Consider the following 60,948-nt stretch of genomic DNA (forward strand, 5'->3'; position numbering starts at 1 on the left):
AAGTCCGCAGGTGATCAGAGGGTGCAGCCAGCATCATTCACGTGACCTTCACACTTGGGGTGTTCATACCAGGATGCCCCCTTCAGGTTCAACTCTCACAAGACCCTCTCTCTTCAAACACACACACACACACACACACACACACACACACACACACACACACACACACAGCCTGGGCTACAGGGGGAAGGAAGCAAGCTGACTCTCTAGGCCTGGGTAGACCTGCGATTCCACAAGTTCAACAACCTCACGGAATGTGGATCCATGAGCAGCAAGACATTTGAAAAAGGGAGAAAGGGTGCAAACTACCCTAAAACCAAACTTCTTGCCACTTTTTAGCTGTGTCATTCGTATAACAGGAAAAATCAATATGCTAAAGAGACTTCTAATCCAAAACTTTGACTCCACCAGTTCTAAGACTAGCACCATCTGTACCCTCCCGCTTCAGGCAGCAACTTCTCTGGATCCGTTTCCTACCCGTGGGAAGCTCAACAGAAAATAACATGGGTTTGTATTTCAGCAGACAGGGTTTTTTTTTCAGATGAGAACAGTCAGAAAGAAAACTAAAGGCTGAGATTTCCTGCCTCAGGGTCATAAAACCCCATAAAGATTTGCCAGGCTTGGCTATGGAAGAAGTTACTCAAAATTATTTAGAAACAGGAAGGGTGTCTTAATGGAGGTACTACAAAGGGTGCCCCATGAAGACAGGGAAAGGACTCAATAGCCTTCCTGGAGCCCTGCACCCAGGAGGCCCATGACTAAGCACTGCTGCCCAGAATAGCGTGGGCTGCCTTTCTAAGCAACACTTCCATATGTCATGGACAGGAGTTCCCTGGGTTCAGCTTTCAAGCTCTCCTCTCCTATCATGCAGCAGCTCTGTGACCTCGGACAACTTGTGTCATTTTTTCCAGTCCTTCAATCCCTCTGTCCCATCTGTAGAGAACATCATAGATGTTGAAAGGAGACTCCGTATCAAGTATTTAGTACCTGACATTTCGGTCCCACCAACCCTTAGCTGCTCTATTTAGCAACTCCCCGACATCACTAAACAAAGTAGGAGTAGCAATCTTTGTTATCACTTACCAAGAAAAGCTGAAAACCAAAAGCCCTGCTCAGGCGGGGAATATGGCCTAGTGGCAAGAGTGCTCGCCTCCCATACATGAAGCCCTGGGTTCAATTCCCCAGCACCACATATACAGAAAACGGCCAGAAGTGGCGCTGTGGCTCAAGTGGCAGAGTGCTAGCCTTGAGCAAGAAGAAGCCAGGGACAGTGCTCAGGCCCTGAGTCCAGTCCCCAGGACTGTTAAAATAATTAATTAATTAACTAATTAATTAAAAAAAATTCCTGCTCCCAGCCTGGCACCAGAGGCTCATACCTATAATCCTAGCTACTCAGGAGGATAAGATTTCAGGATCCAGGTTTAAAGCAAGCCTGGCAGGAAAGTCTGTGAGACTGACCTCCAATTAAGGCAAAAGTGGAGATACGTCTCAAATAGTACAGGGCTATCTTTGAGCAAAAAAGCTCAGGGACAGTGCCCAGGTCCCGAGTTCAAGTCCTAGTACTGGTGCAGTGCACACACAAAGCCCTGCTCTCTCCAGGCTGCCTTTTAGTTCTAGTCTTGTGAAAACAGCTATAGGGACCCACTAAGAAATGCAATAATAATCATGCCAGATGAGCACAGGGGAAGGAAAATGATCAAGCATGAAGTCCAGCAAAGAAGGGCAGGTTTTCTCCAAGTCCTTGGAGAGGGAAGTTTGTCTTGTGACCACAGCTCCTTCCTTCTCAGGAAAGAGAGAACTAAGGACAAGCTGCATTTTCCGTGAACCCTCTGGTTCTAGAACGGTTGGTGAGGTTCATGAAGAGTAGTAGAGCAGAGCTGGTGAAGGAAAAAGTCTTACTCATTTTCAAGATGGAGAAGCAACTGCTTACTTTCTCACAGGTAGATGTGGAATGAAAGCAAGGAATTCAAACCTGTTTTTTAGGTGATCTGCAACTCAAAGGGTAGGCAACTGCGGTGACTCATAGGGTTCTGCACCATGCTTTCCTGCCTAACCTACCAGGATAGTCTGGGGGGCTGGGAGACCATGTGCGGCTTTCATAACAAGAGGTGATAAAGATTTAAAGTTAGCAGATAACCCCTAGAATTACCAGTGTCAGCCCCGAAGAACAGCTTCCAAAGATAGAGTGGGTGGACTTCCAGAGACACAGATTCAGACTGCTAACTTTAGCCTGAACTTTCTGAATCTTCTCAGCAATACCAGGAAAGCAATTGGGTGTGAAGGATTCTAAGAATAGCAGCCCCGATCACACTGTAGAATCAGATGGGTTTCAATCAGCCATGGGCTTCCCCTCTTTCTTGGCCCCATCAGAGCCAGAGCAGCCTTGGAGCTAGAGATGAGATGGGTTTAGACCCACAGGACTGTCAAACAGCTGACATGTGTGGAGTAATCAGGACTCACAGGCCTGATACTGAGCTCTTTTCCCAGTTGGAGTCACTCAATATTTACCCCAACAATAGGAGTGACTCCATTTTACAAGCAGAGATACACATCCTATTTGGAGACAAACTCAAGATCAACCAGCTAGTTAAGTAGGAGAGCAATGAAATTCTTGGAAACAGGAAGATAGAAAGAACTAGAATATTAAGGATCCTGATAAGTAGGGGAGACCTTCAAGCACAGAAAGGCCTGGGGGAAGGGTGGCATGAATGGCACTCTGTCCCCCTTAGAAATGAGTCGAAATTTCTTGTCCCTTGGTGAGGAGAAAAGAATGATGTAGGAATAACAAAGAAAAACTGCTGGATTACAAAACTTCATGCTAGCAATAGTCATATGAAGAGATGACAAGGGGCAGAGCGTGGTGCTTCAAGAACGTGAGTTCTTCATAATACTAAGTATAACCAAATACGTTTGGCAAACACTGTGCTAAATAGATCTACACAGGTTTATTTGAGGAGCTCTAAGAACTCTGTGTGTGTGTGTGTGTGTGTACAGTGCTGGTAATGGAACCCATTTACACATCGGGGATATAGTTCAGTGCTCTATTTGCCAAGTCCTGCCTCCAATTTTGCTTTTCTGTATCATTTCTGTATCTGAGAAAGTTTGAATAGGCATAAGTTTGTACAGCACTAACTCTTCCCAAAGGAAACATACCAAGTACCTAAGAGGTTCACATTTGTGTAAAGGTATCAAAAAACTCTCACAATAGTTTTGATCATGATACTGTCATCAACTAAGAGCATGAAAAATTACTTTTGTTCATTATAAACTACTACTGTCTATTGTGTTGTGTAGAACACAGAAAACAATAAACTACAAACTACAGTTAAACTATAGGTAAACTATAGGACAAGGAGAGAGGCCGGGAGGACAGAAGAGCCAGCAACAGAATTCACTTCCCTTCATTCATTTTCACAAGCCCCACCCCCTTTAGAGTCTGTATCTCAGAGGAAGTTTGAGGCTTCAGCCCTAAGTCATTATGCCCTGGCATGAAAAATGAACTTGGGGCTGCAAATGTGGCTTAGTGGTCGAGTGCTTGCCTAGCATGCATGAAGCTCTGGGTTTAATTCCTCAGCACCACATAAACAGAAGCCGGAATTGATGCTATGGCTCAAGTGATAGAGTGCTAACCTTGAGCAAAATGAAGCTCAGGGACAGTAGTACCCAGGACTAGCCAAAAAAAAAAAAAGAAGAAAGAAAAGGAAAAGAAAAATGAACTCAGCTAGTTTTTTTCGTCAAAGGTTCATCAACAAAAGAAAAGTATATCTTTTCCTTATTCCGCTGAGATCTTTGTGTAGCAGTCATATTTGGGGGCGATATGTTCCAGAAGCTCTTACCTGTGAGATAAGCTGACAGGGTCCATGGGAAGCTGGCCTAATAGAGCAGAAAGAGAAAAAGGAGATGAGAGAGAAGCATAGGGGGTTAGAAAGGAGAGAGGAGGGAAGGTTAGGGAGAGAAAATGATCAAATAAAGGCTAAGAAGCATCAAAGAATTCTAGAAAGAAAGCCTGGACAGTCAGATCAAAGAATCCCACTGTAGGAGTAGGAAGTGTCTCTTCAAACAAGATGAGACAGAGGCAATGTGGCAAAGGTGAGACCACACCTGGCTCTTTGATTCCTAGAGCTAGTCCCTTACATCTACTTCCTTATATTGTCATGTCAGTGCTAACTGTGGCACACAGCACTCCCTCCCCCCTCCAGGAACACTGATAGATATCCAGTAGCTCTAGCTGAACTGGGGATGGAATGTCACATCAGTACAAAGATTCCCTCGGGCCCCTGGTAAGTTCTTAACAAGCCAAAGTCAAGGACAAGGGCAGCAGCTCACACTTGTAATCCTGGCTACTCAAGAGACTGAGATCCTTGTAATCCTGGCTATTCAGGAGACTTGAGACCCGAGGATCATGGGTTCAAAGCCAACCTCGGCAGGAGTCTGTGAGAGTCTCATTTCCAGTTGACCACCAGAGGGACAAAAATGGAGACGTGGATCAAGTGGTAAAGCACAAGCCTTGAGCAAAAGTGCTAAGGGTGGGCACCCTGGTTCTGAGTTCAAGCTCCAGTGTTCACACAGACAGACACAAACGTGGGTGGTGGAGACTGAGGGGTGAGTTGTCTGTAATATGCATCCCACCCGTGATACAGTAGCACAAGGTTAAGGTAACAAACAGAAGGCAAGTCCAAAGGCAAAACAGAAACAAGAGGCCTGGGCGTCTCCAGAGAGAAACGGATTTGGGCCCACAGGCGGTCCGACATGAAGATTTCTAAGGCCTGGCCTGGGCAGGGAAGAGGAGGAAGGAGATGACAGAGAGGAGAGTTAATTCCGGGTGGCCATGGGAACCAGGAAAGCCTCTCACCTGAGGGCTCTGGGCCCTGGGCTGGGAGAGGCTGGAAGCCGGTGGCTTGCGGGATGGGAGGCTGGGGGCGCAGGCCTAGCCAGGCTGCGGGTGAGGCCCAGGGCCCCCGATGAGGCCTAGCCGCCATGTGAGGCCCAGGCAGCGGGTGAGGCCTAGCCGCCGTGTGAGGCCCAGGACCCCCGATGAGGCCTAGCCGCCATGTGAGGCCCGGGTAGCGGGTGAGGCCCAGGGCCCCCGATGAGGACCAGGGCCCCCGATGAGGCCTAGCCGCCATGTGAGGCCCAGGCAGCGGGTGAGGCCTAGCCGCCATGTGAGGCCCAGGCAGCAGATGAGGCCTAGCCGCCATGTGAGGCCCAGGCAGCGGGTGAGGCCTAGCCGCCATGTGAGGCCCGGGCAGCGGGTGAGGCCTAGCCGCCGTGTGAGGCCCGGGCAGCGGGTGAGGCCTAGCCGCCATGTGAGGCCCAGGCAGCGGGCGAGGCCTAGCCGCCGTGTGAGGCCCGGGCAGCGGGTGAGGCCCAGGGCCCCCGATGAGGCCTAGCCGCCGTGTGCGGCCCAGGGCCCCCGATGAGGCCTAGCCGCCGTGTGAGGCCCAGGGCCCCCGATGAGGCCTAGCCGCCATGTGAGGCCCAGGTCACCACCGTGTGAGGCCCAGGCCTCTGCATGAGGCCTACTTGGTTTCAGTGAGAAGAAACCCAAACAGGGCGACGGGAAAGCCGTTCACCCAAGAGGTCCGGAACTGGCTGCAGGCAGCCCGCCGCGGCGGCCCCCTCCACTCACTGCTTCTGGAAGGCGGGAGCTTCCTTGGGACGGAGCACGTCAGAGGCGCTCGGGCCACGGCCGCTGTGTGATGCATCTGCGCACACGCCACGGGATGCGCCTGCGCACTTGCTAGACTAGTCCGCGTGGTTCATCTGCGCACGCGCCACTTTAGCCTTCCCCCGAAGCACCTGCTCGTGCACCGCTGTATCAGCATACGCGCATGCGCCATCCGTGCCCGCACCTGAGCGCCAGCGCGCTGCATCTGCGCATGCGCCACGGTAGCTCGCCTGCTGCAGCTGCGCACACTGCAGCTGCGCATGCGCCACAGTAGTTTGCGCGCGTCATCTGCGCATGCGCCAGAGTAGCCCGCGCGCTGCATCTAGTCTAAAGCTGGCTGTGGTTCCCCAGTGCCCAGGCCTTCATCCGGTGCGTGGACCTGCCTGGTACCACCACTGCCCAATGCCACCACAAGGAGAAGCAAGAGGGGGAGTGTGGCCTAGTGTCAGGGTGCTTGCCTCACATGCACGATTCCCCAGCACCACATTCACAGGAAAAGCCAGAAGCGGCGCTGTGGCTCAAGTGGCAGAGTGCTAGCCTTGAGCAAAAAGAAGCCAGGGACAGTGCTCAGGCCCTGAGTCCAAGACTGAGGCCCTGACTCTGAGACTGGCAGAAAAGAAAAGAAAAAAAAGGAGGAAGGAAGCAGGGAGGGAGGGAGGGAGGGAGGAAGGGAGGGGGGAGGCAGGGAGGTGACGGTGGCTAGAGGCCCTGTGAGCCCCTTGGGTCCGCACACAGCCAGGGACCCAGGGCCGTGACACGTTTGATGTGCCTGTGCAGAGGGGCAAATGCATCAACCACTTTCCCTCCTCTAAGGGGGTGTGGCTGTCTGGCCGAGGCCCTGGGGTGAGGAGACTGTGGTTTGATTGCACTTCTGGGTGAGGGGAGGAAAAGAGAAAAAATGAGGCCAGTCCCACCCAAATACCCAGGAACTGAGTTGACCTTGTCAGTGCTGCACTGAGAGAGAGAGCCCTTCTCCTCAGAGTGTGGTCCTAGAAAGTCCCTTCCACCCAGAGGGCATTTCCTCTCTTCCTCAGTCCCCCACAAAGCAAGACAGCCTCTATTGGGACCCCTGCTGAGGTAAGAGGGGTATTTAGCACTCCAGTAGGACACTCCAGTACGGCGTGGACTGTCAGCCCTGGGCCCTGAACATTTCAGGGAGCAACCGAAGCCCAGAAAAACTATAGAGTTTGCTCTATGTGGCTTTTGCTCTCTTGGCTATCGGATCTACTCTGTGCAAATGTAATTTGTCAAAGGTGTGTGGTTGACCTCAAAGCCTGCGCCGTGGGGGAGGTCTGACAAAGGGAAAGCGGACGGCCAGGCCTAGGTTGGGGGCTGTCGCTGAGAAACACAGACCTCAAAGGGGAGAAGCCGGGACAGGAAGCCAGCCCTGGAGGTCGGTGCAGCGGCTCCAACTCCAAGGAAATCAATACAGAGGCTGCTGGGAGGGAGGAAGCCAGCTGCCGTCCTATGTTTAGCATGGAGGAGGCGTAGCTAAGACCCATTGCAAGTTTTTCTGTTCAAATGTTCAGAGTTTCCGGGAAGCCTTCCTAAGCTAAGACTCCTTCCTCTGTCCTCAGCAAACCTTTCTTGTAAGGAAGGGTGTCAGTACCACAAACTGAGCTCTGAACCAGCTGAACTGACTTCCTGGAGGGTGCCCCGACTGAGGATGGGCTGAGGGTGGTCTAGCTGATTTTCCCAGACCTTCCCTGAAACACTGAGGCAGTGGTCCCTGCCCCCCTCCCCTCCCCTCTCCGCCTCTTTCCTGTCTTCCCTCTACTCTCTTGTAACCCGATTTTCCCTTCAGGCCCCCTGCCCCTGGAGAAACTGGGATTTTGTTTTCTGTCTAGAGGTTCTCTAGTTTACAAGCAGGGACCACAGAAACAGCATCCTGCTGGCCTCCAAAACGAGAGTCCAGGACGGCGGCAAATCCAGGTCATGTTCAATGAAGTGAGTCAGGCTCCAAAGAAGTGTCTCTGTGTTTTCTGTCAGGTGTGGAATTGAGGGGTGGCAGGGAAGGCTAGGAAAGTGATAGGGGAGCTGTTAGAGAGGCGGAAGGGGGAAGGTGGGGGCCATAAAAGGTGGTTACGAAGGGAGGGAAGATGATCTAGGAGTTCCTGTGTGTGGTTAAGGAGGTGAAGATCCCAGATTCTTGGCTCCTCCAACCCAGAATGAAATTGAACAAAGACACACACACAAAAGTAAAGTGGCCATGCAAAGAGCTTAATGGAGTGAAAACAAAGCATACTTTCAGGAAACATGTGGTGGGGGGTTTCCGTTCTCTAGGATGTGAGGATCATGACTAGCCTGCTGTCGGAAGGGAACGGCGCACGTTACGCGGTTGCCGTCTGTGTGAGACGCAATGCACGCGTGAAGCCGTACGTAGGAGTTGGTTACACAGAGGTCAGGCCCGGAGCACGCGTGGGGCTTTAGAGTAGCAGGTACTTTATCCAGTGTCAGAAATGACAGACGCCATATTCCAACCTGGGCCTGTCACACCACAGACATCGTCTGTGTCCTGGGACCCCAGGGCTTTCTTGCCCACCCCCCCCATGTGTCCTCGTCCGCTTGCCACAGTCCACGTGGCAGCCCCCTTCCTGCCCTCTTTCTAGACACCAGAACCGTGGCCGCTCCTGCTGCAAACACACGAGGACCCGCTTAGCCAGCGAGCTGGCTGCATGGGGCCAGGTGTCCAGCCAGGATCCACTCAGCCACAGGCAGGCGGGTCGCTGGGGGCCAGGTGCCCGAGGCGCCCCCATTCCAGGCCCCCACTTCCCCGCTGCGAGCCCCACACTGTGGAGTAGGCAGCGTCGCCTCGCTCCTCTCCTCACACGTGGGTCCCGGCTAATCACCGCACACCCCCGCAGTGCTATTTTGGAGCTGCACGGGAGTTAATGTGTGTCAAGTGCACACAGCAGTGTCTGGCGGGCAGGAGGGGCTGTGCATTGCGTGACTGTTTCACGGCACAGGGCTTCAAACCCCCGGTGCCCCGCTTCTCAGGTCTGCTATGCCCTTGGTTCCCAATGTGGTCCGTGGGCCTCGGCCCACCCCTTTCAAGACATCCTCAACCATGGCCCGTGGGAAACACAGTCACTTCCAAGTGCAGCTTCACACCAACCCGCAGACGGGCAGCGAGGCGGGACCCCAGGGCGACAGTGTGCAGCCATTCCAAAACCACCCCAGCCCAGCCTCTCCCTTTCCTTTGGGGAAGTCGTTACATAACCCGAATGTTGGAGAAGCAAGTTAGGTCTGCAGGAGTGATGGGAGAAAATCGGCCCCAGCAAAGCTCCTCCACTGCCACGCGGTTCAGTGAACGAGACGCAATCATGACCATGAAGAAAAGGCACGGTGCTCCCTCGGGCCGTGCTCAGCCCCGCAAGCCAAGGCACCCCGCGCATCGGCGGGGTATCCCCACGGGAAACCGCCACTCGCGACCTCTGAAGGATGCTCATCTCCCGAGAGATTGCTATGAGTCTTGGCGGAATTATCCCAGAATCAACTAGTATCTTGCCCCCAAAGAGGCATTCCACTGTGTTGATTTGGTGAAGAGTAGATAAAGGCAAAGAGAGATGGCGTCTCGCTGAATCAGGGGCCAAGCAAATGAGAGACGGGGTCTCTTGAGCTGTTCGGAGATGCGTTGCTATCCTAACAGGAACCGCAGACTTACACTTGCGTGAGTTCAGAGCTCTCAGCAGATGTTCCCAGCTGTTGCCCTGCAAACCAAGTATGGCCCTGATTAGCCAGCTATAAAGATGATGACAGTGAGGCTAGGCAACTTGCGATTGCTCGCTGCTGCTGTTGCTAATAGGAGCTAAGGATTCGAACCCAGGTCTTATGACACCCGTGTTCTTTGGCTACCCATGATGTCTCCCTGTGGAATATGTCAGATGCCAACCGTGTAAGGACACCTCCAATAACTGATGTCACTCCGAGTGTGTTGGTTAACTCACTATTGTGTCATGGGACTCTGAGAAAAATTTCAGAAACTCCTGAGATTCATTAAAGGAGTTGGTGAAAGGTTTCAAACAACCCTGCCACAGAGAAACCTATGCAGCTTGGACTAACCCTGCACGCTTATTTGACCACCATCCTTTTGTACATGTACTAATGTTGCACATAGGAATATCCTCTGGAAGATATTTTTAAACTACATCAAAAATACACAGCGACATAAACCAATGAAGTACAAAAGATCTGTCTTGTGTAATCTCCAGTTTCTTAGGCCCAAAGCAATTTCTAGAAAGCCACACTAGTGGGAGTAAGATTCCTGGAGATGCAGTATGCCGGTGGCAAAGTTACAAGGAGAGATGAACTTTGAACAACTGGAGGCAGGCTTTCCCCTCGGCCTCCAGGAGGTGCAGGGCCTCCAGCCTTCAGTTCTCTCCCTCTGCCTATGAGACCTGCCATTTGTCCAGGGCTCTGTTGGTAGCTTGAGGACTAAGCTGGTTGTGTTTCTCACGGGTGGCTTTCCCCGTGTGAAGAACGTTCCTTAAGTCCTAAGGAGACCACTGTGTTTCAGAGATCAACGTCTCCTCTGTGGATGGGGAAGGTCACCCCGAGGTTGAACAATGACCAGGGCGTTCGTGACTCTGCACCTTCCAGAAGCCTTTATCAAACCTTAGTTGACTAACTGATTGCAATCCACTGCGTCAACAGAGTGAGCCCTTTCTTTATCAAATGACTTTTCTTTTGTAGCTCTCCTTCCTGCTTCCTCCTGGAGAAAATAGCTTCCCGAGCGCTGGGTCCTGGGGCGCAGACCCTCCGTTCCACCTTAGGTGACAAAATCACAGTGGCCGTGTGTACTTGGCAAATCACTCGCCGGGAAGCCACTGTCATCTTACCCGCTCGCCCCTCAGGGGACACCTCCGGCTTGCTTCGGGGAGGAAGGCTCAGGTTTTCGGGCCCATCTCAGTGGAAGGTCAGAGAGATGTCAAGCATGGCCTTTGAGGAACCACAGGTTCCTCCAACGCCATGACGTAGTAGTTTGGGAGAGTGTGCTCGGAAATGACACCACTTCATCCTTTCCTTTTTTTAAACAAAAGTATTCTCTAAGAGTAGGGATGCCACGATGTGACAGCTAAAATTAAAATCCTTTCTCATGCCTCTGCTCCTAGCTGTGGCCCTAAAATGAGACCACATCCCAGATTCTATTTGCTCTCAAAGAGACATCACTTAAAAATAAACTTGTGAAGTTATAAACGCCTCCTTGCAGGAGGGTAGGATCTGCTGAACCATCTCTACAGAGCAGGAACAGGGTTTCTGGGGCACCACGGCTGGGAAGGCTAAAGGAAAGGCTCCGTGGAGGCCCTGAGAAAGGGGGAGGGGCTGTCTGTACACTAGATGTGAGCTGGGAGGTGGACAGCACAGGGGAGATGGCTAAAATAGAGTACGTTCTAATTTCCTTTAAGAATTTTGAACTTGCGGGGTGCCAGGGGCTCAGGCCTGTAATTCTAGCTACTCGGGCAGCTGAGATCTGAGGAAGCTGGTTCAAAGCCAGCCTGGGCAGACACATCTGTGCAGCTCTCATTGCCAGTTAACCAGAAATGGTGTGGCTCACGTGGTAGAGCAACAGCCTCAAGCCAAAAGCCAAGCAAGAGCATGAAGCCCTGAGCGCAAGCCCCGGGACTGGCACCGCACACGAACACAAACCTGGCACGTCAGCTGCACCTGCTCCAGCTTTGTGGCTCGGGCTAAGCGGGCGCTGCGCTCATCAAAACCGAGCAGAGCACAGGGCGGGGGCTGCATGGAGGTGACTCCTCGGGTGTGGACGTTTTCTGCAAGTCATTTTTACGGCAGTCTTGTCAGGTACGCTGGCCCCTTCCCTGGTCAGAAAGCCAAGCTCGATCTTGAAGAGACGGTGCGGTTCTCAACATGTAGGTGACTCCTCCACACGGCCCTTGCCTCTGTCTTGGGGAAGACTCGTGAATAGTCAAGGAACCGGCAGGGATGACAAGTCCGTCCTCAGAACCCCAAGAGGAAGCAATCACCTCGCTACTAAAACCTCCAGAGGAAGTTAGGAAAGGCCTGGGGTTCCCCAACCCGGGCCCCTGAAAGTCCCTCGGGAGACCTACTCCCTGGTCCCCAATTTGTCAGATTCAGTCTGGCTTAATTCCAGAGGCCTCAAGCCCAATCTCCTCCTACACCCAGGAAACAGGTTCACCTCCGATGGTTTGGGGGTCTGTTTTGTTTTGTTTTTTTGCCAGTCCTGGGCTTGAACTCAGGGCCTGAGCACTGTCCCTGGCTTCTCTTTGCTCAAGGCTAGCACTCTACCACTTGAGCACTTGAGCCACAGCGCCACTTCTGGCTTTTTCTGTATATGTGGTGCTGAGGAATCGAACCCAGGGCTTCAAGCATGCAAGACAAGCACTCTTCCACTAAGCCATGTTCCTAGCCCCACCCCACACACACCTTTTTTTGCCAGTCCTGGGCCTTGGACTCAGGGCCTGAGCACTGTCCCTGGCTTCTTTTTGCTCAAGGCTAGCACTCTACCACTTGAGCCACAGCGTCCCTTCTGGCTTTTTCTGTTTATGTGGTGCTGAGGAATCGAACCCAGGGCTTCATGTATAGGAGGCAAGCACTCTGCCACTAAGCCATGTTCCTAGCCCCCCCACCTTTTTTTTTTTTTGCCAGTCCTGGGCCTTGGACTCAGGGCCTGAGCACTGTCCCTGGCTTCTTTTTGCTCAAGGCTAGCACTCTGCCACTTGAGCCACAAAACCACTTTCGGCTTTTTCTGTGTATGTGGTGCTGAGGAATCGAACCCAGGGTTTCATGCATGCTAGGCAAGCGCTCTACCGCTAAGCCACATTCCCACCATGGTTTTGAGGTCTTTGTCGCCTCAGTTGTGTTCAGTCTAGGAGACACTTTCTGTGTTCCAACCATGCAGCCAGTACCAGCGGATATCTGAGTTTAACCTCGCTAAGAAACTGCTAGATCAGTAAAGCTTTCAGACAGACAGACAGACTGGTAAGAGGGTCATCTTTCCCCCGGACTCTATTCCTGTCCAAGTATTATTTCTTTTGGATATGTTCATGTGATACAGCCCTGCCCTCATGAAGCTCATGAGAACCACTACGGGTAAGAGAGGGAAGGCCAGCTCCTTTGCTCCCCGTCCAGAAGGACTTTGTGCCGAGCAGCGAGTGTCAGGGACTCCAGTCAGAGTGCAGGCCGCCCAGCTTCCAGGTGACACGGTTTCAGGCAGCCCGTCCCGTCCACAGAACAAACGACTTTGGTTCACTTAAGGAAAGAAATTCGGAACACGACCCACCAAAAGGACTTTTGTTCTGGTCACTCTTTTGAAACCTCAATTTTCTTTAGCTCCGGTTGAATTTGTGTCATGAGACAACAATGAACATAGTGTTCCGAGAGAGCTATGCCTGCCAAGAACGTGGAGGCTAAGACTCTGCTTCCAAAGCCACCCCTGTCTTTCAGGAACCTGTCCTAGTTTTCAGATAGCCACACGCTTATCCCTAAAGTTACAGCACACAAGCCAGGGGAGTGGCTCATGCCAGAAATCCTAGCTACTTAGGAGGCAAAGATCAAGAGGATTGAGGTTTGTAGACAGCCTAGGCAAAATAAATAATAAATACTTCTTGAGACCTCCCTCTCAACCAATAAAAAGCTGGGTGTGTGTGCTGGGAGAACTGGGCAGCCATATGCAGAAAACTCAAAGTAGACCCAAGCCTAGCACCATGCACCAAGATCAACCCAAAACGGATCAAGGACCTCAACATCAGACCTGAATCCTTGAAACTACTAAAGGACAGAGTAGGAAAGACGCTAGAACTTATAGGCACAGGAAGGAACTTCCTGAATAGAGTCCCAGGGGCACAACAAATAGGGGAGAGACTCGACAAATGGGACTACTACAAATTAAAAAGTTTCTGCACAGCTAAGGACATAGCCACCAAAATAGAAAGACAGCCAACCATATGGGAAAGGATATTTACCAGCACAGCAACAGACAAAGGCCTGATACTTGTCACCTACAGAGAACTCAAAAAACTAAGCCCCTCCAAGCCCAGTAAACCAATTAGGAAATGGGCAAAGGAGCTAAAGAGAGACTTCATAGGAGAAGAGATAAAAATTGTAAAGAAACATATGAGGAAATGCTCAACATCCCTGGTAGTAAAGGAAATGCAAATAAAAACAACCCTGAGATACCACCTCACTCCAGTTAGAATGGCCTATACTCTGAACTCAGGCAACAACAAATGCTGGAGGGGGTGCGGGGAAAGAGGAACCCTTCTCCACTGTTGGTGGGAGTACAAATTAGTACAACCACTTTGGAGAACAGTATGGAGGTTTCTCAAAAAGCTCAATATAGACCTACCCTATGACCCAGCCATACCACTCCTAGGCATCTATCCTGAACAACAGGTCCCAAGATATCAAAAAAACTTCTGCAAGCCAGGGACAGTGCTCAGGCCCTGAGTCCAAGCCCCAGGACTGGCCAAAAAAAAAAAAAAAAAAAAAGACATCTGCACTTCCATGTTTATCGCAGCACAATTCACAATAGCCAAAATACGGAAACAACCCAGATGCCCCTCCACAGATGAATGGATCCAAAAAATATGGTACCTATACACAATGGAATACTACATAGCGATTAGGAATGGTGAAATATTGTTATTCACAGGGAAATGGTCAGAACTTGAACAAATAATGTTGAGCGAGACAAGCCTCGAACACAGAAAAAAAGGGGCATGATCTCCCTGATATATGACTGTTAAGATGGGGTGACGGAGAGACAGTAGAGACCAGGTCTGTGAAACCAAAAACCTCTTGTCAAATGGTATTTCCCACAAGATTGGGGCAGTGACCCAACAATATGTAACTAAAACCAAACAACTACTCAACATATAAAGGTCAAAAATTGACCTCTCAGTGGATCATAATAGCTCAAAAGCTATGTATGTACGTTCATATAAGACTACTGTCGACATATTGTCTAATATCGACGTTGCATTTAAAGCCCTAGGCGAATTTTCTTGGGCTTGGCCACGTGGCTACTGTATATGTTCTTGATACATTGTATATTGTATATATGTCTACTTGACCTAGGGAAGGGAAAGAAAAACGGTGTAAGATAACACAAGAAATGTACACACTGCCCTACTATGTAACTGTACCCCTTTATCCTAACACCTTGTCAAAAAAATTTGTTTAATAAATAAATAATTTTTTTAAAAAGCTGGGTGTGGTGGCAGGATCTGCCTTCTCAGCTGTGTAAGAAGAGTAAATAGTGTCACAGTCCAGACTTGCCAAGGCACAAAGTAGGACCCTATATGATTTTTGTTTTATTCTGTTGTGTTTTTTTTTTGCCAGTCCTGGAGCTTGAACTCAGGGCCTGAGCACTGTCCCTGGCTTCCTTTTGCTGAAGGCTAGCACTCTGCCACCTGAGCCACAGCGACACTTCTGGATTTTTCTGTTTATGTAGTACCAAGGGATCAAACCCAGGGCTTCATGCATGCAAGGCAAGCACTCTACCACTAAGCCACCTTCCCAGCCTCTGTTGTTTTTCAATGTAATTTTAGGACTCCCAGGAGAGAACTATTTGCCAGTGCCAGAGTCTGAACTGAGGGCTTTACACTTGCTGTGCTTGCTAGCTCGGCTGGCGGTGTAAACCACTTCAGCTAAACACTCTGTTGTAAGCATAGCTTAATAAGTAATACTTCTTGGTTTGCAGTTAGAAAGACCTAAGGAATGATGCTTCAATCGCTAGATCTAATAACTTCCTTTTTCTTGTAAAGACTCTCAAAAATTAAAAATATATATATATTAAGCTAGGCATCAGTGGCGCACATCGGTAATCTGACCTACTCAGGAGGCTGCCATCTGAGAATCGGAGTTTGCAGCCACACTGGGGAAAGAAAGCTCTGTGAGATGCTTACCTCCAATCTACCAGCAGAAAGCCGGAAGTAGAGCTGTGGCTCAAGTAGAGCACTAGCCTTGAGTTAAAAAGCCAAGTTAGAGCGTCTGACCCTGAGTTCAAGAACCAGTACTGGCATACGTACACACACACAAATTACAGGAAGAAACCGTTTTCTGTCCCCATCGATAAAGGAAACACACACACACACACACACACACACACACACACACACACACACAGCACACGTGCCTGTCCTGTGAGAACGAATACCAAGCTAGAATGGCCAGTGACATGTTAACAGCACATTGACTTCTCCTTTCGCTTTTCAAAGAATTTGAAAGTGAAAACTTGGGGCAGGGCCAAAAGAAGCCTTGAGTTCACAGCTCCCCCACCCTTGTCATTTTGAGGGGGAAGCCGATGCGAGGCTAAGGAGCGAGGCCCAAATCCTGATGGTGGCTGACACGACAGCTGAGCAGCTGGCATCCCGTGGGGGTGACTGACCCTCTGGAGGGGCCTGGCTCCTTGGCCTCCCGCCCAGCCCTTCCTAAGGAGGAGTACCTACAAGGTCAAATGCCGACCTTCACTCGGGGGACAGCTTAGCCAGGACAGACCCTGCTCGGGACCCACGACAGCTTTCCATTTCCTCTCTTCCAAAGCCCAACAAAAATGACAGGGATTGTCATGCACATCGAAGCATGCAAACAATCCAGATCACACTCCTCTCTATGCCAATGGCGTCCTAAAACGTATTCTTAATATTTGTATGTGAGTGCATGTGTGTGTGCGCGTGAGTGAGCACGCACATGCTGGTGTGCATGCCCCAGTATTACACCTCGATTTCAGGGGCTCACACTTTTCCTGCTTGGCTCTCCTATCTCCAGGTTGGTGCGCTACCACCTGAGCACATTCCCGCTTCTGGCTTCTCGGTGGTTAATGGGAGGTACGAGTCTCTCGGACGTGTCTGCCCCCGACTGGTTTGGATGTACAATCCTTGATCTCACCTCCTGAGGGGCTGTATTTGTTTAATTCTGTGGAGGAAGAGGTGGGCGGATGCCAGCAGGTGCTTGTGACACTCCGCCGAGTGGAGGTGGGTCTTCTGGGGGTGTTGTCTTGGGATGCGAAGGTGATGAGCTGCCCCACGCCACCCTCTCCCGGTGTCCATTTTTCTGCCGCTACAGGGCAGAGTCACGGCAACCCTGATCCTGAGAGGATTTATTTTAAAAACACCATTAACATTGAATATATATAACTTGCTTATTTCTCACATACATCATAAATCTAACTCTGATTTCTTCACACCCCCCCACCCCACCCCACATAGAAGCTAACAATCTCAAAGCAACTCCTAGCACAGCCGGCTCACACCTGCCTGGGCCAAATTAAGATCGGTCAGGAGTCACTCCCTCTGGGAGCACGCTGTCACTTTGGGGCACCTGTATGTCACCCAGAGGACACTTCCTTCCGCAGGTGGCAATGCCTCTCCCTCCCTCACCGAAGACTGGCAAGGCAGGTACTCCAGAGCTGGTGCTTGCACACGTGTGGGTACACTTCCTTGCCCCCCCCCCATGCTCAGAACGAGGTATTTTCCATGTATATTGCCAGGTGTGGGAGGAAACGGAAACAGTACAAAACAGCAAATGGGCACTGTCGGCTTTTGCTATAAATTGAGCATCTCTTAAGGATGGATACTGAGAAATCCTCCCTCCAAAAAAATAGGTTACAGTCAGTTACAAACTAGACAGAGATGCCAGCAGTCTCGATTATATTTGCAGCCCATAGAAGCTTTCGGCTGTTTTGTTCTTTATTAATGCATTTCTAATTCTGACGATGCACTTTTCTGTTTCCCGGTCTTAGGTTTGAACTCTGGGCCTGGGCACTGACTGTCCTTGAGCCTCTTTGTGCTCAAGGCTAGCCCTCGACCACTTGTGCCACAGCGCCACCTCCACGATAACGCACTCTTGCACGCGACTGTATCGCTGGTGAACCGCAAACCCGGTGCGAGGGAGCAGAGCCCCCCGCTGGGCGAGCCAGGCTGTGTGGGGACGGGCTCCCGGGCACTGACTGGAGAGCCCTGCCGGGACAAGGCAGGAAAAGACAAGTGGACATCCAACCGCGCGCGCACAGCCCACAAAGGTCAGCTACAGCTGTGTCCTTGGAGCAGGCACACAGTTACACATGAACAACAGCAGGGGTTGGAGGCGTGGCGCAGGTGGTAGAGCACCAACCAATGAGCGAAAGTATCAGATGCTGAGTTTGAGACCTGGTCCATATGTATCTATCTATCTATCTATATATATATATATATATATATATGTACATAAAACAACTGGCCTAGGGGCTGGGGATATGGCCTAGTGGCAAGAGTGCTTGCCTCCCATACATGAGGCCCTGGGTTCAATTCCCCAGCACCACATATACAGAAAACGGCCAGAAGTAGTGCTGTGGCTCAAGTGGCAGAGTGCTAGCCTTGAGCAAGAAGAAGCCAGGGACAGTGCTCAGGCCCTGAGTCCAAGCCCCAGGACTGGCCAAAAAAAAAAAAAAACTGGCCTAGCAGGGTGCCCGTGGCTCACACCTGTAATCCTAGCTGCTCAGGAGACTGAGATCTGAGGATCACGGTTCAAAGCCAGCCCAGACAGGAAAGTCCATGAGACTCTTACCTCCAATGAACCACCAGAAAACCGGAAGTGGCGCTGTGGCTCAAGTGGCAGAACACTAGCCTTGAGCTGAAGAGCTCAGGGACAGCGCCCAGGCCCAGAGTTCAAGCCCCATGACTGACAAAGAATAAAAAGATAAAACAACTGCCCTCCTAGAGTGACATGAACCACCACTCCCGCTCCCCACACGGCTCCCTGTCCGCTTGCTGCCCATAAACAAGAGAAAATTGTAACCCAGGGTAGTGGGACTCTGGGGGAGCAGCGGCCCGAGCAAGCGCCCCCACGAATGAACGTCGTCCTTGCCTGGGTAAGCTGGCCTGGCCCGAGCTCCCCAGCCCCAGAGCGAGGCTGAGAGGGCACGAGAGAGAGAACACCTTACCACGGATGAGTCAAGCCCAAGTTCAACTTCCCTCGGGCTGCTCTCTGCCTGGGAGAGTTTCCCTCTCACCAGGTGTGGGGGGCTCATGCTGTATCCAATCTCAGCCACGAGGATTGAGGTTGGTTCAAAGCCAGTCTGGACAGGAGAGTCCATGAAACTCTTATCTCCACTAACCACCAGAAAATCAGAAGTGGCGCTGTGGCTTACAGTGGTAGGGTGCTGGCCTTGAGCAAAAGAGCTCAGGGTGAACACCCAGGCCCTATGTTCAATCCTCACAACCGAGAGAGGAGAGGAGATGGGAGGGGAGGAGAGGGGAGGGGAGGAGAGGCGAGAGATTGAGATTTACTCTCTAGCTGGAAAATAATGCATCAGGCTGAACTGAAAATGATGAAGCCTGTGGCGGGGCGGGGGGGGGGGGGGGGGACAGGACCGTGCTCTGCTTACTTAGCACAGGGGTAGGAGGGGCCATTAGAACATTACTGTGAAAATCAAGCGTGGCAATTCTTGCCACTTGTGCATGGAACATTAGGTTTCCTTAAATATGAGCCAAAGGAGCCAAAGGGGGAGAAAAAGACCTGCTTTAAAGTGAATGAAGAAACACCTGCCGGTGACCCCGCTTTAATGTGTAACGCCTTTCCCGCTGCTCACGCGCCAGTCTGCCCATCAATCTTCAAGAGCCGTCATGCTCCTTGTCTAAACGCTTATCGCACGGAACGGCTCTTTACCCTCCACCCACCAACACACACACACACACACACACACACACACACACACACACATCCTTTGGCTGATCATTTGAATCTTTCTAAGAACTGAGTTCCCCCCCCCCCCCCCAGCTTTTACCTGTGCCCCTTCGGAGGTGTGAAATGATTGGGCAGGGTGAGCAGAGTTAGGAGCTAGACAGACACGAGGAGTTTGAAACGTAGTGGTTGTGTGAGAAAAGTGGTTCTTTAAATGCTTGCTGTTCAGGTGGCCCTGGCGGCCTGTGCACAGAGGCCTGGCATTGGATTTTAATTAAGTTGGCCCTCTCTGTCCAGCCCCACAGGAGTGGTGTGGTTGTTCGATGAATCTCAGCCTGGGCAGAGCTGGGAACCGCTCCCGGAGGCCTCTGAGTCTTAGCAAAGGCTGTGGATTGTCAGACTCAAGGGCTTTGTTTAACCCTGCGGCGGGGCCTGGGGGCCGATCCTTAGGGCTGGGTCTCCGCAGGTCACCCGCTCTTCCTTACCTGCTCTGTTCTCCTTCTCCAAAGCCTCTTCTTTCTCCTCCCTCACTTCTGCTCTGCCTTCTGTCACCTTTGCATCCCGGCCAGACATCACTTCCTGCGAGCAGCTGGCTCTTCCCCAACCCGGAGCCAAGGTGAGCCAAGGGGACCACAGGGCCCCCGTTCCCAGCCTGTCCCCTCCCCCCCACCCCGGCCTGGCACACAGGTCGCCCTTTCCACATTAAACATGTCCTTGGTGCTGACTGGAAGTGAGACATGGGTCGTGTCATGTGACTTTGCCAAACTTCTTTGGGGCGCCCGTGGGGACCCACTTTTACCACTGGGTTAAGAGAAGTTCTTCACTTGCTTCAGGTCACGCAATGAGGACCGAGCTTCAGATTCAGGAGCCGCGGAGCTCACGCTCTGAGCTGTTAACGCCATCCTGCACCCCAAGCATTCCCCAAAGGGGACTTGGCCGCAAGAAGACGCTTTATTCAACGTACCTGAGCGCTGCTGCTGCTGCTGCTGCTGCTTTGCTTTGTTTGCAGAGAGGAGGACTGAGCTCAGTGCCTAGCACTCGTGCGGCCCAGTGCTCTTCCACCGAGCTAAATCCCCAACCTGGGGCGCGGCGGTACTGATCGATGTGTCTGGACTCGGCCTGACTTTCCCGGGCTGGGGTGACTGCAAGGAGCTAGGGGGTGCGGTGGTGACGGGGGAGGGGGGGTCTGCAGTGCGGGCCAGCGCGCGGTTAGGACGGCGCGGCCGGCAGAGCGGGGGCCTGCGCGTGGCTGTCTGCTGGTGGCCGGGTGTAGACGGCAGAGGTGCCCCCCACCCTCGTTTCCCCCCCCCCGCCCCCCTCTCCCGGCCAGGTTCCAGCAGGAAGAGCGGGGGAGCGCGGCCCACCCCACGCTCCTGCCCATCCTTCCCCCGGCCGTGGCTCCCGGGCCGCGTCCCCGGCTCCCCTCCGGGCCTGGCCGCTGGGGCTGGGGGAGCCGCGCGCCGGCACGCCCGCCCCGTCGCGGCCCTGCTCCGGCGCCCTCCCGTCGGCCCGGCGCGGCCAGCGGACGCCCGGTGCGCAGGTTTAGGCCCCAGCCGTGGCCGCCCGGGCTCTGGCCCTCCAAGCCCGCTCCCCGGCGGGCGCCAGGGGGCTCCAGCCCCGGCCCCCGAGGCAGGGGAAGCGCGGGGGGCGCAGGGGGCGCAGGGGGCTGGGCAGGGGGCTGGGCAGGGGGCTGGGCAGGGGGCTGGGCAGGGGGCTGGGCAGGGCGGCTCCCGGAGCGGGGGGGGGGGGGGGGAGGGGGGGAACTCGGCGGGGCGGGGGCCTGAGGGGGGGCAGGGGTCGGCAGGTTGAGGGGCGGCGGGGCGGGAGCCTGCGGTGCGGGAGGTGGGGGGCGACGGGGGGGGGGGGGGACGGGAGCCTGCGGGGCCGGGGGCGGCGGTGCGGGAGCCTGCGGTGCGGGGGGGGGGGTGGGCGGGGCGGGAGGTGGGGGTCGGCGGGGCGGGGGCCCGCGAGGTGCGGGGGTCGGCGGGGCGGGGGCCCGCGGGGTGCGGGGGCCGGCGGGGTGCGGGGGCCCGCGGGGTGCGGGGGCCGGCGGGGTGCGGGGGCCCGCGGGGTGCGGGGGCCGGCGGGGGTGCGGGGGCCCGCGGGGGGCGGGAGGTGGGGCGCGGCGGCGGGGCGGGGGCCGGCGGGGTGCGGGGGCCCGCGGGGCGGGAGGCGGGGCGCGGCGCGGCGGGGCGGGGCGGGGCGGGGCGGGAGCCCGGGGCGGCGCCGGCGGGGAGGAGCCGAGCCCGCGCTTCCCCCGCCCGGCGCGCGTCAGGTGTCGGCCGCGCTCGAGCCGGGGCCGCGCACAAACTTTGCGCCGGGCTCGCGGGGCGCCGGGTCCGCCGGCCGGGCGCGCGGTGGGGTCCGCCAGGCGCCGGCGTGCGGGGCTCCGGGGCGGCGCGCGGGGCGCGGGGCGCGGGGCGCGGGGCGGAGCGGCCGGGGAGGCCGGCGCGCGGGGCCGGGCGATGCGCGGCGCTCGGTGAGGCGGCCGGGCGGCGCGGCCATGGGCACCCTGGGCAAGGCGCGAGAGGCTCCGCGGTGAGTGCGGGCGCGGGCGGCGCGGGGCGCGGGGCCCGGGGGGACGGGCGCGGGGGCGGCGCGGGGCCGCACGTCGGGCGAGGCCGCGGAGGGCGGCGGGGCGAGGGCCGAGCCCGCCCGGGGCTCCGCGTCGGAACGGCGGCCGGGCCGGGCCCCGCGCCCGCCGCCCTCGCCGCCCTCCGCCCCCCTGCGCGGGGGTCCCCGCCGCCCCGCACCGCGGCAGCGCCGCCTGGCGACGGCGCCCGGGGAGGCCGGGTGGGACCCGCACCCTGCCCTCCCCCCCGCGTCCCCCCCGCGCAGGGCGGGGGTCGCGGGCTCGGTCCCCCCGGTCCCCAGCCGCGTGGGTTTCCAGGCTGCCGGGCAGGAAACGCCAAGGCCGGGCGCGCGGCTCCGGACCCGGGCAGCCCGGGCCGCAAGCTTGCAACCCCCCCCCACCCCACCCCACCCCACCCCGGCCTCGGCGTGCGTGGCCTCCCGGGTGATGCGTCTTAAGCCCTCCTCCTTTCTATCCGAAATGCGGCCTTCTAGATCTTTCTTTGAATCTGCCTCCAGTCCCACCTAGTGCTGCTGAGAGCACCTGCCTGGGAGACCCGCCCGGCCAACCCCAGTGGGAATCCAGGGGAGAGGAGGGAGGACCAGGGAGGAGGAGGAGGACCAGGGAGGAGGGGGGGGGGGAGGAGGGGTTCGCCAGCCAAGAGAAAATTCCCGGTCCCTTCGCCCTCCAGTCAGCTCCGGCCCAGCAGGAGGGGCTCTGACTGCAGATGCGGCCCCTGGCGCCTGCTGCCAGCTCCCCAGCCTGCCTTGTGTGTGTGTGTGGGGGGGGGGGGTTAGTCTTAAGGGATGCACAAGTGGGTTTAGCGTTGTCCTCACTTCCAGGGAGGGAAGGGGGGAGCCAGGCTGGGGCGTGCGGGAGAGACGGGCGGCGTGCGAGCCTGTTCCCCCCAGCCCGCCTCCCCATCTCCACAGAGGAGTACTTTGCAAAATGACGGCGAGCCATCCATCCTGCTCTGGGGGCCCCCGGGACAGCTCCAGGGGGCAGGGTTGGACTGTGGTTCTGGAATGCATTCACCCTCATGGCCTCTTGGTGACAGTCTCCTGGCTACTTCTGCTGGACGTGGAAGGTTCACGGTTACAGGCAAAGGAGAGGGCCGTGAGCTGCATAAAGCCACAGCGGCGCTGGGTACAGTTCACAGGTCGGGCAGAGTAGCAGAGTGACATCCTGTTTTTAGCATCCTGAGGAGGAGAACTTGTCTGCAGATGTCAGAAGCAACCTGACTTCTCAGCTAGGGGTTTCCAAACTCGGGCTCTCCCTCGTCAAGTTCCCGGTGGCCCCCGCTCTTTTGTCTTCTGAGTTGTGTTCTCAGGTGCGGATCTGATTCTGAGGGCCCTGGGGCCTGGGCAAGGCCGGCCAGAGCTTGGTCTTCCAGGATCACTGGGCCTGTGGCCCATGCCAGTGGCTCCTTCAGTTGCATTGGCCTTGGCGGGTGGGAATGCAGATCGGCCCAGGAGCGGGCGTGCCACAGACCCTGGACAGCCAAGGCGCTGCTGCCCAAGGTGGGGCCCTGCCGAGGGCAGGGTCTCCTAGCAGGCTGCCTCCAAACCCAGGGCTCCGGGCGCAGAGCACTCGGCGAGCCCCTGTGGCTGAGATTCCCCTGTGTCGGGGAAGGGCTTGCAGAATCTGCTTGTTCCTCTGAGAGGACAGATATCCAACTGCTGGGCCCTTGCCTTCCCTCCCCTCCATCTTATTCTCCAAGTAGGTTTTTGTATTTTTGTATTAAGGAACTTCCAGACTGCCTTCATGCGTGAACAGCTAACCTCTAAGGAGATGTTTTATGCTCTGGCAAGTACTCTCCTTCCCGTCTTCTTCACCATGCCCCCCCCCCCCAGCAAACACCGCTTCCGTGATCTGTGCTGCTCTCTGCCTATAGCATAGCGAGACATTACAGATCTAAGGTGTATTTCTCCTTTACCTTCTCTCTTCTTTCATAATAAGTCATGAACTAACCAAAGCCGCAGTAGGGAGAAGAGAATTAAATGGCAATCTGCCACAAAAGGTACCAGTAGCCACAATAATCACTATTGAACTTGGGAAAGATTGCAGGTATCTGTGTCTTTTTTCCAGTGATGAGGAAAAGCTTTTTAAACCCTTCCTAAGTCATTTTTATGAAATGACTTGTGTCAGGGATATCATGATCAAAAAAAAAAAAAAAGCTGGCAGACTGGGTGCCAGAGGGTCACATCTGTCATCCTAGCTATGCAAGAGGCTGAGGTCTGAGGATCTAGGTTTGAGGCCAGGCTGGGCAGGAAAGTCCATGGTGCTCTTACCTCTAATTACCCAGCAAAAGAGAGAGAGAGAGGAAGGAAGGGAGGGAGGGAGGGAGGGAAAGGGAACCGTGGTAGAGTACTGGCCTTGAGCTGAAAAAGCTAAGGCACAGCACTACGCCCTGAGTTCAAACCTCAGTACTGACATACATGCGTGTACACACACACACACACACACACACACACACACACAGAGCTGACCGAGTAGGTGAATGTCCATTCCAAACTTGTCCTTTAACATTTAGTTCTAGAACATCCCTCCTAAGAATCCAGCTTGCTTTTCTTTTTCAGTTATCAAGGTCCTAAGTAAGGACTTGACGGAGTAACGTGTAGTGGTCAAAGTTGTCTTGGGGATCTCTTGTGTGACCCATTATAGCATGTGATCTCTTAGGCCCAACCCAGAGTGACTTCAGATGGCCCTCTGCCCCTCTTGCTCCCCACTTCCGGGCCCTCTCCCTCCAGCCCCCTAAAGGTGTTTCAGAGGCTGCCAGGCCTCCGGCACTTCTCACACTGCTGGAGATGCGTGACTGGCGGGGGAGGCCGGCCTCGCTAGCCTCCTAGCCTCGCCGGTTCTCAAGGCCCCCGTCGGGGGCTTAGCAGCCCAAGTCAAAGTGCGGGCCGGAGCCGCGGGCCGGGCGTCCGCCACCTGCCGCCCGCCTTCCGGAAGCGGGAGGCCGCGCATCCTTCCCCTTCCCCGGGAGCTCTCACCCGGTGGTTTGCCGGGAAGACAGCCCTTTGACAGCCAACCAGTCGGTCCAGTGCCTTTGCCAGGAGGGAGGGCTGTGCCCTCGTTCAGCGCGGCTGTCCTCCACCCCTCTCCTCCCCAGTCCGCCTGGGAGCCCGGAGCCCGGCGTGGCCTCCCTCACGAGCCCTCTCCTCCCCAGGAAACCTCTCCATGGCGCCCGAGCTGCCCCCAAAGCGCGACTAGAGGCGAAGCCCGCCTCCCTGCCCGGCCACCCCGGCCTGGCCCAGGTCACGCAGCTGGGGATGATGGTGCCCCTGGGGCCCCCGGCCAGAGGGGCCAGCCTGGAGGACCTGCTGGACGGCTGCATCCAGGCCTTCGGTAAGCCGGCCGCGGGGAGGGAGGGAGCATCACCGGGGAGGGAGCACCATGGGGAGGGAGCACCGCGGGGAGGGAGCACTTCGGGGAGGGAGCACCAAGGGGAGGGAGGGAGCATCACGGGGGGGGGGGGAGGGAGGGAGCGCCGCGGGGAGGGAGGGAGCATCACCGGGGAGGGAGCATCACTGGGGAGGGGAGGTAGCATCACGGGGAGGGAGGGAGCACCGAGGGGAGGGAGGGAGCACCGCCGGGTTACTCCTTCCTACATTTTTTCCCTAAGGTGGTTTCTAGAAGGGCAACCTGGATCGGATTCAGGGGCTTTAAAAATAGCTTTTGAGTCTTTGAAATGCAGGCAGCGCGTGTGCCAGGCCCGTGTGCCAGGCCCCCGGCGCGTGACCGTGTGGGCGTCGCGGGCCGTGGGGAGAGGCGCCGCGTTTAAAGCGAGAAAAGTGAGAGAAGTGGCCGGGCAGGCGAGCTGGCGTTGCAGGCGGGGCGGGGCTGTGTGGGGGGGGAGGGAGGGGGATGGCAGGGGGCACCTGTCCCCCCTCCCCAGGGCACCTGCCCCCCCTCCCCAGGGCACCTGCCCCCCCTCCCCAGGGCACCTGCCCCCCCCTCCCCAGGGCACCTGCCCCCCCCTCCCCAGGGCACCTACCCCCCCCTCCCCAGGGCACCTGCCCCCCCCTCCCCAGGGCACCTGCCCTCCCTCCCCAGGGCACCTACCCCCCCCTCCCCAGGGCACCTGCCCCCCCCCTCCCCAGGGCACCTGCCCCCCCCTCCCCAGGGCACCTGCCCCCCCTCCCCAGGGCACCTGCCCCCCCCTCCCCAGGGCACCTGCCTCCCCCCTCCCCAGGGCACCTGCCCTCCCTCCCCAGGGCACCTGCCCCCCCCCCCCCCGCGTGCAGGGCACAGAAAGCCTGGGTGCTGCAGGAGCGAGTGCTGGGGCACAGATGAGAGAGGCAGCCCGTCCCCCCGCCGCCCCGTCCCCCTGCCGCCCCGTCTCTCTCCCCCACCGCCCTGCCCCTGCAGAGCCGCCGCGACCCCGGGCTGGGGAGGGCGCTCGCCCGCGGGCGAGCTCCGCGCGGCACAGCCGGTCCAGGGAAGCGTGCCTGGCGGGGCGGCCCCGGCTTTCTACTGCAGCCGCGATCGCTCTGCTCCCGGGCGAAGGGTGGACGTGGAAGGGGCGCAGCGGCGTCTTGGAAGTCAGCGCTTCCCCGCACCCCGGACCCCTGGGTCGGAACACAGTGTGGCCAGGAAGAGGCGGGGGGCCGAGCGGATGGTGGGGAGCCAGGCAGGCAGCCCGCCCCCCCCCCGGGATGCTGGCGGGGCTGAGGGCTGGCCCCGAGCTCGCTGGCAGCCTGGGGAAGGACCCGAGGGCGCTCCGGGTGCCACTGCGAATGCTTTCAGCCCGGTCCACAGAGCCGCGGGTCCCGGCGGATGGGGCAGCGGAATCACGTGGAGGTTGTTTTTCAATTCGGCCGAGAGTTGAGCCCCACCCTCCCTCCCTCCCTCCCTCCCTCCCTCCCTCTCCGCTTGAGTAGGTCAGGGCAGGGTGGGGCCCGGGAATTTGCATATCTGACAAGTTCCCAGACACCTGCTGCCTGGGCTCCTCCCAGAGTCCAGCTCAGAGAATCACCGCCTCCCAGTGAGGTCGGCTTCCCAACTTAGAAAGGAGACAGGGCTGGTGGAGCTCAAAGGTACCCCAACTCCTTCCCGGCGCGTGCAAGTCCCCGGGTTCAACCCAAAGCACACACATCCATAAGTGGATGAATAAATAAAAAGCCATTCTATTCCCAGATTCATTTCGAACAGAAGAGAGTGGCAAGGTATAGATGTCCCGCCCAAGCCTCAACCCAAATCGGTTTCCATTTCAAAAGAATGGTTACACAACCAGCGCAGTAGAGGCGATTGGGAGCCATTCCCACCCCCCCCCGCCCCCCACTGTGCCCATACGCGGCCTAACGCAAGGCACACTGCAAGACGCCTGGCCCGTGTGCCGTCTTCACCTTCACCAGATCGTAAAACGCCCGGAGCCCGGCACTCGGGCTCGTGCCCAGATTCTAGCTACTCAGGAGTCTGAGCTCTGAGGATGGCGGTTCAAAGCCAGCCTGGGAAGGGAAGTCTGTGAGATCCTTATCTCCAATCAGTGACTGAAAAGCCAGAAGTGGAGCTGTGGCTCAAGTGGTAGAGCACCAAGAAAGCCAAGGGACAGCACCCTGAGTTTGAGCCCCAGTACCGGCACACAAAGAAAGACAACGTGAAGCTGGACCTCAAAACCTCACTAGCGACAGTTCAAATGCCCTGGCCCTCCTTGGTCAGGTCCTCACCCGCACGGGGGACAGGGCGCTGTTGCCCAGGTCACCCCCCAGCGCACCTGTGCCCGCTGATCTCTGTTGCTCTCACGGGAACAGATGAGGGAGACGCCGGGGCCTCAAGCTGTCTTCTCTATCGTTGACCCAGACAGCAATGGCTGGGTCCAAGGGCCTCTCGAAGGCAGGCTCTGCCCCAGGCTCCCCTCCCGTCCCCTTCTGCCTGTAGCCCTGGTCCTGTGGTAATGGAGTCGGGGTGGGCACCCCCAGAGTGGCTCACCAGACAAACCAGAGACCGGTCAGAGGGGGGAGAGCCAGCCTCGTGCTGGGAAGAACGCCGTGCTGGGTTTGATGTCCTCGCTGTTGTGAAATCCTTAGTCACTGTGTGGGACAAGAGGCCCCCATTTGCAGTCACGGGGACCTCAACACTGTGTGGTCAGTCGCGTGTGTAAGGACAAGCTCAGAGGGAGAAAAGAATTTACCACGTGCTGAAGACCTCGTAGAATGATTCCGATGTCTGTCATCTTTTCTTTTTTCTTAGGGCTATAGAATTGGGGTGCTTACATTTATCTCCTAGCTGTGATATGCTAGATTATTTTGAACTGGCTCCAGAGAGATTGCTGGCTCTTCCACAATTTTGCAAGCCCATTGTTAAACACAGCAATCTTGGAAGTTCATTTATAGCTGGGTGCTAATAGCTCGTCCTGTCATCCTAAGTACCTGGAGGCTGAAATCAGGAGGATTGTGGTTTGGAGCTCAACAACCTAAGAAGTTTGTGCAGACTGCCTCTCTGCAGAAGAAGCTGTGCGTGGCCTTCCCAGCTACATGGGAAGCGGAAATAGAGGATCGCTGTCCTGGCCAGCTTGGGCAAAAACGTGAGACACTGTGTTTAAATAATCAGACCAAAACAGGATGGAGGTTTGGCTCAAGCAACTACTTAGTAAGCAAGCGCAAAACCTTACACTCAATCTATTAGGGGAAAGTATGGATTCTGCCAGGGTTTTCTGCATTCGTCTGCACGGCCTGTAAGATGACCAGGCTGTGCTCTGCTGAGGCAAAGACCCGTGAGTCACAGAGAGCATCCATTATCAGGAAGGCTGACGGTAGGGCAGAGAAGAAAGCGGAGATCTGCACTCCAGAGGGGCCACCGTGTGGCTTTTAGCGGTTTGAACTTGGGACCTTGCACTTGTTAAGTGGGCGCTCCAGCCCTTGAGCCACACTTCCAGCCCTTTTGACACCGGCTATTTTGTAGTTAGGGTCTCACAATCCTGCGTATGCTTCCTGCTGTCGGGAGGTGGACAGGTGCACACCGCTGCCCATTTCTGTTGAGATGGAGTCTTGCAAAATGTTTTGCCTGGATTGGCCCAGAGTCATGCTCCTCCTGGTCGTAGCCTCCCCAGAAGCCCGCATTACAGGCATGAACCGCCATGCCCTGCTGCTTTTGCTTTCTTGATTTACCTCAGAATCCTCCAGTATTCAGCCATCCTTGTTTCTTCCTAACCAGCCCTCAGTTTTGTGGACTTGAGTTTTCCTTGTAATATGTGTGTGTGTATACATCCATACGTATATCTATATACACATGTATACACACACAGTCTGTATTTGTTTGTGATTCCACCTGCTTTAAATGCCTCTTTTTAGGCAGTAGGCACTAATGATGTGTCCAGCCTACCTCATTCATGTTTTCACAGTGGGCTAGCCACACTTGCAGTTGTCTGTATGTCTGTACTACCTCTTCATAGATCCCTTTCCTATTTTTTGACTGTTCCTTAATGCTTTTCTGTGAGCTCTGGGCCTGGGCGCTGTCCCCGAGCTCTTCAGCTCAAGGCTAGCGCTCTACCACTTTGAGCCACAGCGCCACTTCCAGTTTTCTGGTGGCTCATTGGAGATAAGAGTCTCATGGACTTTCCTGCCCGGGCTGGCTTTGAACCGTGATCCTCAGATCTCAGCCTCCTGAGTAGCTAGGATGACAGGCGTGAGCCACCAGCGCCCAGCTGCTTAATCCTTTTTTTTAGGAGTTTTCAAACTTTTTTTTTTTTTGGCGGTGGAGTGAGTGTGGTAATAGTGGGCTTGAACTCGGGGCCTTGTGTTCTTGCCTGATTTTGTTGTTGTTGTTGTTCTCTGTGACTTACTCCGCACCTCCATTTCTGGCCGTTTGCTGGTTAGTTGGACATGAGAATCTCTTAGATTGGTCTTTTCAGGCTGGCTTTAAACCATGATCCTCATATCTCAGCCTCTTGAGTAGCGAGGATGACAGGAGTGAGCTCCCAGTGCCTCTGTGTGTGTATGCGCACGCGCATGTGTGTGTGTGTGTAAAAGCTATTAAGTCTTGAATGTCAGTTGCTCTAGGCATTTCTAGTTTTTTGTTTGATTGTTTTTTGGTCGGGCATGAGCCTCCAGTGCCCAGCTTTTCTCTGGACTGTTGAAAAAGGTGTAGAACTTGCTTTAGCAATAGCTAACTTTTGAGTAACTGCTACCGTGTGGACACAATTTTAATAATATATAGGTTAAATCCCCTGATTTGTAAGCTCTTGTATTTACAAACATCAATCCGTAAATCAGGTCTCATAAATTAAGTAACTTTTTTGGATACAGAAAGCACCGGCTAGACAAAGGAGGGAGGTTAGATTTAGTCCAGGCCAGGGCGCCCAGGAACATTTCTCCACCTCCTGGGGTGGCACTGTGTCTGTGGACAGCTGGCTGCACGCTGTAATCAGATGCGCAGTTTGATGACGGATTCTGTATAACTCTTCGCCTTCCCATAGTTCACGTCTTAAGCAATGCTGATCTTATTATAGTCGGCATCGCCTTTGGTAGAGGTGTGCGAACTCCTAAGAACCACTGTTCTAGACTGATTTTTTAAAAACGCAAGTCTGGGATAATTCCCATCAAATAGAGGACATCAGAGTTGAGGGTTGCTTGGCAACGAGAGCAAAGCTAATGAGGAGTAAAGGCGTGGCCGGAAGCGGACTTGGGAGGGCCGATGGCCTGAACCGCAGCTCCCACGTGGCAAGGTCTCTCTTCTGTATGGACAAAGTGGGCTGGAGTTTTACTTTCAGAAGCAAAAAAGATCATTTATCTTTATTAATTTTTCCCTCCCCCTTTTGGTGCCAGTCCTAGGACCTGAACTCAGGGCCTGGGCGCTATCCCTGAGCTTCTTTGGCTCCATGCTGGCGCTTTACCACTTGAGCCACAGTTCTGCTTCCAGTTTGTGGGTAGTTGCTTCAAGGTAGGAGTCTCACGGACTTTCCTGCCTAGGCTGGCCTCAAACCTGGAGCCTCAACTTCAGCCTCCTGAGGCTGAGGCTTCTAGGGGTGAGCCCGTGCCTGGCTTGTTTCTCTGACCTTTCTAGGGGAATCCGAGGTAGCGCCCACAAGCCACAGGTGTAGCTCCGAGGTGGGACCTGTGCTTCCGTGGGGAGGGGCTGGGCGGGCGCCGCCCCGGGGAGGAGGCTGTGTCCTCTGCTTTGATTTTTTCCAGAGCTTGGTCAAAGGCCTGGGGGAGAAACTGAGGTCCTTGTTAGAATCTTCTAGCAGGAGGCTCCCTGAGCATGGAAGCTGAATTGTAAGGACAGAAAAAAGCGGGAACTACCAGAGACTTGACAGTTTCAAGCCGAAGGAGAGAGGAAGAGAGACTCAGAAATAGGGCAGCCGGGTGAAGTCCTCTCACGTTAGGAAAGGAGGAGCCTTCTGCCGGAAAGAGTGTTTCGGGGGCGGGGGGGAGGAGGGCAGGGGGGAGGGGGGCGGCGGGGAGGAACCTCGTCCGCCTGCCTTCATGGGTCTGAAGCACAGTGCAGGACTTGATTTCATAGAGCAGAGAACCCGGAGTGCTCGGGAACCACAGTGTGGTTATTTTATGATTGCTGAGTGGCACTCCATTTTGCGGCTACCCCGCCTTCTCCTTGTCCAGCCCTGGGCGGTGGCCCCTGGCGTGAGCCGTAGGTCCTGGCTGTGGGCCGGCAGGTGTCCTGTGTTGTGCTAGTTGAGCTTCCGCCGGACGGGACCCCCGCCCCACAGGAGAGGGAGTGTGGCCTGCATCCTGTTGTTCTTGGTAGAACGCCTGTGCTGATTTACACACACACACCCCAGCAGTGTGTAAGTTCCTTTTTCTCCACATCCTCGGGTGCATTTGTCAGTGGGATTGCGTGAGTGTGTGTGTGTGTGTGTGTGTGCGTGCCAGTCACTCTGTTTGACGTGCATTTTCTTGGTGGCTCAATGGTACTGAATCTTTATTATGTGTATTGGTTGATTATTTCTGGTTTTTGAGAAGAGTGTGTTGAGGTTTTGTAAACATTTTAAATGCTGATGGCTGTTTTTTGTTCTTTATTGTTCTTCCCAGCCGGCGCGGCGTTTCTTCTCTGTGGCTTGCTTCTCTTTCTGGGAAAGCGCTTTTTATTTCCGGTTGGATGTCACCCCCGTAGTGTTTTGCTGTTGATTGCGGGGCTCTGGGGATCCTGTCTGGGAGGCTGCGGCGTGGCGTACAGTCTTCAAGCGCTCGGGTTCGCGAGCGAACCTCAGCCGCGGCCCTCCACGCGAGGCCAGGCCACCAAGGCCACGTGGCCTCGTGCTCCAGGGACTCGGATCCCGACTGCTGTGGGCCCCGTGCTGCCTTTGCAGACGAGCGTGGTCACCTCCGGACGGCCGGGTGGCGGCGGGAATCGCGGAGGGCCGCGGAGCCGCGGGAGCCGCGAGTGCAGTGGTCTCGCGTGAGCGTTCCCAGGAGCAGAGCCTGAGGCACGGATGGGGACGCCGGCGGTGGCTGGCACGTTGTCTGGAGCGGCCGGGGGAGGTCGAGTCCTGTCTCTGCGTGTGCCGAGGCCGGGCCTGGCATCGTGCGCGTACGGGGCCGTGCACTCGCGAGCTCTGCCACACAGCAGGAGAGTGCAGACAAACAGCCGGGAAGCCGGGCGGCGGCGTGGGTCACGGTGAGGACTCTGCACACGCAGTAGCCACTGAGGAGCGGGTTGGCCGTCGTCACCCGACCACCTGTGCTCTTCTGCTGGCGGTTCAGCCGGGAACAGCACGCACCCTGGGTGGACACTTCAGGAAGTTAAGCAGATCCGTGAGCTCCGACCAGCTGCCCGCAGTGAGTAGAGACGGAGTCCGAAGCCTTGCGCTGGAGTTTGGAAACACTGCCTTTGATAGATCCTAGATGGGGGCAAACTGGATCCTTTCGGCCTTCTGAGAAATAGTAGGGGACTTTAGCAGATTATGAACCTGAGGTAGTCACGTTACGCGTTTCCTAGAAAGCAGTTAAAACGGCGCAGCCCTGCATCCGTGGAGGTGCTGTCCACGAAGCGGGCATTTCCTCGGGGACTCTGCACCCTGAGCAGGTTTCGCAAGGGACCTGAGACTCAGTCTCCACCCGAAGGACACGGAATGCACACTTCCGGGATGGTTCCTGAAAGGTGTGTGGGAAATGTTGCCATAGCGACACCGCAGGGCAGTGGCCGTTACCTCTGGAGACTTAGCGGAAGGCAGCGCCCTGCACCTCAGGTGGTCACACAAACGCAGAGGGGCCAAAACCACCGAGAAACGAAGGGGAAAGTGGCTGGAATGACCGCGTCAGCGCGTGGCATGTCGTGGCAACAGAGCACTGCAGGCAGGAGCCTGGTATCTGTAGTGTGATGATTTAAATTCGGCATGAAGCTGAGTCAAACCAGTTTGTGGTAAGTGGCACTCCTAAGCCTTCTCCATTTTAAAAAATATTAGGATAATGACCAATCCAACGTGAACCGTTTCGTGGACTGTATTAGCTGGCATGGCTCGCGTAGCCCAAGCCCAGGGAGAGGAGCAAGACCGTAGCCTTGGAAGCGCCTGAAGTTAGGGCCTAGAGTGGCTTGGACTCCCTCTTCGCCCAGCACCCCCCCCCCTCTGCTGGCCAGCTCATCCTCTCGCTAAAGGGTCTGTGTCTTCCTGGGTCAGGCACCTCTAGGTCTTGCCTTGGGAGGATTTATCTTTTCCTTTTGAATTTCAATGGGGAAAAACTGCCAGAGAAGAGCTTTGATTGGTTCATATTGGGCCAGGTGGTCACTTTAAGAAGGCAACGTTTCTCTCTAGATGCATGTGACTGAACTTGGAGAAAGAAGTGCTTCCCAACAGAAACTTGTGCTGTGCACACCGTAGTTAAGGAACCGTGAGGTGATAAGGGAGATTCTGAGGGCAGAAGATGACAGAACCTGAAAAGTGGACTTTCCTTTCTGATATCAGTAGCCCCAAGCTTAGGCACGCCTTGTCGAAATGCAGAGGAGCTAGGATGCGTTACCTACCTCATGATGACATAGCAAGAACGAGTAGATTGAAACTCAGCCGACAGCAGGGACTCCCCGTTTATAAAGGAACTTCCAGTCCTGACCGCCGCGGGAGTCTCAGTCTTAGAATTCTTTTTTTTGTGTAAACAGGTACAAAGCTGGAGGAAGTGTGTGGAAGAAGTGGTGGACAGGTGTTTTCAGGTGTTGAAGTGGACAGGCGTGTCCGGGCGCGATGGAAAGACATGGTTGAAAGGAGAAGGGCCAGTGTCCAGGAGGGGGGGGCCACAGGGAGGCAGGGGCAGGGGCCCCAAAGGAGGTCACGGAGGCGAGCCGGAAGTCGCCACGCCACCGTGGAAACCCCCGAAGGCTGGCTGGGACGCTAGAGCGGGGGACCAGGGAGCGGGGGGCCGGGGGCCGAGGTGAACTTGTTCAGAGTCCTTGGGGAGCACGTCTGGGAAACAAAGCAGCCGAAGCAGGGAAGCGAGCGTCCGCCTCACCCGCCGGGCCGGTCAGGATTCCCCGAGAACTCGCAGGGTGACACGTTCTGGATTTCATCTCTGGCTGTCTTCGCTCTTTTCCTCTTCTCTGGCAGGACAGGGGGTTGGTCCTCCGGGCTTCTCACTCTGCGCCCAGCCCCGCGGCTTTTGTGTGGTCGGGAGGTCGCCTGGCCTGACCTCACGCTGCGGTCCCTCCCTGTGGGCGCGTTGGCAGGCCCCTGAGGCCCCCGTCACCCTCGCTAGACAGGAAGCAGAAATGGGGAGATCGGGATCCAAGCCCGCCCGGGCCCAAAGCAAGGTGACCTCATCTCGGAAGTAAACTGGAACACACACAGAGGGCTGCAGGCGTGGCTCTGCGGAAGAGCACCGGCCCAGCCAGCGCACAGTCATGAGTTCAAACCCCAGTAGGAGAGAGAGAGAGATGTTAGAGAGTGACTCAGTCCCATGCACATAGTTCCCAACTCATCTTTGATCCGGATATACCTGTGCACGCTCCTTTCTGTCGGTTAAGCGCTTTCTAACTCAGCTGAAGGACTGTACGCCCTTTCACAAATACGCCTTTACGTCTGTCATTGCCAAACCTAGAAGCCATTGAGGTCTTTTCGGGGTAGGGTCTTGTGTGATCGTTGCCCCGGCTGGCGTGGTCCGCGCAGCTCCCTCTGCGTCCCGTGTGGCTGAGACGGCAGGCGTCTGTCAGGACACCTGGTCTGTTTGTGGAGACAGGGTCTTCCCACATTTTTGCCCAGGCTGTCCTCGAACCGCAGCCCTCCGGATCTCCCCCTCCCACGCCTCTGGCAGGACAGGCTGAGGCCCGCTGATACGTGACCACGCCGTTTTCTGAGCCGAGAGCCCCGCAGTCAGGATGGGAGATCAGGCCTGGAGACCCAGCTCTTCCCCGGGTGGACGCGTCCTCTGCGGGCCGTGATGGCTGCAGAGGTGATGGTCAACACACTGACGGCGTCCCGCCAGTCGGAGCCGGTGCCGGCTGGGCAGACGGCCTTCCGGCCCGTCCTGTCTCGGCAGGTGGATTCAGCCCTCCCCCCTCCCGAGGTTGCCGGGCGGGGGCCGCGAGGTGGTGTCCTTGGGCACGTGTCCTCAGGGTCACCGAGTGGCCTTCCCAGCGGCCGGGACCGCACCGGGAACCGCAGCGGAGGGGGGTCCTGGGGCAAGTCTGCTCAGTTGTGTTACAAGGGCAGATCTTTACCTCGGGGGCCTGAGAACTGACAGTGTTCCCATGGCGCGGGGTGGGCGCGTATCAGCCAGACGCCCCATGATCCCTCTCGAACGTTGCTGTGTTGCTCTCCCCCGCCATTGGTGGCATGTCCTGCTGCCCAGGGACCTCCGTGTGGACACGCCTTCCAGACACCAGAGCCGGGGCTGGGGGCGCACACCGCAACCCTGGCAAGGGCTCGGGGGGCTGAGCGTTGAGCCTCCCACTGCCAAGTCAGCCCGGGCAGGCGAGGCCGCAAGGCTCTGGGCTCCGGTCCACCACCCAGCAAGCCAAGCGTGGAGCCGTGCCTCCGGAGGCAGAGCGCCCGCCTGGAGCGACACGGGGCGGCCCTGGGCCGGGGGGGGGGGGGGGGGGGGGGGACGGCCCGAGGATCGGCGGGGGAGGGGAGGGGAGGCAGAGAGGACGTCCCGCGTCCTGTCCACACCGCCGTGGCCGCGGCCTCCTCCCGGGTGGCGGCGGCACGGCGGCGCCTTGCACGGACGGGGCAGTCGCACGCGTGTGTCAGCCGCGACGCGGCCCCCGACCCGCTCGAGCCCCGGCCCCGGCTCCGGCTCCGGCTGGACGAGAGCGCGGTGGCAGGGGTGAGCTGGGGAGACGGGTTCGAGCGCGCCCCCACGTTGCCCTCGGGTTTGGGTCCCTGCGCCAGCCTCCCTGGCCGCCCTCGGGGGGCGGGGTCAGGCCCTCCGCCCTTCCCTCTCCCCAACATTCCTGGGAGGCTGCGGCCGCGAGCTGCCCTCGAGTCAGGTCGAGCTGGGACCCGCGCAGCCCGGCGGCGCCTGGGGCGTTGGGGAGGGCGGAGGCGGCGTCATTTCCGACCGTGGCCGGGCACCCGTGGCTCACGCCTGTGGTCCTCGCTGCTCAGGGGGCTGAGAGCTGCGGTTCGAAGCCAGCCCAGGCGGCAAAGTCTGCGAGACTCATCTCCAATTAACCAGCAAGAAGCGGCGCTGTGGCTCAAGGGGGGGAGTGCCAGCCTTGAGCAGTGACCCACGGGACAGCGCCCCTGCCCTGCCCCCCCTGCCCTGCCCCCCCCCCCGCCCCTGCACAACCCCAGAACCGGGTTCAGTTTGCAGCACTGTGAAGGTCACCTTCCCCCGAGGCCCCTCAGGCCCGCAGGGAGCCGGCCGCTCCCTGGCCGCGGGCGATCCTCGCGCCTGGCTGGACACGTGGAGATGGCCGTCCCCCGCCCCCGATGCGGGCCGCCCCGCGCGCGGCCAGCACGCTCACGTTCTAGAGCGTCCTCGTCCGTGTTCTTGTCCCACCGTGGAACAGTCTAGAATTCCACCCCGTGCCGTGCTCCTGCCGTGCTCCTCCGGCCGCGATGTGTTGGGGGGAAGTGGAGGCGGTCCGCGGGGGGCCGGGGCGAGGGGCGGCTCCCGCCGTCCCGAGTGCTGGGGGAAATGGGTGGCGGGCTGGTCCGGTGCGTGTGCGGAGCACGCCGCATCCCCGTGCGCTGTGGTGGGCCGGGGGCACCGGCGCCGGCGCCGGCGAGCGAGTGCCTCGAGGCAGCACGGGCCGCGTGGGGAGACGGCACGCCGGGCTCCACGGCATTCTGATCCTTGGAAACCCAAAGCCTGGCCCTGCACCTCTGTCGGGGTCTCTAGTCCCCCCCCACCCCACCCGCGGGAGAGACGGGGAAGGCACGCCCCGACCGGAGGAGCCGAGAAAGGAGAAGGGCAGGCAGGCCGCCCGCACCCAGCCCTCCCTCACCAGAGGACAAGCACACGGCCTGGGAGTCAAGTCAGCAAGATCTCGTCTATTGGGGAAGCTCATGCCACTAATATAAGGCTCAGGAGCCAATCAGGTCTAAGATCGGCAGGAAGGGGCGGGGTGAGCTGTCCATCAAGGGCGGAAGAGCCGGGGCGTCACCAAAGACACTTGGAGCAGCTGCACGTGGTGGTTGGGCACCGCCATTTTAGCCACACGTGGCCCCAAGACTGAGACACAGGCGGGGCCGGCTCGTGGACTTCCAGGGGTGCCCCACACCCCCCCACGCCGAGAGGCGGCCGGCGAGGATGAGGCCCGTGCGCCCGGTTTCACTCAGGATTTGTAGTGAGAAGCCGAAGGCTGACCACGGGGCGGACTTGCTCTTGAACGCGTTAAATCCACTCCCAGCAACGGAGTCGGGACGTCCAAGAGCAGCCAGGCGCCGGCAGCTGGCAGCGGCCAGGGTCGCGGCTCGGGGGCCGAGGGCCGAGGGCCACAGCCCGAATCCGGGCGGCAGGGGCTCCCGTGGCTCTGGGCTCCGCTGAGCCAGCCGTAGCCGCGAGTGGAGCCGCGGCTCAAGCGCTAGAGCGCGAGCGTGCAGCCAGCGAGCTCGGGGACAGCAGCCGGGCCCCGAGTTCAAGCCCAGCACCGGCGTGCGCACGCGGAACGGAAGCCCCGGGGGAGGGCGGGGGACCGCGGGCCGCGGGGAGGGGGGCTGCGGGCAGGGAGGAGGGGGCGGGGAGAGGCAGCAGCACCCCCCCCCCCCCGCCCCAGCCCCCCTTTGCTGAGTGAGTCACCCCACCCAGCCTCGCCCCCACAGAACGTGTGCGACTCCAGTCAGTGTGCGTGGGGTGCCGCCGAGCCGGGAGGGAGGGGTGCGAGGGGTGCGAGGGGTGCGAGGGGAGGGCCGGCGGGAGCAGGGCCCTGCGTCCTGGGCCTGAAGACGCCCAGCAAGCCCGGACGGCAGGCCTGGCCGCGATGGCGAGTGCGCGGCTGCACGGCCGCGGCCCTCAGCCTCCGGGAGGGGCGGGGAGGGGGGTGGGGGGGCGTCGCCCGCAGACCCGGGCCCGATTCCAGCCCACGGTAGCCCACGACTCAGCCCCGCGAGGCTCTCACTTCTTCCGCACCTTGAGTCCTTGAACCCGGGGCCTGGCGCCGTCCCGAGTGGCGTGCTCGAGCCCCCGGGCTGGGGGGGGGGGGGGGGACGGTGAGGGGGACGGGACGGTGTGACGCGGAGGCTGGGCCCCGATGGCTGGCGAGGACGGTGTGCGGTCCTCGCAGGGAAGGGGGCGGGGCGTGGCCTGGAGGGGCGGGGCCTGGAGGGCGGCCTGGAGGGGCGGGGCCTGGAGGGGCGTGGCCTGGTGGGGCGGGGCCTGGAGGGCGGCGTGGCGTGGCCTGGCGGGGCGGGTCAGCCGAGGCCGGCACCCCGGGTGAGGAGAGGGCAGGTTCGAGGACCTGGGCGTGGGATGGGGCTGGGGGGGGTGGGGGGGAGGCGAGGGGCGGGTGTGCAGGATTCCCCCCCCACCTCCTCGTGGGCACCGCTGGCTGCCGGCGTCGCTGACAGAGACGGCGTGGTGCTCCCAGGCCCTAGCACATCACCGGGGTGGGGGGGGCGGGTTCGCCGGGAGCACCCCGAGACTCCCGAGCAGGGGCATGCGGGGTGCTGGCGCCCACGGAGCAACGCGCCCCACGGGCGGGCCCCAGCCATGGGGGGGAGGGTGCCGCTGAGTCACGGGGAAGGTGTGGGGTGGGAGTGGCAGGGAGGTGGAGAGCCTGGGGGGGCGGGGGGCCACTGGAGGGAGGAGGTGCAGGGGGGTGGGCGGGCAGGGGGGCGGGTCAGTGTCTCCCCAGCTCTGAGCTCGCGTCCGGGCCTGAGCCAGCATGGCGGCCACCTGCACGTTTGGTTCCCTCGCACCCCGGAATCGGGGATGGTGCACCCTGCGCGATGGGTGCAAGGCCTTCTCACAGAGACAAGGGAGGACTCGAACCAGAGGCCTCGGGTGTGCTGGTCACGGCCTCCACGGGACCGTGGGTCACGGACAGTGGGAGTGTGCGGTCCTGGGGCTCAACGCCGAGGGGAAGCCCTCCCCCTCCCCCTCCCCCGCCCGCCCTCCCTCCCCCTCCCCCGCCCGCCCTCCCTCCCCCTCCCCCGCCCTCCCTCCCCGCTCTCCTCAGGGGCCTGGGTGCAGGCATGGCGGGTGCGGGACCCCGGCGGTGGTGGGCGTGGGTGTGGAGCGCGCCGGGCTGCCCAGAGCCCCCAGCCGGGCGATGGAGGCGCCGTGGTCACCCAGGCGGACGTCGGGGAGCAGAGGGGCGGTGGGCGCGCGGAGGGGGGGCGGGGGCGCCCGGGGCAGGGCGGAGCTCAGGGCCGGCCGCGCCCGCCTGCAGCCCCCGCTCCCCCCCCCCCCCCCCCCCGCAGACGCCGAGGGGAACCTGTGCCGCAGCCAGCAGCTGGTGCCCGTGGTGCTGGCCATGCACCGCGTCCTCATCTCCTCGGCCGAGCTGCTCCAGAAGGTCATGGCCCGATATCCTTCCGCGCCACCGGGGGGCCCCGGGGGGCCGGGGGACCCCAGCGTGAAGCGCGCCTCGCTTTGATCACCTGGCGGGACTGGGGCCGGCTCTCTATCGCGTGAACTTTAACCCCCCCGCCCCCACCCCGGTTTTGCTTTACTTCTCAGATGCGGTCTTGCTTTTTATTTGTATTTATTCCTGCCCAAGGCCGGCCTGGGACTGTGACCCTCCCGCCCGACTGCAGTCACAGGTGTAGACCGCCACGCGCAGCACGTGCACTGAGGTGGGGCTCTCGCCGGCTGTGTGCCCGGCAGGCGTGGGTCGGTCCTGAGTGGCAGGGGTCACGGGCCCGCGCCCCATGCCTGCACCGCCGCCTGACCCACGAGTGGCCTGAACGCCTCGGCAGCGCCCACGCCCCCTGCCGGCCTCCCCCGGAGCCACCCCGTCCCGCAGGGGCTCCCGCCTGGCCCTCCCGGCTGGTAGGAGGGAGGAGGCCCAACCCACCTCCGCAGCTCGCCCAGCCCTCCTTCCTTTCAGAAATGCCTCCAGGCGTTAGCCAGGTGCCAGTCCACCTGTCATCCCAGCCACTCAGGAGGCTGAGCTCCGAGGATCACGGTTCAAAGCCAGCCTGGGCAGGAAAGCCCATGAGACTCTGATCTCCGACGTGGCGCTGTGGCTCAGTGGGCAGAGTGGAGTCCCCACTCAAGGAAGACCACCACCCCCTCCCAGTTCCCTGAGGTCACCGCTGTGGGGGGGGCCCAGGTGGACCCCCCAGCTACGCCCGGAGCCCTCATTGCAGCTGCCACGTCAGGGCTGAGACGGGACGGGAGGCCTTAGCTGGTTTTTTTTGCTCAGTCTGGTACTCCCTCCTGAGCTGGAGGCGCTTTGGTTTCTTCCATTTTCCCTTAACCACAGCTCTACCTACAAAGAGGCCCTGGCGAAGGACTCCCGGGGGCTCTGCCTGAAGATCTGCTACTTTGTGAGGTACGGACCTGGGGGGCGGGGGTCCGCGCCTCGCCCTGCCCTTCCCCTCCGGAACATTGCTTTGGACAGGCCGGGAAAAGGCCAGCTCTTCATTCTGGGCATTTCCTGCCCCCCACAGCCCGGTGGGTTTCTCCCGTGGCTCCGAGCTGACCGTTTACACCGCTCGGACTTGGTGGCGGTGGCGGCTGTCGTTTTCCGGTTTACAGCCTTTGGTGTCCAGTGACACAGGAATTTACAGATGATGATGTTTTTGGTGTTTTTGCTTTTAATCCCAGCTTGTAAACATAACGACGTTTTGAAAAGTCAGAGAACAGCGTAACGGTAGTCACTCACAGGCAGCGGCTTATTTTGCCGTGTCTCCTTTGTTCTTTCCCGCCTGCTTTTTTTAACGTACGCATCCCCTCCCCCGTCGGTGTCGTTTTCAGTAAGTGTGCAGTCACCCCTGCTCCTGAGGGGCGTGGGCGCGTGCTTCTCTGCGTGCACACGCTGTCGGGGTGCACGCGCATCCGCGGGTGCCTTGCCCTCCGTGGGGAGTGCAGCTGCGTCGTGGCGCCCGGCCCGTTCTCTTGTCCTCCGGGGCGTTTCCCTCCCTCACCCCCCCCCAGCTGGCCAGCGTCAGTGTCCTCCTGACGGTGCCAGCGCCCCGCGGGCCCCCCCCAGGGTGCGTCCGGGGTGTCAGGGCTGGACTCTGCCCCCCCCCCGTAGGTACTGGATCACCGAATTCTGGACCATGTTTAAAATGGACGCCGCCTGACAGACACCATGGAGAAGTTCCAGGAGCTGGTGAAGGCTGCCGGCGAGGACGCGCACAGCCGCCTCCTGGACACCACTCAGATGTGAGTGTCGGGCTCCCCGGCGCCCAGGGACAGGCGGCACCCATGCCCCCCCCCAGCAAGCGCCCCGGCCCCTGGCCCCCGCCGGGAGGCCAGAGCTGGCCAGAGCGGAACCAGAGGCCCAGTGTCCACCGCGGAGTGACCCGGGCCACGAGGAACTGGGTGCTGGATTCCAAACACACCTGAGCTTGAAATGGGGGGGGGGATGCTAACACCTGAACCAGGCCGAGCTTGGAAAGTGGGTGGGTGCCGGGAGGGACGGCGCCAGGGGTCAGTGTTCCCTGGAGTTCCCGCCCTCCCCTCTCCGAGTTGGAGGGAGGGGAGTCCCAGTCCACCCCTCCCCACCCCCGCGTGGCTGCTCCTGACCGTAGTGAGTGCAAGAGCTGAAGCCTGGGTCTGAGATCAAGCAGGGATCTGGGGGTTGGCCCTGCCCCCCCAGCCCCGCCCGCCCCGCGTCCCGCATCCCTTGGCTGGCCGGTCCGGTCCAGGCGGCTTTCACAATCCCTCCTGGGCCGCAGGGAAGCCAGCTGGGCTCTCCCGGGCCTCTCGCGACACCTTGGGGGGGGTCTGCAGTGTACTCAGTGACCAAGGAGGCCGGGGTTCGGAGCCCCCCCAATCCCTGTGGACCACAGAACCCCCGCACGCAGCGCCCAGGCACGCGGGAACCCCCGTTTGGGAAGCAGCTCTGCCAGCTGCTGCTCCCCTGTGCACCCCCAGTGCTGGAAGCCGGGACCGGGAGCCTATGGGTGGACTGGGGGGGGGGATGGTGGTCAGCCAGGCCCCCTGGGCACTCCAGCCGCGGGGGCCGCCTGGAGAAGATGGCCGCGCTGCCGGGGTTCACGTTCTGACTTCTTCCCGCTGTCGTCTCCCCTCCACGCACAAAAGCACCGCGCGGGACTGGTCCCGGAAGCTGACGCAGAGGATCAAGTCCAACACCAGCAAGAAGCGCAAGGTCTCCCTGCTCTTCGACCACCTGGAGCCGGCAGAGCTGTCCGAGCACCTCACCTACCTGGAGTTCAAGTCCTTCCGGAGGATCTCGGTGCGCACCCCGGGGCGGGGCGGGGCAGGGGCAGCGCCCGCACCGGGCGACGCTGACTGGTGTCTGGGGGGCCCCGAGGCCCAGCTGCGTTCCTTGCATGTGTGGCCACATCCAGCTAGGAGCCCCCCCACTCCCCCTCCCCCCCCAGCTGCTGGAGGGACTGACCACAGTGGGGCCCCCTGGGGAGCCCGCGGGGTGCTGGGAGGACACGGCGGGCGGAGCCGCGGAGGGCTCGCCGGTGGGTGGGGAGTAAGAACCTGCCCGGGGCCTCCGTCTGGCGCCTTTTCTTAGGCGGCTCTAGTTTCCCCAAAGAAAGGCAATTTCCTCCCCAGCACGCGCACCAGGGACGTTTCCCTCTGCTGGGCACTGAAAGGCGTTGGATGCTTTCCATTGGGACGCGTTAGGGGAGAAGGTGACATTGTATGTGCAGTGGTATTGCTGTGGTTTCCGTTTCCTTTCTGCTCAGGCTTGAACTCGGGGTCTGGTCTGTGGCCGAGCTCTGGTGCTCCCGGCTAGTGCTCCAACACTTGAGCCACAGCTTTACTTCCAGCTGTTTTGTGTTTTTTTTTTAATTTTTTGGTAGTTTATTGGAGATAAAAGTGACAGACTTTGCAGCCCAGGGTTGGCTTTGAACCGTCCTCCCAGATCTAAGCCTTCTGAGTGACTAGGGTTACCAGCATGAGCCACCAGCACCTAGTAATCATTCTTTTTTTTTAAAAAAACAATACATCAACCTAACATTCTCTTTCTGATATTCCTTGGAGTGAGTCCTGGTAACCTTGTCTCAGGACTGGTGAGTTTTATGTTCCAGGTAATAAGTAAGCAGTGACCATTCCTTAACACTAGACGTTCTGGAACATTCCCGGCCTTTCCCATGTGCGACTTCTTGGTCAGTGTCGTCACTGCCATTTTCCAGTTAGGAGACCTGTCACGGTGCACTACTGCCCCAGTTCCCGGTCCTGTCCCTGGCGTCCACCCGGGCCAGGAGAGGCGACCCCATCTGCCCGTCCGCGTGACGTCATTCCCCGTGTGCGCGGGGTGCTCTCAAGAGTGCGCTCACGTGCCCCACGACAGATGAGTGGATCCGAAACACGTGGTGCCTGTACACCATGGAATTCTGCACAGCGATTAGAAATGATAAAATAATGGCGTTCGCAGGGAAATGGACAGGTCTTGAACACATAATGTTGAGTGAGACAAGCCTAGAACAGAGAGAACAAAGGCGCATGCTCTCCCTGATAGGTGGATATTAGAAATAAAAAACAGAGACATGACAAAGAAAGCAGGAGCCAAGGTACCAATTCAGAGGAAGACCAATAAAAGTGAGGGGGGGCTGCTTTGGGAGAAAGGCACCCCAAAGTGAAACAAACTCTAAATTCTATGTACATAACTTCATGTGTACACGATTTAATATCCAGGCCATAAAGAACACGAAAGATAAAGAAGCAAACGACTTCTTCGTAATCCATCTTAGAGAAACTAAAGGACCCTAGACCCTTTCCTCACACAAGGTGTACACAGGTGCTCATCCGAGAGAAGCTGGAGGGAGGACACAGAATGAATGGAAAATAGGGGGAAATACAGTAGAAAGCGCCCAACAGCTGCAACGGGCACCGAGGAGAACAAACTAAAACAACTCAAGGGCAGCGGGGAGCGGGGAAAATTAGAGAAAAAGATGGGACAGATTACACGAAGCAGAAGACGCGCATGTATCTATCTCCTGAGCCGGAAGGGATTGTTTTACAGTTACTAGTCATGGAGGACATAAGCACTGTAGACTAGAGTGACATTGACATTAAGGAGAAGATCTCTGCTTATATTAAGTTTTGGTTTTTGAAAAAATAAGAAATCAAGGGGGTGGGGGGAGGGGCTGAGGGGGGAGAGGGAGAAAGATGAGGAAGGGGAAAACAGTTATGGCAAGAAACGTCTGCGTCCTCACTACCTGAAGCATGTAGCCGCGACCCCTCTACACCACCCTGACCGAAGGCAAGTGCGCTCACACGCTTGTGTTGGCTGCTCACAGCTCCCTGTCCCGAGTGGGGCAGAGTGCATTTCCACACGTTGAGGCTAACGGCTGGGCCGCAAGAACTTCCCGCGGGGGAGGGGACTGTGCTGAAGCAGCAGCGCCGCGCCGGGCTTTCCTTTCCTTGCTTCCTTCAGACGGGACAGGGGGTGTGCTCAGACACCGTGTGTGTGTGTGTGTGTGTGCGCGGGGACAGGAGGTGTGCTCAGACGTCGCGTGTGTGCGGGGACGGGAAGTGTGCTCACATGGTGCGTGTGTGCGGGGCCGGGAGGTGTGCTCAGACGCCGCGTGTGTGCGGGGACGGGAAGTGTGCTCACATGGTGCGTGTGTGCGGGGCCGGGAGGTGTACTCAGACGCCGCGTGTGTGCGGGGACGGGAAGTGTGCTCACATGGTGCGTGTGTGCGGGGCCGGGAGGTGTGCTCAGACGCCGCGTGTGTGCGGGGACAGGAAGTGTGCCCGGCCGCCGGCCGCCCCTCACGCGGGTCCCCGCCCCGCAGTTCTCTGACTACCAGAGCTACCTGGCGAGCCGCTGCGTGAAGGAGAGCCCCACCATGGAGCGCTCCGTGGCCCTGTGCAACGGCGTCTCCCAGTGGGTGCAGCTCATGGTGCTCAGCCGCCCCACCCCGCAGCTGCGGGCCCAGGTCTTCGTCAAGTTCATCCAGGTGGCTCAGGTGAGGCCCCTCCCCCCGGCCCCGGTGGCGTCCGAGTCCCCCCTCCCTCCCCGCGGAGCCCCCGAGCTCCCCTCAGGAGGCCCTGCGTGGTCTCCACGCGTGGAAGGGAGGCCGATCGCGCGGGCGGTCCGGGGTGTCCACGTGAGGCCAGGAGCTGGCGTGTGCGGGGCGGAGGGCGCGCCCCACCCGGGCGGATGTGTGGGGGCTGCGGGCGCCCCACGGGGGCAAGAGGAGCCCAGCCTGGGAGCTCTGCCGACCACGGGGGGGGGGGCCCATAGACCCCCCCCCCCCGCAGCTGTCAGGGCTGCCCGGCCGGGCAGGGTGCTGTCACCCCGACCGACCGCCCCTCACCCGCTTTCCGGGCGACACGGCAGGCGCCAGGTGGCCTGTCCGTCCCCCCCCCCCCCCCCGCGGCCGCCCGCGCCGTGACGCCGCCGCCCCTCCCGTCACAGAAGCTGCACCAGCTGCAGAACTTCAACACGCTCATGGCGGTGATCGGCGGGCTGTGCCACAGCGCCATCTCCAGGCTCAAGGAGACCAGCGCGCACGTCCCCCACGAGATCAACAAGGTGGGTGCCCCCCCCCCAAGAGCACATGGAGGCGCACAGTCGCCCAGGCGGCCGGGAGCGGGGTTCGGGGCCGCGTGTCCCGCAGCGGGGCTTTGCCTGTAGAACCGGTTGACGCGGGGTTGCAGCACGCACCCCGCGGAGTAGAGCTTGCCTTCTGGGACAAGGCTGTGCGCATCCAACGCCCGCACCCCGCCCCCTGCCCCCCGCCGGGGCCCTCTGTCCACCTTGGGGTAACCGCGGGGGGGGGGCCGTGTCCCCCCAGTTCTTCCTGGAGGAGCGGCACTTCTGAGGGCACGGGGGCGGACAGGCTGGGCCTCCGCCTTCGAGGACGGGTCTGGGCCATCGTGAGGAGTTCCCGGGGCTTCATGCGCCCCCCCCCCCCCGTGTGGGGCTGGCGTTCGGTCCCGGGGGGAGAGGATGCGTGCTTCCTAGCCACTCCCCCTGCGGCCCACAAAGTGGGGGGGGGCATGGAGCGCGGCAGGGCTCCTGGGCCCCACGCGGCCCCGCCTCCCACCGGGCCATCAGGGCACACGGGGGGGGGGGGGGGGGGACCGCACGGGAGGGAAGGGCCCCGCGCAGCGGGGGTGGCGGCTGGGGGGGAGGGGAGCACGTTACTTACGTCCTGTCTGCTCCCGTCTCTGGGCCACAAGTGGAGGGTCGTTTGCGTCTGAAAGGCACGCGGCCCCCGCGAGGGCAGCCGAGGGGAGCTGCGCGGTGACCGCCCCGCGTCTCTGCCTTGCAGGTTCTGGGGGAGATGACGGAGCTGCTGTCCTCCTGCAGAAACTACGACAACTACCGGCGTGCCTACGGCGAGTGCTCCCGCTTCAAGATCCCCATCCTGGGGGTGCACCTGAAGGACCTCATCTCCCTGCACGAGGCCATGCCCGACTACCTGGAGGACGGCAAGGTGAACGTGCCCAAGCTGCTGGCGCTCTACCACCACATCAGCGAGCTGGTGCAGCTGCAGGAGGCCGCCCCGCCGCTCGAGGCCAACAAGGACCTGGTGCACCTGCTCACGGTGAGACCCGTGCGGGACCACTGCTGCCCGCGCCCGCCCGCACGCACGCACGCACGCACACGCACGCACGCACGGCAGCGCCGGGGGCTCATGCCTGTGATCCTCAGGTCTCAGGAGGCCGAGACTGCAGCAGCAGCAGCGGCGGCGGCGGTTTTACCAGCCAGACCTGACGCTTTGTAAGACTCCGCTCTCAGGTGCCTGGGAGACGAGGCCCCCATTCTCTCCCTCTCTGTAGCTGTCCCTGGACCTCTACTACACGGAAGACGAGATCTACGAGCTTTCCTACGCTCGCGAGCCCAGGAACCACAAGGCGCCGGTGAGCTCCTCCGTTCCCCCCAACCACGAGCATTTTATCCCCCGCGTGGCCAGTCACGTGCCAGAAGAGAAAGACGAGCGGGGCAGCACAGGGCTCCTGACCACAGGAAGTGGGGAGCCTTCCCGGCCCCCCGAGGCGTGGGTGACCGGCTCCTGGAGGCTCAGTCCAGAGCCGCGTGCGAGCTTTTCCCGTCTCTGTGAGAGCCGTGGGCTCCGTTCCCGAGGCGTTAGTGGCCTGTCGAGGGAAAGGGCGGCTTCCCCAGCTCCTGGGCTGTGCTCTGCGCTTCGGGGAGCTGGAAGTGGCCGTCATAGCCCACGAGGCTTCGGAGTTTTCTGTGTCTTAGGTTTGAAGTTATCTTCACCCACCTCTGTAGTGGAAAGTGGCTACAGAACAAAAAGGGGATATACACGATCTGTTTCACTCTGCTACTTAAATCCCAACCCCAGCTCTCCAGAGGACCCCCCCTTTTTTGCCCAGGCTAGCCTCGGACCTCCTGCTCCACCTGCCGTCAGCTGTAACTGCAGGTGTGAACCGCCGTGGCTGGCCGGGTTGTTAACATGGCTCCTGCTCTTTGCCTCGGCTGCCCTCAGTTCTCATCTCTGGTTCGCAGCACCTGGGACCACAGGCAAGAGCCCGCCGTGCCCTCTCAATTCTGGTTAATAGCCGTGTTCGGATTTGCATCTTCCTGGTGGCTGATAATTAAGCGTATTCTTATATCCTCACTGGTCGCGTATAAGCTTTTGAGATGCACCTGCTTAACTTACTTATCCACGGCATTATTGTTTGTTTTGGAAGTGTTTTGGTTTGAACTCAGGGCCTCGTGCATGCTAGGAAAGCACTCTCCCGATTCAGGTCCATCTTTGGTCTCTCTTCTTATTTCTTGGACAGGTGTCAACTTTTTTGTCCAGGGTTTGCCATGAAACTTTTTTTTCAAAATTTTTATTGTCAGACTGATGTACCGAGAGGTTACGGTTTCATACGTTAGGCATTGGATACGTTTTGCCTTCCTGCCAGGTAGCGGCGATGGTCGGTGTTTTGAATTAAGATGGAGCACTTCCTTGAGAGCGTGTGCCCAGAGGTCCCGTGTCCTCTGGAACGTGGTGGGCGGCAGCGCTCTGGTCAGAGGAGCAGCTCTGTTCTCGCGTTCGTCGTGGCGGTTTTGCTTGTGCTTCCCGCGCTGGCGCAGGGCTCCCCTCGGGGACCCCTCGCCGTGTTTCCCTGCGTTTCCGTGGACGCGGGAGGCCGGGGAGAGCACGGGCTGCGGTGGGCGGGCGCTGGGGAGGGCGGCGCCGCGGTCTGAGGACGCCCTTGCCTGCAGCCGCTGACGCCTTCCAAGCCGCCGGTGGTGGTGGACTGGGCCTCTGGCGTGGCCCCCAAGCCGGACCCGAAGACCATCAGCAAGCACGTGCAGAGGATGGTGGACGTGAGTGCTGCTCCGCGGGGTGAGGGCAGCCGGGGGGCAGGGCAGCGGGGTCACGAGGCCCTCCGCGCGGCGGGGGGGTGCGGAGGCGGGGACGGCCGGCGGGGAGCAGGGGGGGGGGCACAGCAGTGCGGGCGGGGCCCCAGGCTCCCCGTGTCTGTGCTCCGGCCCTTGGCAGCTGCCCCTCCCCCCCGTGCTCCCGTCTCTGTGCTCACCGGGGCCTCCCCTCCTCTCCAGTCTGTCTTCAAGAACTACGACCACGACCAGGACGGCTACATCTCCCAGGAGGAGTTTGAGAAGATCGCTGCGAGCTTCCCCTTCTCCTTCTGTGTGATGGATGGCGACCGGTGAGGGGGGGAGGGGAGGGGACAGGAGGGGGACGGTGGGGAGGGGAGGGGACGGGAGGGGGATGGTGGGGAGGGGAGGGGATGGGAGAGGGATGGTGGGGAGGGGAGGGGAGGGGTCAGGACGGGGATGGTGGGGAGGGGAGGGGAGGGGAGGGGAGAGGATCAGGACGGGGATGGAGGAGAGGGGAGGGGAGGGGTCAGGATGGGGTTGGAGGGGAGGGGAGGGGAGGGGTCAGGACCGGGGTGGTGGGGAGGGGAGGGGACGGGAGGGGGACGGTGGGGAGGGGAGGGGACGGGAGGGGGATGGTGGGGAGGGGAGGGGAGGGGAGGGGTCGGGACGGGTCCCGCAGCCGCAGCTTCGCCCTCCAGGAGGGTGGTGGCTGTGGGCTCTGGCGTGTGGACTCCAGGCAGGGACCATGGAGTAGCCCAGGGCCCTGCGCTCAGCTCCGAGCGGTCAGACGGGCCACGGAGCCCCAGCAGGAGGTGCTCACACTGCCCGGCCCACGTGGCCCGCGTCTCGTGCCCGCCCCCCGCCGAGCACTGACCCCGCCCCCCCCGCAGGGAAGGCCTGGTCAGCAGGGCGGAGATCACGGCCTACTTCATGAGGGCCAGCTCCATCTACTCCAAGCTGGGCCTGGGCTTCCCGCACAACTTCCAGGAGACCACCTACCTGAAGCCCACCTTCTGCGACAACTGCGCGGGATTTGTAAGTCCTCCCCGACACGGCACGCGGGGGAGCGGGGGACGGGCAGATGGCTGAGAGCAAGGCACGGACCTCGGGCCCCACACACCCAGCTGGGGGCCCAGGCACAGCCTCGAACATTAAGGGGGGCTCTGCCGGGCCCGGCTCTGACCGGCCCCCCCGGGACAAAGGCTACAGAAGCGCTGGACTTGGGATACACTCGACGCGCTTCAGGCAAAGAACCGCGATGGCCCCCGTTCCCTGCATTTCCGGGGGGGGGGGGGGGCCTGGAGGACGCTCCATTCCTCCCAGGTCACAGCCACCACAGCAGCTCAGGGGACACTGGCCTGGTCGGCACCAAGGCCCTGCTCTCGATGTCAGGCCGAGGGGCGCGGGGAGAGGCAGGCAGCGCGGGGGGTCGGGAGGCCTCGCCCGGTCCATGAGTGACGGGAGTCGTGTGTTGTTCTGTCTCCTTGCCCGCAGCTCTGGGGTGTGATCAAGCAGGGGTACCGATGTAAAGGTAAGCCTCGGCCCCCGGGGTCCTTCCTCACCCCGTGACCCTCCGCCAGGGCCTCGGCCCCCGCGGTCCTGGACACAGAGCCGGCAGGCAGGAGACGGTCGAGGCAAGGTGGATTCCAGTGAGACACAGGCCTCCTGTCTGTGGGGACGCACACCTGCGTGCCCTTCCTCGTGACTAGCACAGTTCAGGAATGGGGCAAACACCGTTTACTGGGTGGCCCACAAGCTGGGAGCTTCCAGGGGCCACTGCAGGATGAACAGGAAGCCAGCTCGTCCCTCCGAGATGGGCTACTGCTGCTTCCAATAAGGGCTCCCACAGCTCGCGAGACCAGGGCTTCCACAGCTCGCGAGACCAGGGCTCCCACAGCTCATGAGACCAGGGCTTCACAGCTCGTGAGACCAGGGCTCCCACAGCTCGTGAGACCAGGGCTTCCACAGCTCGTGAGACCAGGGCTCCCACAGCTCGTGAGACCAGGGCTTCCACAGCTCGTGAGACCAGGGCTTCCACAGCTCACGAGACCAGGGCTTCCACAGCTCGCGAGACCAGGGCTTCCACAGCTCGTGAGACCAGGGCTTCCACAGCTCGTGAGACCAGGGCTTCCACAGCTCATGAGATCAGGGCTCCCACAGCTCGTGAGACCAGGGCTCCCACAGCTCGCGAGACCAGGGCTTCCACAGCTCGTGAGACCAGGGCTTCCACAGCTCATGAGACCAGGGCTCCCACAGCTCGTGAGACCAGGGCTGGACCCACAGCTCGCGAGACCAGGGCTTCCACAGCTCGCGAGACCAGGGCTCCCACAGCTCGCGAGACCAGGGCTCCCACAGCTCGCGAGACCAGGGCTCCCACAGCTCGTGAGACCAGGGCTGGACCCACAGCTCGCGAGACCAGGGCTTCCACAGCTCGCGAGATCAGGGCTTCCACAGCTCGTGAGACCAGGGCTCCCACAGCTCGTGAGGACCAGGGCTCCCACAGCTCGTGAGACCAGGGCTTCCACAGCTCGTGAGACCAGGGCTCCCACAGCTCGTGAGACCAGGGCTTCCACAGCTCGTGAGACCAGGGCTCCCACAGCTCGTGAGACCAGGGCTTCCACAGCTCGTGAGACCAGGGCTTCCACAGCTCACGAGACCAGGGCTTCCACAGCTCGCGAGACCAGGGCTTCCACAGCTCGTGAGACCAGGGCTTCCACAGCTCGTGAGACCAGGGCTTCCACAGCTCATGAGATCAGGGCTCCCACAGCTCGTGAGACCAGGGCTCCCACAGCTCGCGAGACCAGGGCTTCCACAGCTCGTGAGACCAGGGCTTCCACAGCTCATGAGACCAGGGCTCCCACAGCTCGTGAGACCAGGGCTGGACCCACAGCTCGCGAGACCAGGGCTTCCACAGCTCGCGAGACCAGGGCTCCCACAGCTCGCGAGACCAGGGCTCCCACAGCTCGCGAGACCAGGGCTCCCACAGCTCGTGAGACCAGGGCTGGACCCACAGCTCGCGAGACCAGGGCTTCCACAGCTCGCGAGATCAGGGCTTCCACAGCTCGTGAGACCAGGGCTCCCACAGCTCGTGAGACCAGGGCTCCCACAGCTCGTGAGACCAGGGCTGGACCCACAGCTCGCGAGACCAGGGCTTCCACAGCTCGCGAGATCAGGGCTTCCACAGCTCGTGAGACCAGGGCTTCCACAGCTCGTGAGACCAGGGCTTCCACAGCTCATGAGATCAGGGCTCCCACAGCTCGTGAGACCAGGGCTCCCACAGCTCGCGAGACCAGGGCTTCCACAGCTCGTGAGACCAGGGCTTCCACAGCTCATGAGACCAGGGCTCCCACAGCTCGCGAGACCAGGGCTTCCACAGCTCGTGAGATCAGGGCTTCCACAGCTCGTGAGACCAGGGCTGGGCCCACAGCTCGTGAGACCAGGGCTTCCACAGCTCGCGAGACCAGGGCTTCCACAGCTCGTGAGACCAGGGCTGGACCCACAGCTCGCGAGACCAGGGCTTCCACAGCTCGCGAGATCAGGGCTTCCACAGCTCGTGAGACCAGGGCTCCCACAGCTCGTGAGACCAGGGCTGGACCCACAGCTCGCGAGACCAGGGCTTCCACAGCTCGCGAGATCAGGGCTTCCACAGCTCGTGAGACCAGGGCTCCCACAGCTCGTGAGACCAGGGCTCCCACAGCTCGCGAGACCAGGGCTTCCACAGCTCGTGAGACCAGGGCTTCCACAGCTCATGAGACCAGGGCTCCCACAGCTCGTGAGACCAGGGCTGGACCCACAGCTCGCGAGACCAGGGCTTCCACAGCTCGCGAGACCAGGGCTCCCACAGCTCGCGAGACCAGGGCTCCCACAGCTCGCGAGACCAGGGCTCCCACAGCTCGTGAGACCAGGGCTGGACCCACAGCTCGCGAGACCAGGGCTTCCACAGCTCGCGAGATCAGGGCTTCCACAGCTCGTGAGACCAGGGCTCCCACAGCTCGTGAGACCAGGGCTCCCACAGCTCGTGAGACCAGGGCTTCCACAGCTCGTGAGACCAGGGCTCCCACAGCTCGTGAGACCAGGGCTTCCACAGCTCGTGAGACCAGGGCTCCCACAGCTCGTGAGACCAGGGCTTCCACAGCTCGTGAGACCAGGGCTTCCACAGCTCACGAGACCAGGGCTTCCACAGCTCATGAGATCAGGGCTTCCACAGCTCACGAGACCAGGGCTTCCACAGCTCGTGAGACCAGGGCTTCCACAGCTCATGAGATCAGGGCTTCCACAGCTCATGAGACCAGGGCTCCCACAGCTCGCGAGACCAGGGCTTCCACAGCTCGTGAGATCAGGGCTCCCACAGCTCGTGAGACCAGGGCTGGGCCCACAGCTCGTGAGACCAGGGCTGGACCCACAGCTCGCGAGACCAGGGCTTCCACAGCTCGCGAGATCAGGGCTTCCACAGCTCGTGAGACCAGGGCTTCCACAGCTCGTGAGACCAGGGCTCCCACAGCTCGCGAGACCAGGGCTTCCACAGCTCGTGAGACCAGGGCTTCCACAGCTCATGAGACCAGGGCTCCCACAGCTCGTGAGACCAGGGCTGGACCCACAGCTCGCGAGACCAGGGCTTCCACAGCTCGCGAGACCAGGGCTCCCACAGCTCGCGAGACCAGGGCTCCCACAGCTCGCGAGACCAGGGCTCCCACAGCTCGTGAGACCAGGGCTGGACCCACAGCTCGCGAGACCAGGGCTTCCACAGCTCGCGAGATCAGGGCTTCCACAGCTCGTGAGACCAGGGCTCCCACAGCTCGTGAGACCAGGGCTCCCACAGCTCGTGAGACCAGGGCTTCCACAGCTCGTGAGACCAGGGCTCCCACAGCTCGTGAGACCAGGGCTTCCACAGCTCGTGAGACCAGGGCTCCCACAGCTCGTGAGACCAGGGCTTCCACCAGTCGTGAGGACCAGGGCTTCCACAGCTCACGAGACCAGGGCTTCCACAGCTCGCGAGACCCAGGGCTTCCACAGCTCGTGAGACCAGGGCTTCCACAGCTCGTGAGACCAGGGCTTCCACAGCTCACGAGACCAGGGCTTCACAGCTCATGAGATCAGGGCTTCCACAGCTCACCGAGACCAGGGCTTCCACAGCTCGTGAGACCAGGGCTCCACAGCTCATGAGATCAGGGCTTCCACAGCTCGTGAGACCCAGGGCTTCCACAGCTCGTGAGACCAGGGCTTCCACAGCTCATGAGATCAGGGCTTCCACAGCTCATGAGACCAGGGCTCCCACAGCTCGCGAGACCAGGGCTTCCACAGCTCGTGAGATCAGGGCTCCCACAGCTCGTGAGACCAGGGCTGGGCCCACAGCTCGTGAGACCAGGGCTGGACCCACAGCTCGCGAGACCAGGGCTTCCACAGCTCGCGAGATCAGGGCTTCCACAGCTCGTGAGACCAGGGCTCCCACAGCTCGTGAGTTCCGGGCTGGGCCCACTGTGGGTGTTGGAAGGGCAGCGAGGAGCCAGGGGCTCAGCCTGTAAGCCCCACGACTCAGGGGGCTGAGATCTGAGGATCATGGTCTGAAGACAGCGCAGGGCACTCTTATCTCCACTTAAGCAGCAGAAAAACTGGAAGTAGAGCTGTGGTCAACGCGGTTGATCGCTTACTAGCCTTGAGCGAAAGAGCTTAGAGACAGGGCTCGAGCCAGCAGACAAGCAAAAAATAAAAAGGGGAGGGCAGACAGTTGGACAGCCGAGCACTGCACGCACAGATCTGGCTGAGACTAGCAAGGGAATGTGGTCCTGAGTGGCGTGTCTTGTCCACAGACTGTGAATGAACTGCCACAAGCAGTGCAAGGATCTGGTGGTGTTCGAGTGCAAGAAACGAGCCAAGAACCCAGCAGCTCTCACAGAAAACAGCTCCTGGGCAGGGCCCCCGTCCAGCCTTTACCCGCTCGGAGCCAAGCACCCGCCGCACGGTGAGCAGCTCCAGGCCACGCGTCCCGGAAGGGGTGCGGGAGGCCGTGTTTGGGGGCATGACTCCCTGACCTCACTCTGGCCAGGGCCGGTGCCTCCCACACCGGATTTCAGTGCCACGCCTATCTCTCAGACACTGGGGGTCCAAAGAGCAGATTTCCACCCCCCCCAAGAAAGAATATACTAATGAGCTAGTGATTTGATGTTCTACTTTTAATAGAAGTTAACAAATGCCACTGTGAAAGACAGCCTGTGTACATCACACCCGTATTTCTAGAGTCACGCTCGCATTAGGGAATCACGTAGAACGTCTGGCATTGCGCTGGAGTAGGGATGGCTCTGTCCCACGGATTCATCACTGCGTGCCAGGGCATCCCACACGGCAGTGACACTCGTGAGAAAGGAACGACAGGCGCCGTCCCACGCACACGCTTAGGAGTAGACCAGATGGAAGGATGCCACCCTGAAGACACTGAGAACACCCCCCCCCCCCAATTCACACCAGCGCCGTGCCCGGGCCACCAGGAGCGGCTGGACATCGACTGCAGCCGCATCAAACGCCAGCCGGCACGGCCATCCTGATGCTCGCGTGGGGCACGGAAGACCCCGCGCAGCCGCAGCACAAGGCTGGAGCCGGCAGGCGCTGCCCAAAGCCAACTCCAAGCCGAGACTCGCAGGCAGGCGGCATGGTTCGTCGCGGGCCTACCACACGCCAGCAGGCCGCCCCACTGCAGGGGCGTCCAAAGCCCACCACGTGGAGACGCCCGCCCGCCTGCCCGTTCATCCAGGCCCGTTCACAACAGCTAACGAGAATCGCCCTACCCACCGACGAGTCCTTATAACATATACACGCATGCAGCGTCTCCTGTGTTACGCACAGTGGAGTTTATTACAGTTCACAGTGTATTATTCACACAGCAAACAATCCTGTTGTTTGCAGCAAAATGAATGAGCTGGAAGAAGCCATGTTCAGTGAGATACGCCACACAAAGATGACCATACGGGCTTCTGCGCAGGAAGAAAGCCTATCTCCATCCACACCACACCCCCAGAGCTGGGGCCTCCTCACAGGGGGGTCCCACACACCACCCACCCCCCCAGAGCTGGGGCCTCCTCACAGGGGGGTCCCGGAGTTTGCCTGCAGAGGACGGCAGCAGTCAGAGCTCCCGACCCCAGGCACACAAGGTGCTTCCAGAGCACTCCTCTGCGTCTCCTCTGCGTCTCCCCACTCAGCTTTTTTGCTTGTCCTGAGACTTGAACTGTGGGCTTGGGTGCTGCTCCTGAGCTGCTGCATCTTATTTTTTTCTTTGCCAGTCCTGGGCCTTGGACTCGGGGCCTGAGCGCTGTCCCTGGCTTCTTCCCGCTCAAGGCTAGCACTCTGCCACCTGAGCCACAGCGCCACTTCCGGCCTGTTTCCGTGTATGTGGTGCTGGGGAATCGAACCCAGGGCTTCGTGTATGTGAGGCGAGCACCCCAGCACTAGGCCACATCCCCAGCCCGCTCTGCTCTTTGCAGCGCGAGGCAGGCAGGGAGCCCTGGCCGCCTCTGTGCGGATGCATGCGATGCCGTCCTCGTGGGTGGGTGGGTGCGGCCTGGGCGGGGGCGGTATGCTCACACTCGTGTCTCCACAGCCCCCGAGGAAGGCGCGCTGGCATTCCACGGCGAGCCGGGCGAGGGACAGCAAGGACCGCACCATCATGCTCATGGGCGTGTCCTCCCAGAAGATCTCCGTGCGCCTCAAGAGGGCCGTGGCCCACAAGACCACCCAGACCGACGCCCTGCCCTGGCTGGGCAGCAAGGGCTCTCCGGGGCACTCGGTGCTCTCGTCCCCACGGAAGTCGGCCCAGGACGCCCTCTGTGTGCCCCCCAGCCCCCCATCTCCATGCCCCAGCCCGGTTCTGGTCCGAAAGCGGGCGTTTGTCAAGTGGGAGAACAAGGAGTCCTTCCTGAAGTCAAAAAGAGGAGCTCCGGCACCTCCGACTCCCAACACACCAAGAGCTGCAACAGGTACCTTTCTCCCCGCACTCCCCACAGGGCACGCGCCCCAGAGGGCGGATGGAGAGCAGGTGACACGAGTCAGACCACACTGATTACCAGCCCGTTAAAGAAGGGGGGGAGGGCAGTGTTAGTGAGTGTGAGTGATGTAAGCCTATTTATAAGCCTAACGACACATACGTATGTGGACATAGTAGGGTGTAATATTAAGTCCTCATGGACCAGTAATTAAAGTGGACCCAATAACACTTGGTAGTCTGTAAAATAGGGGGACCAGGATTCCACACTACCGCACAGCCCGGTGTTAAGGGGAGCTGTTTGTTGCCAGCCACAGTGCCAGGCTCAGTGCAGAATCGCCCCACCCAGCCACACCAGAGAGAGAGGCCAGCCAACCTCTCTCTCCCTCCCGGCTGCTCCCTTTGCTAGGTCCACCTCAGACATAACTGGAGGGCAAAACTCACTAGCACCTTTTAGAGGAGCAATTTTCTGCCTTCCTATTATGTGAAATCCTACGCCTTGGGGCTGGGAATGTGGCCTAGTGGTAGAGAGCTTGCCTTGCATACACGAAGCCCAGGGTTCGATTCCTCAGCACCACATATATAGAAAAAGCCAGAAGTGGCGCTGTGGCTCAAGTGGCAGAGTGCTAGCCTTGAGCAAAAAGAAGCCAGGGACAGTGTTCAAGCCCCAGGACTGTCCCCCCTCCCCCCCCAGAGAATCCTATGCCTTGTCCATAATTCAAGTCTTGTCCACAGTGAACTAGTCAGAGGAAGCCAGTGTTTAAAACAGCATGCAAGATGGAAGTGTTGTCTTACTGAAGATTGTGTGTTATTTTACCATCTGTATACCTCTGACTCAGCACCGGACAAAAGACAAGTTAAATCTCAAACTGGATGGTAGTGTTTTCTCCTTCCCTAAAATGTAGACCTGTCCCCTATTTCCAGGGCGTGCCCCCCACAAGGCCGTGGTCGGCCCCAGAGGACCCTCGAGCCTCTCGCTGGCCCGTCCGTTCCCAGACCCTGCTCAGGTCTGCAATGGGGCCACACTGGCCTCACGACCAGAGCCTAGACATCAGCTGCGGGCTCTGCAGTTAAATTCCTGCAAATTAGATAGAGAGCGGGCAAAATTCTTACCTCTATACATAGTTTTCAGCGACTGGGAGGAGGGGCAGTTCATTGACAGGAAGAATTCCATCTCATGGTACAGGATTTCCAACCCTGCTTTCATGGCTCAGCCCAGTGAAGAACTGCTACACGGCGCACCAAGGCCGGGCCCCCTCCGCACTGCCCGGGTGGCTTCCCGGGCCGTCTGGCCACGCGCACCTGTGGCACGGCTGTGTGACACACCGTCACTCCCAGCCATAGAACGGGAGGCACCGCCCAGGGCTCCGTCCTGCAGCCCACTCGTGGGTCCTGGCTGCTGCACTAACCGGCCACATTCTCCTGTCCCTGTAGGAAATAAATACCCTGAAAGCAGATAACGAGGCCCTCAAGGTTCAACTGAAATTCGCACAGAAGAAAATCGAATCCCTCCGGCTGGAAAAGAGCAATCACGTCTTGGCAGACATGGAGCCGGGAGACTGCCCCCTAGCCCACAGAAAAGCAGGGAGGAGCACCCTGACATCTTGGCTCCGGGACTCATTCGCAGATCCAAGGCAATGACGTTTACCAAAGCAGCGGCCACTACTGTTTGCGTGTTAATGTCAGGCTTCCTAGGTGCCCCACAGAGCGCAGGAAGGCTGCGGAATGCAAAGCCTGTGGCATTCACAAGGCAGCTCTTTTCTAGAATGAACAGCCAGCGTGCTGACACATGATGGCAGTTCTCTGGGAAGGTAACATCTCAGGTGGCCATTCTCCCTTAGACCCGCAACCTTTGGAAAATGAGTCTGCTTTCTCCTTGGGTCTTCTGAAAACTGAGGGGTTCCCTTTGTTCCACCCAAAGGCCTGCTTTCAAGAGAAAACCACCACCCATATTCCCCAGAGTGACTTCTACAGGCCAGCATTCCTTGTGGATCTGGTCCTGACCTCACTACCTCAGATCTAACCAGTCAGCCTCTCCCCTCCCTCCCCCCTCCCCCTCCCCCTCCCAGGCTCTTATGTCCCCCATGAAGGGAGCTTCTAGAACTCAGCGGAGCGGCTGCAGCCTGCTCACCATGACATGACCCCCCCCGCAAACCCACTCACACTTCTGGCCTTAAAGTCCTCCCAGAATGACACGCAGTGGCACTGCCAGGAACAGCAGCCCCGTGTCCTACACGATGGCTAGCTGGCTAAACCAGCACAAACACGCTAGCCCATGCATTCCGCACTAAGAGTTAGGGCTGTACGGCCTTATTCAAGAAACAGTCCGTGAAGAACAGTTAACGCTTCATGGTCTACCTTTTTTTTTTAAGTAAGTTAAAGTTTCTTTGAACTGGATTTGTGCAAAAACTGTCTTCACTGTTACTTAGAAATAAGCTAATAGGATCAACATCTTAAATAGCTGACAGCATGTACCTACGTGTATCACGTGTATATACGCTAGCAGGCATGCATGTGGCTTGTGAACAACGTTTAGTCACTTGCACAAGTTAAGTCTAGACTGCCGTTTCTTGCAAGATGGAGAAAGTGCTTACAACGCAGACGATGCTGTTCTGTGAAGCCCCAAGTACCGTCCTATGAATCTTCCATTAGGAAAGTGAATGATAAATGGGTTCCTTTAGTTGCCCGGGCAACTATTCACAACTGTTGTTGGCCTCTTTCGTTCTCTCCAGAACCGGTGTCTGATTGTCTGGGGGAGGGGGGCTTCGCGTCCCCGATCCTAAGCTCCGGTGACGCTGACTCACAAAGGCTGACGCCTGCTAAGAACAGCATCTCAACCGAGTCCCGGACCGAGCGCCAGCAGCGCGGCGTGGCTGCCTGGAGGCTTCGGGCGCGGGCCGCTGAGGTCCCACCCCACCTCCCGCTCGCTCGCTCGCGCTGGGCACCGGGGACAGAGCTGGCTGCCGGCTGAGTTTTCAGAGTCACTGTCCACACAGACTCAGACTTTCCAAACCCAAATGCAGAAGCCCCCGGTCCAGTCAGGGGGGCCGCTGGGGCTCCCTGTGCTCCGCGCGCTGGGTCCGATGCTGCCGTGTCCGTGTGGAGGGGAAGGGCCCACGGCCTGGGGCGCGCAGGAGCTGGCCAGGTTCTATGGCGCGGAGGCCAACAGTGCGCCCGGCCACGGGAAAGTGAGTGAGTGAACCTGTCAGCGGCAGCTTCCGGAGCCTGCCACCGCCCCCGCCACGGCTCCCTCCGCCTGTCATCCCCGCTGCTCACGAGGCTGAGACCTGAGGACGGCGGTTCAAAGCCAGCCCAGACAGGAAAGGCTGGTGAGACTCTATCTCCACTCAACCACCAGAAAACGGGACGGGGGGCGCTGGGGCTCAAATGGTAGAGTGCTAGCCTTGAGCTGAAGAGCTCAGGGACAGTGCCCGGGCCCAGAGTTCAAACCCCACTGCCAAAAACAAAAAAACAAAAAACTGCAAGGAAAAAGCCAATGTATAGACTGTAAAGGGTTTTTTAACACTTAAGTGTAAGTTTTCTTCATGTAATATTTATAAAATGATAAAAGGACGTTAAGATCCCTGCCACCTAACTGTCTTGTGTTTCTTCTACTTTACAAGTACGTACAAACTGCAGCTCAACTCTTACCGCAGGCTACACTGACTCTATTCCTGTTCTGTTAAACTGAATTTCAGTGATAAAGCAAAGTGACCACTACCTGATTCAAATTATTCTAGGTCCTTTTTCACTATGAAGAAATAACAGGGCTGGGAATATGGCCCAGTGGTAGAGTGCTTGCCTTGCATGCATGAAGCCCTGGGTTGGATTCCTCAGCACCACATATATAGAAAAAGCCAGAAGTGATGCTGTGGCTCAAGTGGCAGAGTGCTACCTTTGAGCAAAAAGAAGCCAGGGACAGTGCTCAGGCCTCAGTTCAAGCCCCAGGACTGGCAAAAAATAAAAAATAAAAATAACAGTACATACAATGTATCTGACCCTCCTACCTTATTCACAGCAACTTACAGTGATCACCAAATACTAAATCTGTAAGTACTTAGCATTAAATAGACAAGCCAGAAGTAATGGTACACCACAACCCCAGAACTCAGGCAAAGGCAGGACGATCACAGTTCAACGTCAGCCTATAGCAGGGTCTCAGCGGCCACCATGTGAGCACTGCTACCTTCCCCTAAGCCTTCCACCACTGCCCTCAAACACCCGCGCCAGGGCAAGGGCGAGTGGGAATTCATCTGACAACCGAGGACAAATCAGCCTGAGAGCTCGACTCATTTCCATCTAAGTGCGCAGGGCCTCCCGCTGTAACTCAACCTCTGATCTCGAGCCTTCATCTCTCGT

The 60,948-nt window shown here is 59.1% G+C and overlaps 1 protein-coding gene across 1 annotated transcript; it reads left to right on the forward strand.

Moving 5' to 3' along the window:
* The first annotated feature begins 21,787 nt into the window (after window positions 1-21,787).
* On the forward strand, window positions 21,788-59,904 carry Rasgrp1 (RAS guanyl releasing protein 1). The gene is given in 21 exon segments (XM_048332614.1): window positions 21,788-21,847; window positions 25,054-25,232; window positions 39,637-39,742; window positions 40,650-40,712; window positions 41,418-41,458; window positions 41,461-41,548; window positions 42,431-42,584; window positions 45,106-45,279; window positions 45,732-45,848; window positions 46,591-46,866; window positions 47,102-47,182; window positions 48,501-48,605; window positions 48,840-48,949; window positions 49,511-49,655; window positions 50,115-50,151; window positions 54,428-54,430; window positions 54,433-54,579; window positions 56,209-56,251; window positions 56,253-56,532; window positions 56,534-56,584; window positions 58,024-59,904. Coding segments are annotated over 21 exon segments (2,442 nt in total). The 5' UTR covers window positions 21,788-21,812; the 3' UTR covers window positions 58,231-59,904.
* Window positions 59,905-60,948: the final 1,044 nt, after the last annotated feature.

The sequence above is a fragment of the Perognathus longimembris genome, chromosome 23 (assembly GCF_023159225.1).
Source record: "Perognathus longimembris pacificus isolate PPM17 chromosome 23, ASM2315922v1, whole genome shotgun sequence".
Taxonomy (NCBI): Eukaryota; Metazoa; Chordata; class Mammalia; order Rodentia; family Heteromyidae; genus Perognathus; species Perognathus longimembris.